At 39.9% G+C, this 60,948-nt stretch overlaps 2 protein-coding genes and 1 long non-coding RNA gene across 4 annotated transcripts; 2 read left to right on the top strand and 1 right to left on the bottom strand.

The window, feature by feature from the left end:
- The first annotated feature begins 3,223 nt into the window (after window positions 1-3,223).
- On the top strand, window positions 3,224-24,449 carry LOC114262738 (protein BONZAI 2). Of its 2 annotated transcripts, none has more exons than XM_028203120.2 (16): window positions 3,224-3,552; window positions 11,986-12,033; window positions 18,529-18,677; window positions 18,769-18,817; window positions 19,890-19,946; window positions 20,769-20,957; window positions 21,066-21,200; window positions 21,588-21,649; window positions 21,738-21,840; window positions 21,928-22,042; window positions 22,775-22,851; window positions 22,943-23,080; window positions 23,200-23,364; window positions 23,593-23,706; window positions 23,799-23,895; window positions 23,971-24,449. In XM_028203120.2, the coding sequence occupies exons 1-16, from the start codon at window positions 3,400-3,402 to the stop codon at window positions 24,063-24,065; spliced, it is 1,746 nt and encodes a 581-aa protein (XP_028058921.1). In that variant the 5' UTR covers window positions 3,224-3,399; the 3' UTR covers window positions 24,066-24,449. The 2 variants fall into 2 exon arrangements, with proteins under 2 accessions (XP_028058921.1, XP_082765964.1); XM_082909838.1 differs by having other exon boundaries at window positions 3,287-3,552; window positions 14,119-18,677.
- A 6,163-nt stretch (window positions 24,450-30,612) lies between these two features.
- LOC145813780 (uncharacterized) lies at window positions 30,613-31,400 on the bottom strand. Its single transcript, XR_014357053.1, has 2 exons — window positions 31,265-31,400; window positions 30,613-30,961 (listed from the first exon to the last, which is right to left on the bottom strand). It is a non-coding gene; the product is annotated as an uncharacterized LOC145813780 (long non-coding RNA).
- Window positions 31,401-36,950: 5,550 nt separating this feature from the next.
- On the top strand, window positions 36,951-37,769 carry LOC114262719 (uncharacterized). The gene has a single exon (XM_028203084.1). The coding sequence runs from the start codon at window positions 36,951-36,953 to the stop codon at window positions 37,767-37,769; it is 819 nt and encodes a 272-aa protein (XP_028058885.1).
- Window positions 37,770-60,948: the final 23,179 nt, after the last annotated feature.

Here is a 60,948-nt window from a genome sequence, read left to right as displayed (position 1 = left end):
CCGACTAAGCGTAGATCAATGAAATTTCTTTGATCACTGACTACAGTAATTTCATGTATTTAATCTAACAACAGCAATAAAAATAGATACTGTAATACATTTTCTCGTTAGAAATCATTTCTAACTCACTGAAGTCACTATTATTCTTGCCAAACACTCATTGTTCTCGGTTGAAGTGTTGGTATCTTCTACCTCATCAATGGTAGTGAATACTCGAAGGACATGGTTAGATCGGATGATAAGATGTCTCGTTGAGTCTCACAAGTAGATTTGATGAAAGTTTTGCAAGAGATATAGAGATATAGAGAGAATATAACTGTGAGAGAAAGGGAGATGTAGAGATTTAAAAATGACATAAAAAATGACGACATATGCGATTGTGGTGATCGTGGTAGTAACGACGAACTCTAGTGGATATGCTAGATAGAGAGAAAGATAGATAGATATAGCACATGGAAACACGATCGAAAGAATTCTAAGATTTTTTTTTAAATTTTTTTTTATATGAATAGTTTAGTCCATTTATATCAAACCTTTTTCTTATTTTTCTACAATTTAAAATTTTAGAAATTTTAACTAGCGAACAAATTATTAGTTTAAACTCTTACACAAATTTGTAGAGGGATATCTCCATAATTTTTTCATAAAAATAAATGTTATAAATATGTTCACTTATTAATTTCTTTTCAACTTATCTAAACCATTAATTTTAAAAAGAATAAGGCACTATTTGACATCCATACAAAAGTGTACTTTTTATCTTTTTTTTTTTTATCATATTACCTTTTATTTTTTTGGATATTTTTATATAAAAATTAAAAAATATATTTATTTAAATCATTTCAAACACCCAATTTATCAATTTTAAAAACAAATGAATTAATAACAAGTTTAAAAAAAATCAATCCATCAAAGGTGATTTTAAGTTGATCGAAATCGACCTGCATATACCTCTGCCCGCTGCCAGTGCTTAATAGTCAATTAGAATTAAACATTTTCCGTTTGAATTTTGAAACCTAATCTTGAAGTATTGCCGAGCGCGTTGAAAAGTCCCCTACAGTGAAGATCACCGTTGCGAACCATTCAGCATGTTTGGTTTGAAAAAATTCATTTTCCAAAAAATTAAAATTTTTTATTTTTTATTTTTTTACTTTTATTGATTTTTTAAATATTTTTAGTAATTTTTTAATTTTTAGATATACTTAACATAAATATACTTAAAAAATATAATATTTATAAAAAAATATTAATTTTTTTTACTAAATACCAAAAATATAAAAAAATACAAAAATTTAATATATTTTTTTATATTCTTATATATATATTGATTTTTTAAAATATTTTTTTTAATAAATATTTTACTTTTTAAATATATCTAAGTGAAGTGCATCTAAAAATATAAAAAACTTATTTAAAAATTTAAAAATATTCACTAAAAATAAAAAAAATAAAAAAATTTCATTTTTAAAAAATTGAATCTAAAAAATTAAAATCATACTTCCTCCAATCACCTCTTCCTAAGAGTGTAAAAATGGCCCGTGGCCCGGGGTGGGCCCGAGCCTAGTCCGAGACCCTAGACCAGGGCCTAGGCTATCATTTTGAAGCCCTGCCTACCTAGCCCGGCTCGTGGCCCGCCCGAGATCTAGTATCTTTTTTTGTGAAAAATAATAAAATTTTGATAGAAAAAATAGAAAAAAAAAATTGTTCAATCCTGTTGAAGCCCGTCCCAAGCCCAAGCCCAAAGCCCAATCCTAAGCCTGTTCTAGCCTGAGACCCGCCCAAGACCCGAATACCTCCTGGGCCTGGGCCTAATTTTCTGGCCCCTGAACCGGCACGAATTTTTGGCATGAGCCCGCGAGGCCAGACATGGGCCGGGCCAGGCCAGGCCAAGCTAAATTTACACCCCTACCTCTTCTCACATCATCATCGTCAAAGTTGCGTCATGAACTCGAGAAGATTTGATATTCCTCGGGTACAACACATGGTGTAGAGAGAGTGAGTTTTATAATTTTGCGTTAAGTAATTATGATAGAGAAGAAGACGTGGTTAATTGTGATTGGTTAGGAGTAAAATCATATGGTGCCCTTGGATCACAATATAATTTTTTTATGATCTATTTTGAGGAGTAAGTTAAAAGTTAATTTTTTTATTTTTTATTTTTTATAACTTTTTTAAAAAAAATGCAAAAACTAAAGAGGTAATGTGATTAAAAAGAAACTAAAAGTTAATAAATTGATTTTTCACCTAGTTGCCAAAGAGTCCTATATTTCCATAAACACCCTTACATCGGCTTATTTTGGTAACTAGAAAAAAAAGAGTTGATTTTTTTTGTTTTTTTAGATTTTTTTTTTGAAAAAATATGCAAAAATAAAAATAAAAATAGAGAGATGATGTGATTAAAATAAGTGAGGATTGTTTAGAAAGTGTTAGATTATTATATTTTTTTGAATTTTTATGAAAAAATATAAAATGTAAGTTAGGTTTGGTTTGGCATAACTTAAAAAAAAGTTAAAAAGTCACTATCTTGTTTAAGTCATATCATCTTATTTAAATCACATCACCTCTCTACCATATCACTTCAAACCTAACCTATACTCAATCTATATTTTATAAAAAGTCAAAAAGTACACTTATTTAGGACATCTCAAACAATCTCTTATGTTGTGTTTGGTTGGGGAATTTGGAGAGGGATTTGGAAAGAAAAATAGAAAAGGTAGGTGAAATGTGAATAAAATATGCCTATATTTCACCTAGTTTCGCACACATTTTCCCTTTCTTTTTTCAAATCCCTTCCAAAATCTCCCAACCAAACACAACATTAGTGTTGAAATGATGTGATAGAGAAGTGATATGACCTAAATAAAAGATGATGTAAAATAAGATGATTGTGACTCAAATAAGATAATAACACGTTTGGTAACTTAAAATTTTAATTATAAGTTATCATATCATTTTTTTTTATTTTGCTGTATATATTTTTATAAAAAGATCAAAAATTACTAAAATGGGTTGTTTTTAAACCAATAAGGCAAGAAGTGGTTTTTTTTTTCAATTGTCATAAGGGCCGTCGTAACGTGTCAAACTGTGATAAGCCAAAAAAATGCAGAGAAATAGACAGCTTTGCAGAGGATTCCGTCACCGTCTTGCACCCTTTTCTCTCCGATGTGAAATCAACGCGCTTAAAACATCTAACGCGGCATTGGGCCAGAGACAGAGACAAGTGGGCCCCAATGTACGCTCGCTGAACTCTCTCTCTTTCTCTCTCATCTCATTAATGTTATTACATATTTACGTTTTTCTTTTCCACATTTTTTCCATACATTTCCTTGTTGTTTCGGTCTGAATCTCTCTCTCTCTCTCTCTCTCTCTCTACGAAGTCCTCGAGCGACGGCGGCGGCGATGGGCAATTGCTGCTCCGACGCCTCCGGAGGACGGGCGGCGGTTGGTGGCGACGCAAATACTCACGGTAATCCAGCTGACGGCGGCCCCAACGACGCCGTGGATCACTACCTCACCTCTCGCGGCTACCGCGGTCTGTTTTCTCAGATCGAGGTTCGTCATTCGATCAATTGTTCTTCATTTTTTTGAATTACTTTTATGTATAAACTTGTAATGGTGTGAGGTTCTTCGATGCTTCTTGTTAGCATTTCAATATGATTCAACTAAACTTTTTGAATTCAAGCTAATAGCTATACCTTGCAAGTACAATGGAAGAACTGTTAGTTGAATTTGAATCAGTGTATTGTCAAAGGATGCTAGTGAGATCTGGAAGGGACGGCCTAGTTATTGCAGCTTCATCTTTTTTTTCTTTTGTTTTTTGTTTTTTTGTTTTTTGTTGATATTGAATGTATAATTAACTTCGATTTTGCATGAAAATGCAATATAATAACTTTCAAAATGCAAAGGGGGGATCTGTTTTATTTGTTGGCTCAATGAACAATTGCGTTTTCTTTTATGAGTAGTTGAGTGTGCTAAGTGGTTGTAATTTGCTCTGCACATGGATATGCTGTGAGTACTAGGGCCTAGAAGATTTAAGGAGTCATTCTCTTATATAAGAAGACAATTTAGATTGATAGCAAGCAATTCTATGCTGTTTAGAAATTGAAGTGGCATCAAATAATAAATTTTGCTTTATTTTCCTTGGTAGCCGAAAATTTTCCGATTCACAGTTTACTATCTTTGACTTCAATACCATGTCTTTCAACTAGACAAAGTTGTTTCATTCAGTTGCTAAGGAAACATGTACCTGCAGTGTGGCTGATCTTGTTTGTAGTTGAAGGGATGTTAGTCAGGGATTAGAGGAAGAAGGCTTACAAGTTCAAAAATTAGATTATTTAGCATTTTCTATTATGTTACGGAGAGTGTTTGTTGTGGGAAGACTTTAAAGAAATTCAAGAGTAGAAAATATAGAAATTGATTTAGGCAAGGCATGTTTAGGACACTTTCTTCAAGATTGTAATTTCCTCACTATGATGCCGATGAGCTCCTGGAAAATCCAAAAATAACAAGAAACTCAGAAGGCATAATGAAAGAAGAAATTGAAGACAAAGAGAAGAGAATTCAGATTTTTATATCTTAGTGACCATTCACCTGAAACCTATTTATAGGTTTCGAATGGTTTACTTTAGCAACTTTTTGGAAAGGTCACACAACCTTCCAGAATATTGGCTGTTACAGCAAGTCCCTAAAAGACATAACCATTGGTTATTAAAAAATATTAGTTATTTTGAATAAATAACCGTTTGGTAGTTATGAAATAACTGCCACTAACTGCTATTGGTAGTTATTCAACCACCTCTTTTGATTCTTCTCCTTTTAGTCCTATCTTATATATTCAATTCTATCTATCCATATTATAAAGAACATTGTATTATTAGTAAATAATATATGATAGTGTTAATCTGTCCCTAGAAATCTTTTGATATGCAAGGGCACTGTATGGGCCAGTTTTGTGGTTGGGTATAGGTTTTTGTTTTGTGTGTGGTATAGGTTATTTGTTTTGTTTTGTGATTGGGTACATCCTCCTTTTATCTTTTGTAGTGGCTCCTCTTTTGGTCCCTTTTCTAATAAAACCTCTTACATATCTGGGGAAAAAAAATTAAAAATAAAATTAAAAAGAAGAAATCCAAGCTGTCATATTTATAACACAACTACTGCCTACAATTAAAAGAAAAGGATAATTGAAAGAATGAAGACTTAAATTACGCAAGGTTTCGCTTGAAAGAAAAAAAGAAGTTTTCTAACTTGTTCATCTCAGCAAGCTCAATTTGCCTGCTCCAATTTTGTCGACTTTGTGCACACATTTCTTGATTCCCCAACAATTTTTATCACGAAAAATGCTCATCCTTATAGCACCATTCAATTCCAGAATTATTTATATGTAGTTTCTAACCACAAAATTCTTCTTAAGCACTCTTGTCTTTTATCAGTCTGAAAACCTCACTCTCCCTTTCTTTAATGACCTCATGATCCTCTCTTTGTTTCTTAGTTGATAGATGTCATATGGAGATGCATTTCCTTTTCAAACCTCCTTTATTTAGTTGCTTAAGCAACAAAATAGCTCCATGGAGGATCTTCTAGGTGTCAACTCTTTTAAAATTATTTATGTTCTTATATAACAACTTGCTTTTTACTTGATCTTCAAAATTTCAAGTATATCACCTTTTTCATCTACATGTTGAAGTGTTCTTCCACCATTCATTTTGTACTTTTGTGTTTACAATTGCATTGGACTCACGCAACAATTTCTTATTCGCTTTCAAGCCTTAAGGGTGCTCCTTTTTAAACTTTTTCACAAACATCTATATTTTCCAATCTCATCTGAGAATAAAAAGGATATCGTAATTTAAAGGTGCCCATATTTAAAATATAAACATCAACGCGCAATTGAAAATTGGATTGTTTTGTTTCTAATGAGTATCAACAAATCAGATTGGGGGCATCATTAACCATATTAAAAATCTGGATTTAGGCGTACAACTCTATTAGAAAATCTAGATGTGTCCTGTGTTAAAGCGACTATCGATTTAGGCAATCCAATAAAAATTAAGCAACCATGATCAATGGAGAGTAGAGACAGTAAACACAAACATCCACGACACAATTGGAATCTACCAATTTGTGATAAAAAACCATAGGCCCTCGGATAGACGAATAATCCACTATACAAAAAAGAGTGTACTAGAGATATCTTACAAAGACCAGCCTAGGGCACATGTGTCCACTCCACAGCACGTGTGTCCACTCCACGACACGCGACTCTGTTCAATCTACAAGCAGCTCTACCTCCTTCTCCATTGGATATCTGTTCCGATATTGAATCCACAATAACAGTTGTTGAATCACACAACGCCAATGACTCTGGAATCCACCGAAGCCTACAATCTTAGAATCCATCAAGAAGGTTCGCTTTTGGAAAGATGTGAAGAACTTACAAAGCTTGATGATGATGAACTTGAAGTTCGTATGGCTAATGTATCATCAAGCAAATGAGAGCATTACAAATAATCTTCACTACAAGTACACTCTCAAAACAAACTCAATAAAATCTCTCTTAAGAAACAACTCTCTCAAAATATATTTCTCTCACAAATAAACTTTCTATAAGTTTGAAAATATTGAGCTCTGGAGAGTTATGGCAGAGATAGAAAATGAGATAAGAGAGTTTTCCAAAAGATGCACCAACAAAACAGCCAAAGGGTCCTTTAAATACACTTGGGACAGGGCATCTTCGTGGGCGCAGATATTTGGATTGCTAGCGCGATATGCCATCACAGGATGCCTCTACCTTTGTCTCTATTGCCTTGTCTTTCTTGCCTCTTTCTAATCAATTTTTGTTGGAGATCTCCATTGATTTCTCCAGGCAATCAAAGCTGGTGCAAGCATGTGAAGAAATAGGCTAAAGATTTGGCTTTATTATTTTAGTCAAATTGTGTAAACTTTTTGATGGATTTTGTTAGGACTCCATTTATTCTAAAGCATGTGCAAAAAGATGAGAGTGGTTGTTAGTCAAAGCATGTGTGGAAAAGTAAGAATATATAGCTCAAAAGAATTGAAAAGAGAGATTTTGGAATGCCTAATGAGGCTACTTGTTTTTGGATTGATTGGCATACTTGTGTGAACATAATAAATGGAATAGCCTTCATGTTAGTCAATTTGTGAAAGAGAAATTGAAGTGGGGCTGATGCTATGAGTTAGAAAATTGAAGTTTTTGTTTGATTTGAATATCAAGCAAAATAAAGGTCAAAAGATTAGATTTTTAAATTACAAAGGGGGCTGAATGTCGAGCCCTTGGTAGACGACGAGGCATGGGCTGAAAATCTCAATAAAAATTATGCAACCATGATCAATGTAGAGTAGAGAGAGTAAAAGCAAACATCCACGACACAAAAAATTTTTACGTGGAAAAATCACAATTGGAATCCACCAACTTGTGATAAAAAAATCATGAGGCTTCGGCCAGAAGAATAATCTACTATGCAAGAAAGAGTAGTATAAGAGATGTCTTACAACTGCTAATCCAGGCTCGCACGATTGTTCAATCTATGAGTAGCTCCACCTCCTCTTCCACTGGTTATCCGCTTTGTTAAATCCATACGACAACAAATGGCTTTGGAATCCACCGCAGTCTACAATCTTGGAATCCACCAAGAATGTTTGTTGAATCACACGGCTCCAATGACTCCGGAATCTACCGAAGTCTACAATCTTGGAATCCACCAAGAAGGTTCACTTTTGGGAAGGTGTGATGAACTTGAAACTCCTATGGCTAATGAATCGTCAAGCAAGTGAGAGCATTACAAATAAATCTTACTACAAATTCACTCTTAAAACAAGCTCTCTCTTACAAAAATTTATTGTCTCAAAATATATTTTACTGAAAAATAAACTTTCTCTAAGTTTGGAAATATTGAGCTTTGGAGAGTTATGGGAGAGATAGAAAATGAGCTAAGAGAGTTCTCCAAAAGATGCATCAACAAATCAACAAAGAGGCCTTTAAATAGACCTGAGGTAGAGCAAGATCGCGGGCGCGGTCAACTGAGGTCACAGGCGCGGACTCTCTTCGCAAGATGCAAAGAAAAATACTGGGAGCTAGACTTTTGCATTTTCCAAATCGTGGGTGCAATGCTTGGGTTCGCGGGCGCGAAAAGCACGCTTGTACAGGTATTTTTGTAGACTTTTGCATAAGCTTTCTTAAGATTTTCAACCCATGCCTTGTCTACCAAGGGCTCGACATTAAACCCCCTTTTTAATTTAAAAATCCAATTTTTTGACCTTCACTTTGCTTGATATTCAAATCAAACGAAACTTCACCTTTCCAACTCATGGCATCAGCCCCATTTCAGTTTGTCTTTTACAAATTGACTAACATAGAGGCCACTCCATTTATTATGTTCACACAAGTATGCCAATCAATCCAAAAACAAGTAGCCTCGTTGTGTATTCCAAAGTCTCTATTTTCAATTCTTTTGAGCTGCATACTCTTACTTTTCCATACATGCTTGGACAAACAACCACCCTCATCTTTTTGCACATGCTTTACAATAAATGGAGTCCCCCAACAAAATCCATCAAAAAGTTTGTACAATTTGACTAAAATAATAAAGCCAATCTTTAGTCTATTTCTTCACATGCTTGCACTAGCTTTGATTGCTTGGAGAAATCAACACCAGCCAAAATAAGTTTTGTCGAGAGAGGTATTGCCAAAACACAAAATCTTTAGGATAACAACCCTAACAATCAAGTGTTAGGATTTTTAATCCTACGTTTGTGCATTTTAATGCGAGTTGGCAATCCGTTTCAAAGACCAAATTGTGATTTTTCAGTCTAATCTCCTTTGTCCCATTTGTTGCTGGAATCAACAGATCTTATGCAGTGATGGTTTATGAATTTTTGTCCTGGCATTGCCTAAGGGGGAGATTGTTAGGATTTTTGTCCTAAGTGTTTTTGTGTTTTGGCAATACCTCTCTTGACAAAATTTAATATCATTTGTATTAATTCAAAGTAAAATGTGAAGAGAAGATTTAGGCTCAAGAATTTCAAAGATTTGGAAATTTTGTTGATGTATTTTCAGCTTTGAAAATGCCAACATTGGGATGCTAAAGATGGCTATTTGTCTCAACCTTTCAGTGGCAAAACATGGCTGAAGACAGAACTTCACATGTGCAAAATGTTTGAAAGATTTTGCTTGATCTTGATTGTCAAAGCATGAGCAAAAAAATAGAGCTTTACATGTGCAATCTTTTTGATTTTGTTGGTTTTCCATCAAGTATCTAACATGTGCAAAAAGATGGACAAAGATGATGGACGTTTGTCTGTAATAAGCTAGGAAAACGTGGCAGAGGATATGGGCCAAAATTGTGGACGGAGAAGTTTGAAAAAGTTGCTGCTCGCATGTTCCTTCGTGCCCGCGACAAAACAATCTTGGAATCCACCGAAGCCTACAATCTTGAAATCCACCAAGAAGGTTCACTTTTGGAAAGTTGTGAATAACTTACAAAGCTTGATGATGAACTTGAAGTTCCTATGGCTAATGTATCATCAAGAAAATGAGAGCATTACAAATAATCCTCATTACAAGTACACTCTTAAAACAAACTCAATAAAATCTCTCTTAAGAAACGACTCTCTCAAAATGTATCTCTCACAAATGAGCTTTCTCTATGTTAGGAAATATTGAGCTCAGGACAGTTATGGGAGAGATAGAAGACAAGTTAAGAGAGTTTTCCAAAAGATGCACCAACAAAACAGCCAAGGGGTCCTTTAAATACACCTGGGACATGGCATCTTTGCGGGCGCAGATCTTTGGATCGTGGGCGTGAGCCTCCAGGTCATGGGCGCGATATGCCATCGCGAGATGCAGACAAAAGTATTGGGAGTGTGTTTTCTATACTATCTAAATCGCAGTCGTGAGGAAACTGGTCGTGAGCGTGATGTCCAAGCATACAAATCACAGGCGCGATGTGTTTGGTCGCGGGCGTGAGGGAGCATGCAAGCAGCATCTTTTTTAGACTTCTTTTTCCACAATTTCGGCCCAAGTCCTCTACCACGTTTTGCCAGAAACGATCATCATCTTTGTCCATCTTTTTGCACATGTTTGGCACTTGATGGAAAACCAACAAAATCAAAAAGATTGTACATGTAACGCTCCGTCTTTTTGCTCATGTTTTGACAATCAAAATCAAGCAAAATCTTTCAAACATTTTGCACATGTGAAGTTCTATCTTCAGCCATGTTTTGCCACCGAAAGGTTGAGACAAACAACCATTTTTAGCATCCCAATGTTGGCATTTTCAAATCTGAAGATGCATCAACAAAATCTTCAAATCTTTGACATTCTTTAGCCCAAATCTTCTCTTCACATTTTACTTTGAATCAATACAAATGATATAAATTTTGTCAAGAGAGGTGTTGCCAAAACACAGAAACACTTAGGATAAAAATCCTAACACATATGAAACAAGATATCAATATACATTAGGATGTATTTTTGGTTGAAGGCATTTCAGGTGGCCAATTGTGCTTAAGCTCTTGAAGAATTTGTGAAATAATGGCAGACAAAGTAATTGTGAACTTCTATATTAAGCAACTCAAGAGAGTTGGCTAAACAATCCATAGATAATGAAAATTTGCTTTTCTTTACAATGTGTTTTGATTTTTCCGTGCATTATATATTAAGTTGCTTTCCACATATAGGTTGCCTTACACAAATCCATGCATTGACACAAAGAAATGGGCTTGCAATTGTTTTCTGTGAGGTGGTTAATACGGAAAAATGCAAGTTTACAACAGTATTAGTAGAATGCCTGCCTATGTTGAGTTGGGCTATTTTGTAGTATAAGGTGTTCAAACTCGGTGCATGCTTGAGTTGAGCCTATAGTTAGCTATTTGAGCTCGGCTTGTCAGATGTTTGGTGAGCTCATGAGCTAGTTCAATTAACATGAATTTGGTTTTAATATACACACATATTTAGGTTTTTTTAGTCCTAGGCAAATTTATTGTAGACTTGTAGTTGGAAACTCGTCAAAATTTTATTGATGAGTTTGAAGAAGCAAATAAAAGTATTGCCGATAGCCTATACTATGACATCACACCACCCAAATTGCACATTCGTAAATGGTAAAATTGTTCACATTTATAGGAATTTAACAAATATTAAATCAGCCATTGAACACTAAAATATTTCATGTGTGCCATTATGACATGTTCACGAACCTAACAAGTCAAGCTGGGCCTTGTTTGGGCTTGGCTCGTTTACTAAACGAGAATATAAACTGAGCTCAAGCTCGGTCCATTAATTGTTGAACAAGCAAATTGTCGACCAAACCTGGGCTGTTCATGAATAGGAAGGGGTGCTTCTAGGTGTGTGTAGGGGTGAATATAGAAGGCTAATAAAGTATTTGACAACCTTTTGACCAGTAGTTGGAACACCTCAAAAAATAGAAAACACGCAATTTAGTCCCTACGACACAAGACAAACTCAATGAAATATGGAGAAACCATTTGCAATAGACTTATGAAACAAATAAGCTATTACTCTTATTGCATACTTTATTGTAGATAATCTATCTACAAAATTGAAACTATTTATATGGAGAAACCGGTACCACCCCCCTTGGTTAGTAATGTAGCTTTATCCTTCTAGTGAACCCCTAATTTTTCTAATTGTCATTTTATATAATAAAATTTTATACTTGCGTGGTTAGACCAATTCAAGCTTGGTCCAAACTTGACTTGGATCATAAATTTAAGCCCGAGATCATCCTGACTTGTACTATACATGTTCATCTTCAAAATATATTTCGGGCTAGATGGGCTGAGTTTTTGCATTTGGCAACAATCTGTGTCTCTATTTTGGAAGTTCTTTATATATATAGAATTTGAGTTCTAATGCAATACAAGATGTATTAAGGTTGTTTAATCAAATTGGTTTGTTTAATATGCCGCATCTATCAAACTGACTTGTTTTCCCCCAAATTTGTGCAGTTATCATTATGTGCTTCAAACTTGCGCGATCGGGATGTGCTTTCCAAGGTTTGTTGTCCAGTTTCTAAGAATAAGGACTTTTCATTGCATTACTGTATTATTATTTGTTATAGTGTTATTGACATTCATATTTAATTCTTTATTCTGGTTCGTCCCTTCCAACTGTGAGAATGTGTTATCCTAGGATTAGGAATAAGTGTCCTATATCTATTAGACTTCTATATATCTCAGTAATGTATTCATGTAGGATTAGGAATTAGTGGTACTCTATATAAATGATGTATGTATTCTTTGTTCAATAGAATTCAAGACTAATATACAGTTTTATTCAGAAAACTTACATGGTATCAGAGCAGGTTGAGAAACCCTAGCACTGTAGGTCTCTCTCCTTCTCTCAAACCTGATTGTTGATCGAAGCCCTTTGCTTCATCAATCGTCAGTCGTGAATCTTCTCCTTGGCACAGTCTGGAGCCCTTTGCTTCATCAATCGTCAGTCGTGACTTTCTCCTTAGCACAGTCTGGTTCGCGATTTCTCTCTCTCTCTCTGCCCTGGTTGTCGGACGAAGCTTTTTACTTCGTCGATCATCTGGTTGGGTTTGATTTATTTGATTCCTTGCAACTGTTCGACTCAACTGGTCGACTCATCTATTCGACTCGCCGTCTTCTCTCTCTCATTCTGGTTCGCGTGTGTCGGCTTCAGGTTCTCACTCCTCTAGTTTGGTTCTCTTGGCTTCGTCTGTTAACTGAGTTAGTGACACATCTCAGTTTGGTTCTTCAGTGTTTCCTTTATTATACTTTGACCTAACTATTCTACAACTTTGCTTTATAATGGACCCTAAAATTCAAGGCATTAAATGTAAACTCACTGGTGGCAATTATGCCTATTGGGCCAGTGTTATGAAGAATTTTCTTCTTGGTCAAAAAAAATGGGGCTATGTTTCTGGTTCTACTCCTCGTCCATCAGACCCGAAGGTAGAAGGGTATGTGTCTTCCTGTGACACTTGGGATTGTGATAATGTCCAAGTTCTTACCTGGTTTCATAACTCTGTGAATGATCGTATTGGAATGATGTTTTCCAAGTACAGTACTGCCAAGGAAGTGTGGGATTATTTACTCGGTGTTTATCAGCAGTCCAACTTTGCCAAGCGGTATGAGTTGGAAACAACTATTCAGAGTGCTCGTCAGCGGGATCAAACTATTTAGGACTTTTATATTGAGATGATAGGTCTCTGGGATCAGTTGGCTCTTATGGAACCACCTAGTCTCAAGATACTAGACGCTTATATTGAGTTTCGGGAACAGGGTCGTTTAGTCCAGTTCTTAACAGCTCTTTCCCCTCAGTATGAGGCTATTCGAGGTGGCATCCTTCACCGATCTCCTCTTCCCTCTGTGGATGCTATTGTTCGTGAACTCCTCTCTGAGGAAACCCGTCTTAAGACGGCCAGTCAGACTTTGCCTCCTTCTGTGTTCTTGGCTCCTGCCAAGCCACCCTTGTTATCGACTCCTCCTTCTCAACTTCAGGCCACTGCGAAACCCAAGAGAGGACCATTAGGGCCAGATGAGTGTGCTTTCTGCCATCAGAGGGGTCATTGGAAGAACAATTGTCCCAAAAAGGGACGTCAGCCTGCTCCGTCTTCTCAGACACAGTTCCGCGGTCCTACTTCGAGTATTTTCCGACCTCCTGCTGCTTACACTGCGTCTACTCCGGCTCCCGATCCTGACTTGGCTTCCCTGAGTGCTCAGGTTGCACAACTTCAGCATATCCTGTCCACCTCTCAGTCATCCCCATCTGCCTCCGCTCTTACCTCTCTTCATTCAGGTTTGCTTGGGTCCTCTTCGGGTATCCCTTCTTCTGTTTGGATTTTTGATTCTGGTGCCTCTCATCATATGACTCCTCACCTTTCCTTACTTCAAAATTGTATTCTCCCACCCGTTCCTATTACTATTAATACTGCTAATGGATCTGGTATGCCTGTTTTATCTGTTGGGTGTGTCTTACCCTCTGCCATGTTTGCTGTTACTATTCCTTCTGTTTTTTATGTTCCTCAGTTATCTCTCAGTTTGTTATCTATCAGTCAGCTTGATGCATCTGGTTTTGATGTTGTCTTTTCCTCTTCTGTCTGTTGTGTGCAGGATCGGGTGTCCAAGAAGCAGATTGGGACCGGCCGTAGAATTGGAGATCTCTATGTGGTTGAAAGCTTGCATCTCCCCTTATCCACCTCTCCAGCTGCACTTTCCTCGTTTCAATTAGATTCTCAGTCGAGTCAGTTTTACTTATGGCATTCTTGTCTCGGTCATTTGTCTGTTGACCGCTTACGGTCTTTAGCTCAGTCAGGATTGTTGGGTAAAGTTTCTCCTAGTCAAATTGATGAATGTCGGGGGTGTAAACTTGCCAAAATGTCAGCTTTACCTTTTAATAAAAGTACATCTATTTCTGTTTCTTCTTTCTCTCTTGTGCATACTGATGTCTGGGGACCCTCTCCTGTTCTTACTAAAGGGGGTTCAGTATACTATGTGTCTTTTGTTGATGATTGCACCCGTTACACGTGGGTTTATCTTATGACTCATAAGTCTGACTTCTACTAGATATATCGTACTTTCTAGTCCATGGTCACTACATAGTTTGGATCTACTATTAAAATGTTGCGGTCTGACTTGGGTGGGGAATACTTTAAAACTGAATTCTGTGAATATTTGGCCAACTTGGGTACCATTCACCAAACTTCTTGTACTGATACACCTGCCCAAAATGGCCGAGCTGAGCGTAAACACCGTCATCTTCTTGAGACAGCTAGGTCTCTTCTTCTTTCTGCCTCCGTTCCAGCTCCGTTTTGGGGTGAGGTAGTTCTTACTACTGCTTTTCTTCTCAACCGTATGCCTACCCCCCTTCTTTTTGGTCGGTCTCCTTATGAGGCTCTTTTTTCTCAACTTCCTAATTACTCCCTCCTTCGTGTGTTTGGGTCTGCGTGTTTTGTCCTTTTACCCCGTAAAGATAGGACTAAACTTAGTGCCCGGTCTGTCCTATGTGTTTTTTTGGGATATAGTCTCACTCAGAAAGGTTATCGCTGTTATGACCCTGTTTCTCGTCGCTTTTATGTCTCCCGCCATGTTGCCTTTCTCGAACGTTTATCTTACTTTCAGCTTCCTCCTCTCACCGCCCTAGTTTCCAAAGAGGATTTAGTTCATATTGATCCATTTCCTTCTGAGGTCCCATCTGATGAGTACATCTCCATAGTTCCTCCTGAGCTTATTCCATCTTCTCCTCCTGCTTCACCTCTGACTACTTCTCCTTCTTCGCTTTTCCTCCTTCTTTTCCTCCGTTGTTAGTTTATTCTCGTCGCAAGGTTCCTCCTCTACCAGTTGTCTCTACCCTTGCTGCTGATCCTCCTGCTTCTGACGACTCTGATCCTGCTGCACACCGATATCCTCCTCGAGCGCGTCATCGTCCAAAAAGGTTGGGTTGGTCTAATACTTGTTTTTTTGCTTCTTATCGTACCTTTTTGTCTGCTATTCACTCTTTTGCAGAACCTCAGTCTTACAAGGAGGCCTGTCAGGATCCTCATTGGGTTCAAGCTGTGGAGGATGAGTTGTTTGCCCTACAGAAAACTAGTACTTGGGAGTTGGTTCCTTTACCTGCTGGTAAGAATCTGGTTGGTTGCAAATGGGTCTACAAAGTTAAGACTCATTCTGATAGTTCTCTTGAGCGCTACAAAGCTCGTCTGGTGGCCAAAGGTTTCTCCCAAGAGTATGATATTGATTATGAGGAGACATTTGCTCCTGTTGCCAAGATGACTACTGTCCGTACTTTGATTTCTGTCGCTACTGTTCGTTCTTGGCCTCTTTATCAGATGGATGTTAAGAATGCTTTTCTTAATGGCCATCTCATTGAGGAGGTTTACATGCGTCCTCCTCCTGGTCCTCACCATTCCTCTGGCCAAGTCTGTCGTCTTCGGCGTGCTCCATATGGTCTGAAGCAATCTCCTCGTGCTTGGTATGATCGCTTTCAGACTGCTGTTACCGAGCTTGGGTTTCATCCTTCTGCTTCCGACTCTGCTTTATTTCTAAGACATATCTCGGCTGGTTTTGTTGCTCTCTTACTATATGTAGATGATATGATCATCACTGGCTCAGACTCTTCTGCTATCTCTGAGGTCAAGCAGCATCTATTCCGCACCTTCGAAATGAAGGATCTGGGACCATTGCGGTATTTTCTTGGCATTGAGCTGGCTTCTTCTCCCAAGGGTTACTTTCTGTCCCAGGCTAAGTATGCTAACGAGGTTATCCATCGTGCTAGACTTACTGACACTAAGCTGTCTGATACCCCCATTGAGCTTAATGTAAAGCTCAACACTACTGATGGGGTTCCTCTAGATGATCCTACATTATATCGCGAGCTTGTGAGTTGTTTAGTCTATCTGACAGTTACTCGCCCTGATCTTGCCTATGCTGTTCATGTGATTAGTCAGTTTGTTTCTGCCCCTCGCTCTACACATTGGGCTGCTTTGCTTCGAATTCTTCGCTATCTTCGCAGTACTATCTTTCTGGGCTTGCTGTTCTCTTCTACTTCTTCCTTAGACTTGGTGGCTTATGCTGACGCTATCTTCGCAGTACTATCTTTCTGGGCTTGCTGTTCTCTTCTACTTCTTCCTTAGACTTGGTGGCTTATGCTGATGCTGATTGGGCTGGTGATGTTAATGATCGTAAATCTACTTCTGGTTTCTGTATGTTTCTTGGTGATTCCCTTATTTCTTGGAAAAGCAAGAAACAGACTGTTGTTGCCCGTTCTACTGCCGAAGCTGAGTATCTGCTATGGCTCATGCTACTGCTGAAATTGTCTGGCTTCGTAATCTCTTATCTGAGTTGGGCGTCCCTCAATCTTCCCCGACCTCTCTTTATTGTGACAACCGAAGTGCTATTCAAATTGCTCATAACACTGTCTTCCATGAACGGACAAAGCATATTGAGATTGATTGTCACTTCGTCCGTCAGCATCTGCAGTCTGGCTTTATCTCGCTTCCTTTTGTCTCTTCGGCTCTGCAACTTGCTGACTTCTTCACTAAGACTCACACCACTGCTCGGTTTCGGTTCTTTCTTGACAAACTCTCAATGTTTTCTGCTAAAACACCTTGAGTTTGAGCGGAGGTGTGAGAATATGTGTTCTCCTAGGATTAGGAATAAGTGTCCTATATCTATTAGACTTCTATATATCTCCGTAATGTATTCATGTAGGATTAGGAATTAGTGGTACTCTATATAAATGATGTATGTATTCTTTGTTCAATAGAATTCAAGACTAATATACAGTTTTATTCAGAAAACTTACACCAACTTCATTGCATGATGATGTTACCTGCATTCTTTTGTTGATATCTTTTATTCGGTCATGAAAAATTATGCTCTTTTGCTTTATGCTTTACTATGTAATCCTTGATTTAAACATGATATTGAATCTTTGACTCTCCATTTAGCCATTTAAAGTATGTAACATTTTACCAGTGTTCTAGCTTTACATTGATACAAGGTTTCAAAATTTTTCTTTGGGTTGCAAAACATGAGAATGCAACTACATGAGCTACTTCTAGCAAATATAAATTAATGTATTCTAAAAATGTTAAAAAAATGCCCTAGGAGAATGATTTGAGAAATTTAAATAAGGTATAAATGATATATTCCCAGAAGGGTTTCCAGAGTTTGTCAAATAGTTTCCAGAGTCTGCCTGTATGCAATAGTAATACCTTTTGTAAAGCTTAATTTAACTTATCGATCATCATTTATCATATTAGAATTCAGAAATGACTTGTTATTGACTTAATTTGTTAGTTCTTGTTAATTACTAGTTGTGTATAAATTTAGAGCATTTAATGAAAATATATTATTTTTAGATTGGCAGCTAAGAAGCATGGTCATAGGCACATGAAATGACACAAACACGTGGATACATAAATTTTCAAAAAATGTGGGACATGACACATGGGGGACAAGTGCACAATATATATTTCTATGTATTAAATATGTCTTATATAAAGATAAATAATTATTATATGTCATGTATATGAATTTTTAAGTCAAATTTTCGATGTCTAAATGGGGAGAATAATAGGTATAACTTACATTGCTTTTGTTTTATTGTTGGATTCTAAGTTATTTTATTCAAACTTGTAATTTGTTTCATGTGTGTGTGTCTAAGTGTTGGGAAGTGTCCAATGAGTGTCGCGTTGTGTTGGTGTTGGGCATGACACGTTTCCTTGTTAGAAATGTCTGTGTTTCTTAGATTGGCAGACTAAGTATACCCTTTTGCTTGGTTTAAATATTGTCATTGAATTTGTTCTATTTTTTTTAAACAATTTCTTAAAAATGAATCTTCTTTTTTTTTTTTTTTTTGTTATCATTCATCATCTCTGGCAAATACAAGAAAAGATAATGAAAGGTATTCAAAGTATATATTTATGGAACTTAAGATTTGTACCTTTATTGTTTGAATTTTAAATCTTGAGTGTTCTTTTTGTTTTTGTTTTTGTTCTTGTTTTTTTGTTTTTCTTTCAGAGTGATCCTATGGCAGTTGTTTACACAAAAGGAAGAGATGGTGCGCTTCAAGAGCTTGGCCGAACTGAAGTAGTATTAAATTCATTGAATCCCAAGTGGATCAGAAAGCATACTGTGACCTATCATTTTGAGGTGGTGCAGACTTTGGTGTAAGTTTCAGTGCTTACATCTCTGCTTTTTACCATGTGAATACTTATGGTTTGAGTTTCATGTACCTTGAGAAATTATCTTCTATCACAGGTTTCGTGTGTATGATGTTGACACTCAGTTTCACAATCTAGATGTAAAGGTATAATTATATGATGCTGTCTTCTCAAACTTTTGATCATGGAAACTGAATTTATATCTTGAATATATAATTCTATTAACAGTTGTTGAATTTGTCAAACAAGCAGTTGTTGTTTCACTTGAAGGTAAAATAAATTTTGATGCATACGTGTCTGAAGTAGACTGCTTGATTTAGTCGAGGTGAGAGGGCTAGAAGTTGGTGGAGAGAGAAAACACTCAGTCAAACCATTCCAAAATTTACATGACCTTGAGCTTATAAGAGAGATTTTCTTAAATTATCAGTCACTAAATTTTTTTTTTATCACTGGAGTAGTTGAAGAATGTATGAAATGAATGAACAAGGAATTTTCAATTGATCCCTACAATATAAGAAGACAACAAACTAATTTGATTCGAAAGACATTTCATCTTGTGAAATAAGAATCTTTTTGAATTGGTTTTTGGATGACTAGTAATTTTAGTTCTACTTAGTAGAGATGTTTGTGGTGGTGGCCTGATTAGTTTTCACTGTAGCCTTTATCCTGTTTAGGGTGTTGCATGTGATATGCAGACTGATCAGTTGTTAGTTCTAAAAATATTAATGATTTACTGATTACATTTGGGGTTGGTTAGATGAATCCTGTTTTGTCATGCCTAGATATTTTGTTTCCCTCCTCTACTTTTACGTCTTTCCTCATAAGCTCAGCCCATGTGCTTTATGGCCTACACCTTTGTCTTGTAGCTCCTTCAACTGGTATCATGTACCTCGTATTTTTCTTGGTTTTGTTTATGGGGAGGATGCATATTTGAAGTATAAATGTCCCCATTTATAAGCACATTTGGAGATTTGATTGAGAGCATTTCATGTCTCTTACATTTTGCTTACAACCCCCTGTTTAAATTGAAAACTGGCTGCGTTGACAAGACTCTACTTTAAACTTCTGTGTTGTGTTTATAAAGGATGCACTTTGGTATCTCACTTATGTGATGCTCCTTGTGTGCATTTGTTCTGGATATACTATGAATTATAATCAAGTATTTGCAAGCTATAATATTCGAATGATTCAATTCATTTATGACTTTCACTCATGCAGATGCTTAAGCTGGATGAGCAGCAATTTCTTGGTGAGGCTACTTGTACATTGTCTCAGGTATTGAATACCTGCCTTTCACTTATACCCTTCATACTATTCTAGTTCCAACCCACATACACCTACGTGGCATATTAATTTGTGTAATATTCATGTGATAGACACGTTTCTATTGATATTTCTGATCTTAGATTGCATCATATGCAGAATTAGTGTGTTAAGATTGTCGCATGGTGTTACGTATATAATCTATAGATTTCTAGATTTAATTTGATCTAAAATTATTTACCAGCTAGGATATTAGATCTTATGGTTGTAATCTCTTTCCTATATGGTAGATCTCATGGCTGTAATCTTTGTCCTTTTGTGGTGGTGGTGGGAGAGGGTTTTGTTAGCCTATCTGGCAGAATAGTTCAGCGTATACAATAGTGATCATCAGTCTTTCACTATTGTGGTTGTCATTTTCCATTTCTTTACCCGCCACCGGTTTGATCCTTTTTATATCTATCCACACGTATAGGTCTTGAATTGAATTGTCCATCTTTCATAGTACTCAGAAACAATAGTCTATATAACGTAAAAGGCTTTCATCCTTTGAATAAAATCTGCAATTCTGGTGATATATCTATCGGTATATCCATATTTTCAGGACCTCGATACATCAATGTTACCCACAATGCTTTACTGATTTTCTTTATCTGAATCAACATTGAGATCTTGCAATATGCAAGCCTATATATCCCCTCATTTTCAATGTTGTGTTATATTCTTTTTATTGATGTTTCCTTGTTTACTTTCGCCTCAACTGTATATCCAACATATTCTACTGGAAGTTGGAGCTTTAACTTTTTTCTCATAAAATCTGCCCTTCTTTCTGTGTAGATTGTCACCAAATCAAATGGGTCATTGACCTTAGATCTTGTACGTAAAGATGAATCACTCGGATCAAAACATCCCAGAAATTTTGGTGCACTCCTTATTCATGCTGAAGAATCTGTTAGCTCAAAGACTACAACAGAATTGATATTGAGATGCTCAGATTTGGAATCTAGGGATCTGTTCTCAAAAAGTGTATGGTCCTACTGATTTCTCTCTCTTTTTCTTTTCCTTCCCCCCCCCCCCCCCCCGCGGGGTTTCTGGATAATATTAAGAATCTTGGTATATTGTTGCTTCTTGCAGGACCCTTTCCTGGTAATATCAAAAATTGTGGAAAGTGGGATACCTATTCCAATTTGTAAAACTGAGGTTTTGAAAAATGATCTCAATCCGACATGGAAACCAGTATTTTTGAATGTCCAACAGGTTGGAGGAAAGGTAAGACAGTTTCCTTTGGGGTCAAGACACTGCAATTTTTATTAATTATTATCTTGATTCTTGATAAGTAGGCTTGCAATTTACTAGAGGAATTTTACTGTTCTCCACTGTAGGCATACCTCACACAAATATTACTTGTCTATTATGTGTAACTTAATGTTATCTGTTAAGTTTGCACTCACTAGTGGAAAAGGGCAAGTTATTTTCCACACATCTTGGTCATTCATGAAGCTTTGCTAGGCATTTGATTCTCCAGAATGATCATAATCTGCTTTAAATAGGGGAGATTACGTATTTGAATTGGGATGTCAGATATGAATTCACTGCTTTTCATCAGTTCTCTAATGCTCCGTATTGCACCAATGTTCTCTTGCTTAATTTGTGCAGGACAGTCCGGTAATTATAGAGTGTTTTAATTTCAACAGCAATGGCAAACACGATTTAATTGGGTTAGTGGAGACTTTCCTGTTTCTTCCTCTTTTCCTGACCCTCATACACTGGTGTACTGATTTTGCTTTTATGTTCTGGATTATTCAGAAAAGTTCAGAAATCACTAGCAGAATTAGAAAAGCTTCATTCTGTTGGACAGGGGGAATGTTTATTCTTACCAACTTCTGTTGGACATAATCATGATGACAAGGTACTTACAATTTGAGCTTGGTGAATTTTCACAGTAAGTCCTTTATGCCTTTGCCTTTAATTAACTGGTTCTATGACTTCGATATAGGTCTTAAAGAGTCATCTATATGTAGACAAATTTCATGAGAGTGTCAAACATACATTCCTGGATTACTTGTCTGGTGGATGCCAACTGAATTTCATGGTCGCCATTGATTTCACAGGTATTCATGTATGCAATTTCTACCCCCTTGAATGTAATTGATTTCTGTTGCCATACTAGAATAATTTCCCCATGGGTCAAATTTTGGTGTCTATAATCATTACATAATATTATTACTTGTCTAGATTGGACTAAGGCTATGGTATGGATGGGTAGATCCCTAGCATTGACTAGAGTTCATGCCGAACATTTTACTTCTCCTGGCTTGATAGGTTCCTTCAAAATTCTCCCTTGACCTAACGAAACCTCTTCCAACTATTTCAGTTGGATCTGGATATGTGAATTTTTATTGCGACTCTGTTCTTTCTAGGACCTTGTTTGTGTTGTTATGAGCTATAATCTTTTTTCTTGTGATTGTTGGATTCCATTGCATGTAGTCAAGATCTCAACAGACTTCAACCCCTCGTCTTTACTTTAGTCTGCCAATTGCATTTGTTCTTATGTTAATTATCTTAACATTTGTAGTTATACTCATCTTATCAGTTTTTCACTACTTTGAGACATGACTATCCTTCTTTTAAAAAGTTTTGTTTTATTTTTTTTGTGGGCATGTGAGCATTCTAGAGGCACTTAACCACTCTGTACGTGACCTTACCGATTATATTGGGATACCTTTTAATGTCATAAACATTGATTTATACTATTTTTTCACCTCAATTCTCTCTATCTTTTTATGTGCTTTTCATCAAACGACACTCCCTATATATACTTACTACCATTCTTTCTTTATCAGCTTCAAACGGGAATCCCCGCCTGCCTGATTCCTTGCATTATATTGACCCTTCTGGACGGCCAAATGCATATCAGAGAGTAGGAACCCGGCATCCTCTATGAATCATTTCTTACAACTCTTTCTTATCTGTTAAAAGGACATACATAATTGTGAATCCATTAATTTCAGGCAATCTTAGAGGTTGGAGAGGTATTGCAGTTTTATGATTCAGATAAGCGCTTTCCTGCATGGGGTTTTGGGGCCCGGCCAATTGATGGCCCAGTTTCTCATTGTTTTAACTTAAATGGAAGCAGCAGTTACTGTGAGGTGAAATTTCCACATAATATTTCATTTTCAACTTGCCATCATTAGTGTATGTTAAGTATTCCTATTTTTGTTTGCAACAATCTATTTCATTATTGGACTTTTGTTTATTTTTCTCCCAGGTTGAAGGAATCCAAGGAATTATGATAGCATATAATTCTGCCCTCTTTAATGTTTCGCTTGCCGGTCCAACCCTTTTTGGACCTGTGATTAGCACAGCTGCACAGATAGCCGGCGAGTCTCTTGCAAATAATGAACACAAGTACTTCGTTTTGTTAATAATCACGGTAAGAAAGCAGATTTCAAATGCTTTTAAGGAAAAACAGAAAAGAAAATTAAAAAATGGTGTGAGAAGATATGAGATTCAAATTGCAGTAGAACCCTTTCAGTGATCTGTACTCCCAAAGAAAATCACATGTACTACCAATTTTTTACTATTTTGCCGGGCAAATGAATCTGTCCTTGGTCTGATTTCCTTATTTTTATCAAATCCTATTCTGTATAAACTGTCTCAGGACGGAGTTATAACAGATCTCCAAGAAACAAAAGATGCCCTTGTGAAGGCATCGGACTTACCGCTGTCAATCCTTATTGTTGGAGTTGGAGGAGCAGACTTTAAAGAGATGGAGGTATCATCTGCCTTTCTTACCGTGCTGCACCGTTTAGTCTACTGTCTATCCGAAGATTTTGATTTCGCTGCAATTTGACCATTTTTGTGCAGATTTTAGATGCAGATAAAGGTGACAAACTTGAAAGTACAACTGGACGTGTTACATCACGTGATATAGTCCAGTTTGTCCCATTGCGCGATGCACAGAGTAAGCCAACTTTATTAATCTGCAAATATTCAAATTGATTTTGACTGGCAAGTGAAATTTTCTTATGATTTGCAGGTGGAGAGATCTCTGTTGTTCAATCACTTCTAGCAGAACTACCTTCCCAATTTCTAACCTACATGCGATCCAGAGATATTCTCCCGAAAACCTGATTATACAAACATCTGTATATATGACAATTTGTTTTTCCATTATTGATTCTCATGCCAGATGATGAGTTCATCGTTGTTGAGTCTCTGGTGAAATGCAAACCATCAAAGGTTTAAAAGGGTAGTTTCTTGTATCGGCTATATCATTTTCGAGAGCAGAAGTTCATTTTGTGTATAGGGGGCTACACAGATCTTTCTTGTTCATAATGGATAAATGGAGGTCAAATCCAGTCCAAACTTGAGTTCATTTTTTGAGAGTAAGTTGAGTCCATGTAGTAGGCCAAAATGTTACTTACATGACAACTTTCTCATGAAAAAATTAAGTTGAAACTGTGCAGTTTGTATTCCGGATCCATGAGCCAATGAAGAAGTGATTAGAAACTCAAATTTTAGTTGAATTGCAGAAAAATTATATGATAGCAAACTTGATGAGCCCAAGGTTTTAGGGTTGGCTGCTAAATGTGTTAAATACTTGTTTGGGTAGTTTGTGGATCTTGATGAGTACTCAATTTTTGTTTGATATGTGTTTAATACATGTTGGATTAAGGGTATTTTTGATATTTTACAATTTTACTATGTTGTTTGGGTACTCAATTTTACTGTGTTGTCTTATTACATGTTGCATATTATTACTGTGTTGTATTTGTAACTCTGTTAAAATCATGGTGAAATCACAGCGTGAGAGTGTCCTATTATAGGATGAATCGTGTAAACATGTATTCTTATGTGCTTCATTTCAAAGCTTGTTCAGTAACTGTTGATGTTTCGTATCGTACTGATCCTAATTAAGTAAATCAATTATTAAATGCAAAGGTTATGACTTGTTTGGCTTTAAGTCTTATTTTGTTCATAGCTGTTTTAACCAATCCGAGGAGAGTATTTGTTTACTAGTTAGTGTCCAACACTACCAACATTCGTTTCACCTATTTTTGGCTTCCAATGAGGGTGTCAAATTAGCACCAAACATTGCCAATAATTAACTTTACAACTAAGTGGGCACAATGGGGTCTCATTGCTATATTTTAATCACTTTATTATTCTTTATATATAATACACATGAGCCCCACTCTTGCACTTGTACGAAGGAGGAGACTTGATTCTTAGATTTGTGACCACCAAGAACAGACTTTAGGCTGCTACATATTTTCTTTGTACACCACCTACCTCAATTCCTGCCTAACTTTGTCCTTTCAACATTCACCTTAATTTCAATTACATCTTCCTTCTTGCTAGTTTGAAATGTTAACCTTTGCTACCTTCATATTATCTTTGTACACCACCTACCTCAATTCCTGCCTAACTTTGTCCTTTCAACATCCACCTTAATTTCATTTACACTCTTCGTTTTTGCTAGTTTGAAATGTTAACCTTTGCTATCTTTGGTTGCTGCCACACCACCCTCTCCTGCCACCCTAAACCATAGTTCTAAATATTGGCCTATGTTACGTATCAGCTGTTGCATATCGGAATTTGGGACCTCCAATGTCTAGTATTTGTTGGTATATAGGCTGATATTGTCTAGTATGGACTTATATTTGGCTGTATCATTGATACTGATACGTTAACTAATACTGTTTGTTATTTAAAACCATGTACCTAGCCCCTCCCTCCTCCCTAGCGCCCTTCCGCCCCTCTCTAATGTACCACTACCCAATCCCTCTTAGTCATCTCTAGTCACTCCCAACCCCTACACTCCTTCCCACCCCTGCCAATCCCCTCTAGTAATTCTCTCCACGACTGTAAACCCTCACTCTTACTCTTTCTTTCCCTTCCTCAATGGAAGCCGATAATAAGGTGGGAAAGTGTTGGGTGGTGACAAAGAGGTATAGGATGGGTTGCGAAGGAGGGGAAGTCGATGTGGGGTAGTAAGAGAGGGTGGAAAGAGGTTGGGGATGGCAAACAAAGGTGGGGAGGGTGGCAGTCGAAGATGGTGGTGGCTGGGGTGGGTAGAAATTAAGGTTAGGATTTGAATGGTGGTAAAATAAATTTTTTGATAAGACAAATTATTATAAAAAATAGAAATGATACATCCTTTTAATTCGGGAGCTCTAAAAGAGCACTAATGATGTGAAAAGTACAAATAAAAAGAATCAAGACCAAAATATCATATCACTTGAAACCACACACCAATTAGAGTTATTAGAGCTTTTAATTCAGAGCTCCCAAACTTTTTTCAATAAAAAAAATATGGGTCTATTAGCAGCCTACCAAGACTTTAACTACAAAAACTACTTCCGCTAATGTGCTCCATGCAAGAGGAGAATTCCGTTCTCTTCCCAAATGCAATGAAAGTCAATCCATTTTGGCCCAGCTTAACCCAAGTATCAGTCCAATATCAACTCAAATCCTTTTAATTTTGCACCACAGGCCTCATATCTATTGTGAGAGTGCAGTATAAAGAATAAGTACTGTCTTCTGCTTCTTCTTCATTCACTACAAAGTTAAAAGATTTCTTACCATTTACACTACTTTTTGCATATTTTTTCATAAAAAAATCAAAAATATTTCCAAACATATTGATTTTTGCCACCTCAAAAATTTTGTCAAAAAAAATTAAAAAATTACTAAAAAAGTCAATTCTGAAATGGATTCTAAATCACACTACCTTTTCTTTAGATTTGAAGAACATACAGTAAGTCCTATAGTCTTGGTAAGGCTAAAACGACCGATATTAATGTAGATGATATATATATATATAGATAAATAAGATAAAATATATATTTCAGTGTAAAATAAATGATAACATCATTTTTTTTTTTTTCGTTCATATGACTACCAAATTACTAATGAAAAAATGATTAAATTTTATATGAATTAAAACCTTGAGGGAACCAACATAATTATGCCAATCTTATACATCTTATTATATTTTTTTCAAACTTTAACAACATCAATGTTATTTATTTATTTATTTTTCTGTTTTTGCATTAGGCAAGATAATCAATTATCTTAGGCTCCAAAATTGAGAAGGTCACCCTCCAAATTATTAGAATTTTACTGATATGTCCTCTTTTATTTGATAAGATCCCGGAATTGGCAAAGCACCCAAGTGTTGTTTACCTAGGCCGAAAATAAAAGGAGAAATTATTATTCAGAAGATATTTTGTAAAATTATTAGGGGAAATTGTATTTTAGTGGAGCAATGAAAAAAAAAATTACATTTTTAAGATGGTACAATTCTTCACGTGTGTCAGAGTTGCACAAAAAAAAAAAATCATTTGTCGTGAAATTTTTTTCACATCGCTCCATATATTTGCAATTTTCCCAAATTATTATATAACATTAAAAAAATTATAATTATAATTATTAATATTTATAAAATTTATAACTTTTTTGTAATATTTTTTTCAACACACCACTAGTGTGTAATTCTCCCAAAATAAAAAAAGTCACGCAGGCCTCAAATAAAAAAAACAATAAAGCACCTATGAATGTATTTTTTTTTTTAAAAGGGATTGGTTTTTTTCAAGTTAGTCATCTCAATTTAGGAGAATATTTGGGCTTGGTAGACCTATTTTTAGATTGATTTCGGTGATTCAAACAGTTAATTTTTTAGGACCCGTTGAGTAGAATATTCATGTAAAATATCAAGATGATCGGACACAAGTAATTATATATTTGAATCAAATTTTTATTACAAAAAATGAATGGCTATTCTTGAAATTATATTTGCCGTCTATTTTTTAAAAAACAAATATGATTCACACATATAGCTACTGATGTCCAATCATTTTATTTTTTTTGCATGAATATTTTACTCAACGAGTCCTAAAAATGGTTCAGATCATTGAAATTGGTTATAAAATAGACTTACCAAGCCTAAATACTCTCTCAAATTGAGATAACAACGTATAAGAAGAAATTTTTTTTTAGCATCACATTGAGAGTAGATTTGACAATTTTCAATTGTTTGAAGATATTTTTTGTTTTCTATTTAATTTCACAAATTTGATTATTGGATGATATATATATATATATATATATTTAAAAAAATTGTATTAAACTTACAAAAAAAATTAAAACATGAAATTTTAATGATATTGATTATTAAAATTTAATTCCAAATAAAGAATTTTAGAAATAATTATACAAACATAACAAGAAAAGAAAGCTCTATCGATAAAATAAATTATATTAAAATATTAGATTCTTTTTTTCCAAATGCATGTGCTGCTTATAAAATGCTAGTGATAATTCTTGTCACTATAGCTTTTGTTGAATGAAGTTTTTCAAAATTAAAATAGATAAAAATCCTATCTAAAAATTATATATATATATATATATATATGAAATTTATCGAGTTGTATTCATCAATCAAATTAATATTTAAATATAAAAGATCATAGTTTTAGATTTTTTGGTGGTGTTTGACAAGTGATTTTGGAGCTAAAATAGTCACAAAAGATAAAATAAGCTATTTTAGTCACAACTAACAAAACATCACATCCAACACATAATCATTACATTCTTCTCTCACAAAAAAAGTCAAAAAAACCAAAAAATCCTTCCCAAACCAAGCTTTTTAGACTAGACTAAAATAGCCAAAAAAGCTAAAAAGTCAAAAAGTCAACTCACTTCCCAAACGAAGGCTTAGAATTCTAATTCTTGACCTCTAACGCCAACTCTAATGAGTTGGCAGTGAGTCCTACCCATTGTAATGTGATATTTTGATCTTAATTAATTTATTTATTTATTATTTTTTTTCTTCTTGCCATGTCATTAGTACTCTATTAAAATACTAAAATTAATGCTCTGAATCATTACTGTTCTCCTAAACCCCCATTATGATTGGATAGCCCCTATTTTTGTTCTTTAAAAATAATATACAAACAAAATTTTTATACAAATATCTTGCTTAAAAATGATGTAACAATCATATTTGAAATTATGAGCCAAGTGACGTGTCTTTTGTTTGGAAATGAGGAGACTAAAATGACGCACGCCAATATATATTTTTTGTAAAATTTTTATTATTATTTGTTTGTTTGCCTTTAAATCTATTTTGATATTATCTTCTAATCAAATATCATCCTTATGCAGCCACCGGTTCTAGGTCATGTTGAAGATGATTGGTGAAAATGGTAAGACTTATAAATTTCTGTTATCGATAGAGAAACAACAAAATCACATGACAATTGGCGATTTGTTAGAAATAAAAACATGTAATAACTTGAAGCACCTAATAATTTTTTCAAGTTTAATAGAGTGAAAAAAAATCTGTGGCTTCAAATAGTGACAGGCCTATGTCCCTTGATTTGTTATTGTAATTGTGGATTGTGATACATAGTGCAATTTTGCATGGGGAAAATTGCAGTCACAAAAATAATTTTAGATTAATGGTAAATTTTCTACACATAAATTAATAATCAAAATTTTAAACTTTTTTTATGAATCTATAATTATTTTGTGAAGATTTCACGAAATTGTAATTTCTCTTTTTACATACACAAAATTCATTCACAGAATAATTCACAGATAAGTTATTATAGGGTGGAGAACATAAGTTCCACATGTGGAACTAATCCTCTTGTGTTTTGTTTGTTACCTATTTTGTAAATGACTTGCGTAGAAATAATTTTATTTTGTGTGAATGTGTGGAATCATCTCGTGTGACTCTTGGAATTAACTTGATATTTTTAGGATTTGAAAAAATATTTAGCCCATAGGTTCGAGTTGGGATGAGATTTAGAGCCCATTTAATCTTAGAATTAAGTTTCAGAAAAAGAATTTTATCTTAGTCCGACCAAGCTTGCTCATTTATAAAATATTAATTTTAGTTATATATTTTTTAGTTACAAAATAAACTAAAAAATAGTAAGAGCTAAGAAAAGTATATACACATACTTATTTTGTTAAAAATTCATATTTATTTTACAATTGAATTTTGTTAATGTTTTAAATTCAAATAATATTAAAAGAGTCTAAATAATTTAATAGCCTTCCAGACCCAATAAATAAATAAATAAATAATCCAAATCTGTTGGGTTAAATGGACTGATTTGAAATTTAGAAATTCTTTTATGCTGTGTTTGGTTGGGGGATTTGGAGAGGGATTTGGAAAGGGAAAGAGAAGAGGAAAAGGTGTGTGAAACTAGGTGAAATGTAGGTATATTTTATTCACATTTTACCTACTTTTTTCATTTCCTTTTCCAAATCCCTCCTCAAATCTCTCAACCAAACACAACATTAGGGTTGGGTCAAGTTTAGAATAACTATATTAGGCCCAATGTCCGACTAACCTAAATTTAGAACGACAAATATGCTTTTATCCAACTAATCCGATATTTATCTACCATACTTTTCAAGGCCAATATAAGAAAAAATTATTACCACAACATGTTAAGACAACATAAGACAACATGTTACAACTTGAAGGTAATTTGACTCGAGCAATGCAAGTTGCACACCACGTATATAATTTGATATAGGGGTTTTTGTGAATGATATGAATTGTGTTCTATTTTTATTACACACATGAGATTCAAATATATATCTTGCTCCATCTCAAATGTCATATTTAAACATATAAATGTGAATATTTGGAATTTATTTATTTATTTATTTATTTATTTATTTATTTTTTTTTTTTTTGTGAGGGATCAGCAAAAGAACCTTTTATTAATGAAAGAAAAATCAAATACATCAATAAAGAAAAATATTGGAAAGAATAGCATCATAACAAAACAAATCAATCCCAATTAGGTTAGCATCAGAATGAATGCCATCACCCCATTAGAGTTGGTGAGTGACCAACCAGCACAAGCAGCAAAACGCACAAAAGAAAATTACAAAACCATCAGCCAAACTGCTATGTAGAAACACCAAACAACAAACCATAATGCCAACCCCAGCAAGGCATCAGATTCAGCCAATCTGGAAGCTCCCCTCCACAGCAACCTCTGCAAATATAAATTCAGCAACACTTTATCACCAGTTGGATGGGCTGTACAATATCATTAATAGAGTAATCACACCCAATATCATGGTGCTAATCCCCCTCATAATGCTAGGATATTCAAAAGGGTCATTCTTATATTCTCTAAACGTGTCCCTAATGATGCGGCTCAATGATATGGCGATGATGTGGAATAAAATAATATTTTTTTTATATATGACATGGATTTTTTTTTTTTTTTTTATCACAATCACAAAGATAATATTTGTAACTGAAGAAATTAAATATTGATTATTTATAACATTACCTTAAAATTTTGCTTTTCAATACCCACCTTGCTTTGTCTGTTGTGTGAATACTTTTCAAGCATTTCAATAAGTAGAAAGCATAATTTCTCACTCTCGGTGAATAGTATTTCTGCTTGTATCACTACTCTCAGACTTCCAAAAAATTAAAAGACAATAGTCAAATTGTATATAGAAACGGAAAACTTTTATTGAATACTTGAAAAATTATAGAAATTACAAGAAAGATAAAGAGAACACTCTTGCTCACATATAAGATTCTACTTCTTGACTCTACTTTTACAAAACGCAACCACACCCTTTTATAGGCAAAGAGTGGATTTCAACTTCGGAATTGAAATGCATAAAATTAAAAGATACGGTTCTTGTAATAAGATAAGAAAAACTTTTTACATTCTGATTTATTAAAACTAAGAACTTAGCAGTGGTATCTCGACCACTTTGATTTTATTCAGCATCTGACTCTATTGTCTTCATTCACCATGTGATCTACTTTGTTATGTCTCCTTAGATGTATCTGTCATGTGAGCTTTCTTTTTTGTTTCTTCTATATGTAAGCCTTGCTTCGCTTTGTCTTCCACGTGACTTATCTGAAGGATTCCTGCCTTTTTTAGCTTGATTTATCCTGTGAACTTCTGCCTATTTTTCAAAAATGCAAAGGTCCACGCCTTACATTAATTCGTAGTGAATTTGAACTGTCCTCTTGATTTTGTAGAGTTCCCAAACAAGGATAAAGTTATATTTTATATGAGTTTTTAATGGTCCTCTTTTTCCTAATTTTATTTCTTTCTTAGAAGATTTTTCTATATTATCACCAAAAATATTCACAAAATCGGAATTTTCCCAAAAAATTGAAATTTTCAAATGCTTTGTTTATTTCAGAAATTTCAGCTTTTCTTTTTGATTGATATCATTATTCTTTTAACTCTGCTGGATCAATAGAATCTTTTATTGGTTTTTTTAAGTATTTTTTCCCTTTCATAATTATCTGTCTATATATATATATATTCAAATATTTTTGAAGATCTTCAAAGGATATTCCTTCTATAGGATTTTTTTTGGTGAAAATGTACCACTACCATCCTGATTTTTTTCATTTTTTTTTACAGTTTTTATAGTTTGTTCAATAACCATAAAAGAAGTTTCAAATCTTTTAATAAAACTTTCTTTTTGATTTTTAAGGGAAATTTCTTTTATTTCTTTTAACTCTTTAGATATTTCAGTGATTATGATATTTTGATTTCTATAAATATTTAAAGTTTCTTTACTCACATTCATTAGACTATTTAATAATCCCGTGATTTCAGTTTTACTATTTCTGTGATTAAGATGTATAAAGTTTTTTACATCTATTATATTTTGCATTAAACATTGAATTTTCATGTTTAAAACTATTCCTAGCTTCGATTTGTGGGCTCTAATACCAAGTTTGAGAGTCTCACAATCTCTTACGAGTGAAAATTAATTTTTTTTTAAAAATTATACCAATGTTAAAAGTTTAACTAATAATACTAAAGTTTTAATGTTATTTTGTAATTTAAAAAAATTGAGATTAATGGGTGAAAAATGAGGTGGATAAGCAAGTGGAGTACCGCCTAATTAATTAGGAGTATCTTTAAAACTTCAAAATTAAAGCTCCTAATTTCTATTCTATTCAAAATGTGAGGTTGGATGCATAACAGTCTCGTCATGTAATCTTAGTCTTAACATGATAAACACATTATCATAAAGGTCTTTTTGCGTAGGTGAAGGGTTGATGTCAAATCTAGGTGCAGCGCCCCTCTGATGTGATTTTCTCAAAGGTTTAGCTTGTCACCACTTCACATTGTGAATTAGATTGCACTGGTTGAATCTGTGAGGTTGATTTTCTCAAAGGTTTAGCTTGTCTCCACTTCACATTGTGAATTAGATTGTGCTGAATGAGTTGTGAGGTTTATTATAAGTATCATTTCAATAATTTCAATTATTTATTTTTTAAATTATAATATTTAAATTATTCATTAAAAAAATTAAGTAAATTCGATAAGGGTAGCCGCATTAGTTCATTATATTTATTTACAAAAAAAATAAAATAAATAACAAATATTATTTAAAAATTAGACTATTCATTTTTTGAAAAACAAATATAATAAACTAATGTGGCTATGAGTATCGAATCGACTTGCTTTTTCCATAGATGACCTACCATTATGATCTAAAAAATGAACGGTTTACATTATTAAGATGCTCCATAGACCCAAAGAGTACGGTCCAATTTACAAAGTAAACTGAAAACAAACTATGCTCTTTCTAAATTTTTATTTTTGAATTTGTAACATTATTGTATTACCCACGTTGGATTTAAGCTCATTGTGAAACCACATATATCTTGTTATGTGTGTTTACCATTGTTTCTTGTGAATAGAACCAATTTATTTGTACTTAAGTAAACTTGATTAAAATAGTTGTACTACTTACTAAAATAATTATTCAAAAAGACAAATTAATGGTCTATATCCACTTAAGTTGCAGAAGTCATTAAAGGGGATCATCCAAAAGCTCCATCTGCTATGAAGACAACAATCAGAGTAGAGGAGATACGCAACGGTTGGCTTTATGAGAGTTTGATCATGAAAATCAAACCAGAGCACACCTCTGTACAGGTGAAAAATGAACTAATCAAAAGAGGAGCACAATGTGTTGGTAAGAGAGGGAGGTGGGCGAGATGTTTTTCTGTCATTCCTCTCCAAAGAAGACCTGTTAGGCAAAAAGTCCATGGTTGTGGAATGGTTCCATCACTGGTGCGAGTACATCACAGTTTGGAGTCCTGATCTGTACCTGCAGCTAGGGGTGGGCGCGGGTCGGTTGCGGCCACGGAACTTCCAATCTACCATCTGTCCGCCAGATTGGCGGATTGGAGAAAATCAATCTGCATCCGTCCGCCAATCCGGCGGATGTGGATTGAGCGAATTAGCGGTTTGACGGATGGATGCGAATCGGTTTGGCGGTTTAAAATTTTATAAATTTTCAACATAATTCAACTTGTGCACTACCTAAAAAAAAAAAAAAGAAGAAAGTATTACAGTCAATGACTTAAAAAAATATTACAATCATTGTATGCCTCATCCGAAACAAGAAAGTTTGAAACTTTAGAATATCACAATCACTGCATGCTTCATCCACCTACTACAATCACAGAATGTCTCATCCACATAAAGTATTACAATTTGTGGTTTTTAAAATATAAAAACAATTGAAACCACCAAAACCATGAACATAGTAATAGTAAAGATTGTATGTCTCTATATTGTTACATCTATATCTATTTTTGAAAACAAAAATCAACCAACATATATCATATTTTCTATTTATTATTTTAGAGATAGATTTAAAAATAAAAAAATATAGATAAATAATACGTTTATTTTTTTTTAATTCAAAAAAGATATTCAAGTTAAAAACTTTTTTTCAACAGAATATTTAAATTATTTTTTAATTGAAAACACAAACAGAATATTTGAACAAACTGAAAACACAAAATCTTATAAATTACTAGGGGTGCTCGCGGTTTGGCGGTTCGGTTGCGGCCAAAGGAATCTCAAATTCGCTATCCGTCTGCTATATTGGTGGATTAGAGAAAATCAATCTGCAACCGTCCGCTCGTCATCACGCATCCATCCAAAATGCGGCGGATCGATTCAGTTCGGTCAGTTTTAGCGGATCGGTATATCCGCTGCTCACCCCTACCTGCAGCAACAGAGACAAGCTTGGATCAGCTGTCTTGGGGCACCCCCAAACCTCTGAAGTTCAACTTGAGTGGATATAGACCAATTTATTTGTACTTAAGTAAACTTGATTAAAATAGTTGTACTACTTACTAAAATAATTATTCAAAAAGACAAATTAATGGTCTATATCCACTCAAGTTGCAGAAGTCATTAAAGGGGATCATCCAAAAGCTCCATTTGTTGTGAAGACAACAATCAGAGGAGAGGAGATAGGCAACGGTTGGCTTTATGAGAGTTTGATCATGAGACTCAAACCAGAGCACACCTCTGTACAGGTGAAAAATGAACTAATCAGAAGAGAAGAGCACAATGTGTTGGTAAGAGAGGGAGGTGGGCGAGATGTTTTTCTTTCATTCCTCCCTAAAGAAGACCTGCTAGGCAAAAAGTCCATGGTTGTGGAATGGTTCCATCACTAGTGCGAGTACATCACAGTTTAGAGTCCTGGTCTGTACCTGCAGGCTGGAGCAACAGAGACAAGTTTGGATCAGCTGTCTTGGGGTACCCCCAAACCTCTGGAGTTCAAATACATTCAGAAGGATTGGAAGCCTATGGGGAGAGGTGGTTCTCTTGGATGGTAGTATTGGTGCACCAAAATCATTTACAAAAGGCAAATTCAAATTAGTTACTGATGTAATGGATCCGATTAATACAAGTATTAATATGGAGTGTAAAGGACGAGTATATCCTAGTCGAGTATTTGAAGAGCACTATGCTATGGATGATAGCCTCAGTTGTAAAACCACACTCTCTAAGGTCCCAGTTGAAGTTGTCTGCTCCAAAATCCATGGTGTAGTCCAACTCAGTCAAGAACACAGACCAGAGGAGGAAGATGGTGACATAGCAGATGACATGGCAGGAGCGTCTTTTAGAACCAATAAGGGTACAACAGCTGGGATGAAGGCTATGGATGAGCTGGTTGTAGGAGGCAGCTGGAGTAACACATCAGTTGTAGCAGAGACTATAGCTTGTGTTGGGAATTCAAACGAAGAAGGCACATGTGTGGCTGAATCATTACTGTCAGTGAAAAGCCTACATCAGAGGTATAATCATTTTGCCCAAAAAGGTGTAAAAGAGCAGCTAGTTACAGAAACTACGCAGAAGAGGGTTGAGTGCAATCAAGATCCTCAGTTTAGTCCCATTGTAGGCCCCGCAGTAGAGGGTCATATACTCACCTTAGGCTTTATTAAAAGCCTTAGTGAGACTTCAAAAGAAAGACCTGGCATTTGTATAGAGTTAGCTTTGGGCCAAGTTCAAAATGGGCTGCAGCCCAATGAGTCAAGCCATCTGAGTTTGCTGCCTTCTAGGCCCTTTAATAATGGATCAAATAAATTAGGTATGAAACAGTTGTGTGAAGCATCTGGAGTGAGTCCACAATCTAAGGCCAACGTCACTTTCAAGCCATCCACTTCAGGATCCACCAACAACCGTTTAAAGAAAGGCAAAAAGGAAAGGTGCTGGAAGAGAAGGATTCAAGCAATCTTTTTTAGCAGGTAGGTTTTCTGGATTTGCAAGAAGGGTAGGGAACAAAGGGGCAGGTTCAAGCAATGGGTTCAAAAGAGGAATTAGAGCCAGATCTCAAACTGTTCACTCCTCACCCAGTCACACCTCAGAATCAATTCACACCTCCTCTTCAAAGGAAATTCTTCAAGAGGCTCTTAAAACACTCCACCTAGGGAAAACTCTGGGGATTGACTATAAGGGCCAGGAATCTGAGGTTGTCAAGAAATTCATATGCATGGAGGAGCAAGATAAAGTGAGAATGGCTGGAGGTACTGGTGGTGTGGAATAACCAGTTTCCTTATGGGTGCAATCTGGAGTATAACTGTTATACATGAAGATTCTAAGCTGAAATGTCAGAGGTTTAGGAAGGCCTGAAAAGAGAAGGAAAATCAGGAAGATTTTGCATGAGCGGGCAGTAGATATGGCTTTGCTTCAGGAGACAAAGCAATCAAGTGTTGCAAACTTGCGGATTAAAAGTTTTTGGCCTAGAGACAAGATGGAATTCATGTCCGCAGATGCTGCAGGTTTGTCTGGTGGATTAATCTGCATCTCGGATCCTGATGTCTTTCATCTCTCAGATTGTTGTAGCAGCAGGAACTTTATTCTCTTATCAGGTAAGGCTCACAATTCTTTTGACTGTGTTCTGGTCAACATCTATGCCCCAAATGATGTAATAAGGAGGAAGGCTTTATGGGTGACCCTATTAAATTTGAAAACAATTTTTGTAAACCCATGGTGCCTTGGTGGAGACTTCAATGAAATTAGGAATGCGGGGGAAAGAATAGGAGTTTCTTGCAGGAATAGAGGCATGCAGGAGTTTAATGACTTCATTGATAATTGTGAGGTGGTAGATATCCAAATGCTAGGCAGAAAATACACTTGGTGTAATACTCTTGAAGGGAAAAAGTGGAGTAGAATAAATAGATTTCTTCTTAGTCCTGAATGGTTAGTGAGATATAAACTCAAACTATGGGGTCTTCCAAAAACTATCTCTAACCACCGCCCACTTCTTCTCATGGAGAATGGTAGGGACTGGGGGCCCAAACCTTTCAAGTTTCTGAATGCATGGACCTTACATCCATCACTGGCTTCCTTGGTAGAGAGTAATTGGGGTGAACTTCAACTGTATGGATCTGCAGGATCCATCTTGAAGAGGAAATTGCAGTCCCTGAAGTTGGTCTTAAAGAAATGGAATCAAGAGTCTTATGGTAATGTTGCAAAAAAAATTAGAAGCTTCTGAATTTGCTCTGCATGATCTTGATCTAAAAGCTGACACTAGACCTCTGGATGAAGGTGAATTGATGCAGCAAAGAGAGAAAAGGACTGAAATGTGGTCACTGAGCAAGAAGATGAAATGAGAGTGGCTCCAAAAATCTAGGATGTACTGGAATCTGAAAGGGGATAGGAACACCAGGTTTTTCCATGTCATGGCCAGTAGTAGGCAAACCAAAAACACTATCAACTCCATCATAGTTGGGGGTGTGAATCTTGAGGACCCATATTCAGTAAAGAATGAGGTTTGGCTTCACTTTTCAAACCTGTTCAAAGATGATTGGAAAATAAGGCCAACTTTGAAAGGTGAATTCAAAAGTATTAGACTCAGTACCGACTTTCATGTTCTTGAAGCAGATTTTTCTGAAGAAGAAATTTGGGCTGTAGTAAACGATTGTAATAGGAACAAAGCCCCAGGACCAAACGACTTTAACCTGATGTTTTTTCAGAAATTTTGGAAGGTGCTTAAAGGTGAAGTCCTCAAATTTATGCAAGAGTTTCATGCTAGTGGCAGTTTAATCCTAGGTTTGAATAGCTCATTCATTACTCTTGTCCCTAAGAAGGAGAAAGCTTTATCACTAAATGAATTCAGATCTATTAGTCTGATTGGTTTCGCCTACAAAATTCTTTCCAAAGTCCTAACAAATAGATTGAAGTTAGTTATGCCTTCGATAATTGGTGATTCAGAATCTGCTTTTCTGGAAGGTAGAAACATGTTGGATGGTGTTTTGATTGCAAATGAAGTTGTGGACAGCTGGGTCAAATCTAAGAAAGCTGGGCTGATCTTTAAAATAGATTTTGAGAAGGCTTTTGACTTCATCAACTGGAATTTTCTCTTTTCAATGTTAGCAAACTTTGGTTTTGGCGAAAAATGGATCTCTTGGATACAGAAGTGTGTCTCTACTGCTAGAATTTCAATCTTTGTCAATGGATCTCCAACAAAAGAGTTTAATCCCCAAAAAGGGCTCAGGCAAGGTGACCCCTTATCACCATTCTTATTCAATTTGGATGTTGAGGCATTAAATATTCTCCTTCAGAAAGCTATGGACCTGAGATTGCTTAAAGGTGTATCTGTTGGGGTCAATGATGAGGTGCAATTGTCCCACCTTCAATTTGCAGACGATTCCCTTTTATTCTGTGAAGCTGAGATATCAGAAGTGCTAAATCTGAAAAAGAATCCTTAGATGCTTTGAAGTGGCTTCAGGGTTTAAAATCAACTTCCACAAAACTGTGATTTGTAGGATTGTCATCTCCGGATCTGTCCTTGCGGAGTTTGCTTGCCTCTTGAACCGCAAGTCTCAAAATCTACCAATCAAGTATCTAGGACTACCCTTGGGTGCAAACCCAAAGAGAAAGAAAACTTGGAAACCAGTAGTTGATAAGGTAAAACTAAGGCTAGCCGGGTGGAAAAAGAAGCTACTATCTTTTGCAGGTAGATTAACCTTGGTGAAAGCAGTGTTATCAAGTATAACTATATACTACTTATCATTATTTAAGCTACCTGAGGGAATTGCCAAGGAGTTAGACAAAATTCAAGCCTCTTTCTTATGGGGTGGGCCAGATCTGAAGCGCAAAATTCATTTAGTGAAATGGTCAGAGGTTACTAAGAGCATAAAGCAAGGTGGTTTGGGTGTTTGAAGAATTAGAGATGTGAATGTGTGTCTACTCCTAAAATGGTGGTGGAGATTTGCTTCTGAACCTGTGTCACTTTGGTATAGGGTGTTGGGAAATGGATTCCAAACCCAAGTTTAAACACCTCATCCTCTTATATCTGGAATAGAATAGTGGCAGTAGGTGATCAAAATCAGTCCTTTTCCCTTTACTATGCTAGCAACCTCCAGTTAAAAGTGGGCAATGGCTGTCGTATTAGGTTCTGGTCTGACTCTTGGTGTGGAAATGTTTGCCTGAAAGAGGAGTTCCCTAGGCTCTTCAGTTTATCTTCACAAAAGGAAGGCCTGCTTAAGGATTTTGTAGAAGTCTCTGGCACTACTAAGAACTGGTTGTTCACATTTAGGAGGTCTCTTTTTGTTTGGGAAAAGAATGAACTGCTCAGGCTATATGGCTTAGTAGGTCTAGCTCCTTCCATTCAGCTGGAGTCCCAGGACAGTGCAATTTGGAGAACAGCCAAGCCCGGGCAATCTTTTGTGTCCAATCTTTACAACCAAACTAGCAGGGACTCTGGAGGCACTGAAAGTTTCAGTCATCTGGTTGTAGACACCCCATTTTTGACCGACCTTAAGACTCAGACGTCACCAATTGAGCGCTTGGTGATGTTGCATATCGTGCTCGTTCAGAAGTCTCAGAGTCGCGGCCGTGAGCCCTGCCTCCGGATTTCCGAACCCTCTTCTGTGCCTTGCCTCGGTTTGCGAACCAGACTCAGTTTTCTCTGTTTCTTTTTATGAGGGGAAGGAGAGGTCCCGTAGACCATCTCTCAGTGGCCGTGGGCTACATTTTGTGGCTGTAGGCCATTTTGCCCATTTCGGAGCCCGGTTTCCGGTTTTTCGAGACCGTTGGCCGTGTGCCTCGGTTCGGGACCGCTTAACCATCTCCGTTTGTTCTGGTTTTTGGCATACTTCTTATTTACTCCCTTTTGAGGGACACTGAGGTCTGAGAGATCCACTTCGTGGTCGAATGCCACTTTCGGTGCTTAACAGGCAGTTTTCGGGGCCCCGAACTGCGCGTTCTGGCCCCCGAACATTCGTTTTGCATCGATTTTCGTTCATTTTTGGCAGGTACCTCTGTTTCATCACCAGGAAGGCCGTAGAAGGGTGGGAGGCCAGCAATTGTTTCAGCAACCTTTTTTATTCCTCCGGTGCCCTCCGACGCCCGTTTTTCTCACTTCCAAGCTAATGTTGAACAACCTTGGGCCATTTTCTTGAACTTGTAACCACATATTTGTGTTGTACACACATAGGAGGACACCAAAAGTTGGTGGCCGGCCAGTAATTCTACCTGACCCTTTTGAACCCTTCCTAAAAATGGCTTGTTTTCTCTCCTGTTTCACTGTTGCCAATTTTGAACCACAAGGTTGTGTTGAGGGCACCTAGGAGGACACCTATCTGTGGTGGCCCGCCATTAAATCACCTTGACCCTTTTGACCCCTGGCCGGCCGGCCATGGGGAGTGGCCGGCCGGTCACCTGCAGCTCCAAAAACTAGCCGGCCTCTCTCCTCAGGGTGAGTACTTTACAGCTGTATAGCTGTTTTCCCCCAAAAAAGCCTGTATCCGGGGGTCAGCTTTTGGGGAAAAACTTGGTCCTTTTTCCCCCACTCTTTCCCTCCATTCTCTCCCTCTCCTTGGTCCATATAACTGGCCTCCAGCTTTGGTCCAAGGGTTGGGAAATTTTTGGCTTCAAGACTTGTTTCCATATCTCCCTCCATCTCTCTCTTTCAAGCAAGAACAACCAAGTTCTACCACCTTTTCTTCATCACCACCTAGCATCACCACCACTACTCCATTTCCAGTAGCTTGGGGAGCTTTCCAGCAGCTAGGAGGCATCACTTCTCAAGCCAAGAAGCAACCAAAGACTTGTCTTCAAGGGTAAGTACCATTTCCCCTTTTTTTGGCTCATTCTTGTATCATTTCTTAGCCATACATGCTTGCTATTTTGAGCTCCGGCCCTAACTGAAAGTGGAATTTTTTTGAGTTCCTTTTCACTTTTGTTTAAGGGTCTCTCACTGTTTGAGGCCCCCATCTTGCACTTTCTTCATTATCCCTCTTGTATCCCATAATCTTGCATAGTATTTTTGGCCTATATGTGATATGTTTTGGAGCATGATGTAAACTGTAGATAGGCTTATTTTGAGCCCTTCTTCAACATTGAAGAAGGGCTCATCACTGTTTGGGACCTCCATGTGCCACTTGTCATTATACCCCTCTTTGGTCCCCATTTTTGCATGATTTATTAGCCTATTGTGCTTCTATTTTTGGGCGATTTTCAGAACTGAAAAAGTCTTATTTTGGCCTCCTCTTCATGTTTCATTGAGGGTATTTCACTGTTTAAGGCATCCTTTATATACTTTGTGTTATATCTCTCTTTTTTGGCCATATTTTGCATGAAATTTTTGGCATGTATGCATACTGTTTTGGGTCCGGCCATCAACTGTAAAGTGTATTATTTTTGGCCCCTCTTCAATGTTGTTGAAGGGCCCCTTTATGTTTAAGGCCAGCAACCACCACTTGCTTCTTTGGCCATCTTTTGGCCCATTTCTTGCATGAGAGTTTAGCCATACCTGTGCTGGTTTTTGTGGTTTTCCATAAACTGTAAAAGATCACGTTTTGGGCCCCTCTTCAACTTTGTTGAAGGACCCTAATCTGTTTGGGGACAGAAGCTGTGAGTTGCTTCTTTATCTCGCATTTAGGGCCATTTTTGCATGCTAGTTTTGCCCTATTTTTGTTTGCTGTTTGGCCATGCTTTGAAATGTAAAAATGCTTATTTTTGGGCTGCCTTTCTTCTGTCTTTTCATTCCATGTACCAATTATGCATGCTTTGTATAGCTGTAAGCCATTTCATGTACCTAGTTTTGCATTTCGGGAGAAATTCCATGCATCGGGTGTTATTTCGCCTTGTTTCGGGGCTGTTTTGTCCCTCATTTTGCTACTGATTTTTGCATGTTTGCATATCATATTCTATGTCTTTGCCATATCTCATTAGAGTGGCATTTCGGTGCCCGAGGGTCGGTCCTCGGTTTGCGTGCACGCGTGCACGCATTTCGAGTTGTCTTGTTTTCATCTGATGTCCTCCTATGTGAGTGTGGTTGAGGCTCTCTCATGTTGGTGTAAGCCCATTATTGCATTGCGTATGCTATTTCATCCATAGCATTGTGTATGCTCGGTTGTATATTACCTCGTGCAGCGTGTATGCCATTCCATAGCATTGTGTATGTTAGGATTGTATCTTAGTTGCATTTCATGCATGTCATGCATATTGCATCATGTTCGGGATAGGAGTTAGCCCGGGCACGAGAAACGAGGTGCATTTCGTACTCCGAGTGACGGAACGTGTCTCAAATCCCTAGACTCCGACACTCCGGATCATCCATGATGGAGTTAGGTCTTGTTGTGTTTTCATGTGCATTCATTTCATATTAAATTGTGCAATTCGACTCCTCGGCCATCATGCCTCGATATGCGTGATTGGTGGCACGAGGATCAAGACATGCATACATTTGTGAAAATACATTACTATGCCCCTTTTCCGCTCTCTGTTGTAGCAAATCAAGAATCAGCGGTCATCCGAGGCTTGGCACGCATTTCAAAAACAGGTGCAAACAGAGGCTAATTGGGGCATCCCAGTGGATTTTCGCACAAAGCAGCCTAAACATACATCATCCATCAGAATCAAGGCAGTCCTTGGCTTGCACGCCAGTTTTACAGCTTTCTTAGTTAATTTGTCAATTAATTAGGAATTTGTATATTATTTGGGACTGTATTATTTGGACTGTAATATTCTTTTATTCGGGACTGTATATTTATTCGGACCCTCTGCGCGAGGGCACAACTGTAATAAGTGTGCGTGTGTGTGTTGTATGTCTTCCAACCCCACGTCTTTCTCTTTTTTATTTATCCGCTTATGATGGTTAGATTAGGGCATATTTCAATTAACATACAGTATGATAGCATGTTTGCATTCATTCATCTGTTTTGCATGCACCGGGCTCGGCGCATCATACTAACTGCATTTGTATTTCAATTCCAAATTGAATACATGTTAGTTGTCGCATTTCATATGCCATGTTTAGAATAGCCGAGCCTGCTATAGTTTGCATCTTTGCATGTGTTGCATTAGGCATTTCTGTATACTTAGGATCATGCATGATTTCTAATGAAGTCTCTGTTTTAGCTTGGAGTACTCGGTAAGTTTTATGCTTTAGCATCCTTGCATGCGTGTGAGTGAATGCCATGATAGCATGCTTACCATGAGGCTATGTGCTTATGTGATATAACTGCCTGAATACCTGTGGGTGAAGGTTGGGTTAGTTGGATTGGGACAAATCATCAAATGTTTGTTTTAAGCCCACTAGATAGTGGCAAAACCATCTTTTCTAAGCCCACCCGAGGGTGGCAAAATTTGCATTTTAAGCCTACTTGCGAGTAGCAAACCATCTTTCAAAAGCAAACATGAAATATTTTGTTTCAATTCAGGCGACCCAGTCTATACTTGTATGCTGTGCGCATCACATAGTAACCTAGGCTAATAACCGGAATAAGAACATACAATGTTTTCAAAAATAGATATCATGGTTAGTAGAGGCGGTCTCTGACCGGGCGAGCGGGGGTGCTCACGAAGTGACCTTCCCCAATCGTACCCAAGTTCCCGAGCCAAGGCAACTTTGGTGATGACGGACACGTGGCCTTTGGCACCGAGTTAGGGTTTCCTAAATTTCCCAAAACAAAATATTTAGGTGGCGACTCTGTATCTGGCAAAGCAGTCCATGTTTGGTACTTCTTTCAAAAATCTGTTTTCTCAAAACGATTTGCCGGATTTGGACTCTTTGGTTCAGATTTAGAACCGTGACAAATTTGAGAGTCCTGAGCTGTAGTGACCCCAAATGAATAGAACGGGAGCTCACCCTCCCGGGAGCGTTTGGGGACGTCTACAGTTTTTGGCGACTCTGCTGGGGATTTAGAGAACTTGACTCGAACTCATGATATCTGGTTTTGACTACACTTGTGTGTTTCTTTGCATTGCATTTGCATTGGTGCGCCTAGGACACCGTGTTTGCCATCTGCTATTCCTGAACGGTTTGCCGGAGGCTTGTCTTGTCAAGGCATGACCATAAGGCTGACCGGTTGTGGGCTCTGTCAGTATGGGAACACAAACCCCGATTTTACCGGGGCACCTTCTTTGACCATTCAACCTAGTGCATATTCGGATCCATAGTGACCATTCCAAACTAGGACAGGTTGCTTACCCGTTTATAGGTTGTTTGAAACCGTTGCGTGCATAGTGAAACCCTAGCTCCTGACAAAATAGGACAGGGAAACCCTACCCCAACATAGGGGTGTTTTGGCTCTCACTTATCTGTTATGTGCTTTAGAGTGCGTCTCTACAGGAATGCATGTATCAGTGTATGAGTTTGGGCATCAGGCCTGCGGTCGTCAGTTCAGTATTGTGGGTATCAAACCTGCGGGCATCAGTCAATATTTGAGAATCAGTTATCTGCGGGTATCAGAGACTCAGTTTAGGGACAGTGGTTCAGGGATAATAATCAGTGTTTGAGGACAGTGTGTATTCAGCTTATCGACTGTGTGTTGTTATGCCCGGCTGTGTGTCATGCATTTATTTTAAGCTGTTATGCTGTCCGTTTATCTGTTTATTCATTTCCTTATTTGCTTTATTTATCTTTTACTAGGGGGCAGTTTTAGCACAATTGCTTCAAACCCAGCAGATACCCCCCAAGCACTTTGGACAAGAGGTCGTCGGCTCAATCGATTTGAGGATCTGGTTGACGGACAGCCAGTGTTCCATTCTCTACCACCAGTCGTCAGAAGGAAGCCGAGAAAGCGCAGTGTATCTGGACAGAGATCACCAGAACAGTGGTTTCCCCCATCAGTGGACAGTCGGATTGAGATCCCCATTGTTGCTATAGAGATAGATCTGCCAGTAGTTCAGATAGATCAAAACAGTATGGCGGCACCAACAGGAGTTGAGGAGATGGTGCGCCAAATGCAAGAGACCATGCGGGCCATGCAGCAGGATGCTATTCGCCGAGATGAGTTCGCCAAGCAATAGGCCGAGATCATGTCCCAGCAGGCCGAGCTAATTACCAGACTGCAACAGCAGAATGCGGCGTCTGCTTCACATCAAGTCCCTCCTCCGCCAGGGGCTCCATTGCCCGAGAAGACACCTACTGTTCAGAACGCTCCACCAAACACCCAGAATACCGTGCCGAATATCCAGAACCTGCAAGAGGACACGAACCTCCCAACGGGGCCAGCTCCGCCCCCGCTTCCGCCACAACTTTCCAAGACCCATACACCCAATCACCTGGACTCTCCCTTTGAGTTTGAGATTGACCATACAGCTCTGAAATTGAGCAAGCTTGAGAAGCTCTTCAAAAAATCGCAAGGGGTAAAGGCTATTCCGGATATCGAGGATGGATATACCGACGTGGCCGTGACATTGCCCGATAGGTTCAAAATGCCGCAAATTGACCGCTTTGACGGGTCCGGGGACCCCATGGTCCATCTTCGGCTATTCTCAGACATCCTGCGGCCAATGGGCCTAACTAGACCCCAGAAGCTTTCACTATTTGGTCGGACCCTGTCGGGTGTAGCCGCCATCTGGTACGCAAAGTTAGAAGATGAAGTAAAGAGGAGCTGGGATGAAATGGCTGAGGCCTTTGTCGCACAGTATTCGTACAATACTCAGATTGAGATTACAACTCGTGATCTCGAGACGACAAGGCAGGAGCCCAAGGAAACCTTTTTTGATTTTGTAACCCAGTGGAGGGCAAAGGCGTCGATGATGACTCTGAAGCCCACTGATAAAGATCAAATCCGGATGATTGTGCGCAATCTCCAACCAAAGTTGATGCAGAGAATGATTGTACTCCTCTTTCCCACCTTCTCAGATTTACACAAGATGGGGGTGCAAATTGAGGATGCGATGAAACAAGGTCTGATCGACCAAGATAGGGAGCAACCGAGGAGGACATTCAACCGAAACAACAATGCGGGCCCGAGTGGCGCTGCGACTGCAAGAGCTTCAGAGGTGACCATGGTCACCACCATTCCCCCTCCCCTTCCAAGGCCCATGGCGGCCACACCCGTCTCCGGTGCATCCGGAAGTAATAACCAAGCCTCTAAATATCCACCCAGAGGCCAAAAAACCTTCACACCCTTATACATGCCCCTGTCCAAAGCTCTGGGGGTATTAATCAGAAAGAAGCATTTGAAACCCCTGGAGCCGAAGCCACTACCGAATCCACCCCCTCCCTCTCATGACCCAGCAAAATACTGCGCGTATCACCAACAACACGGTCACGACACCGACCGTTGTTATAGATTGCGTCACGAGATCCAGGATCTTATTGACAAGCAGGTGATCATGCCTCCCGACAAACCCAATGTCACAACCAATCCTCTCCCACCGCATAACCAAGCTCCCCCTCCCAATAGAATCAACTTTATCCAAACTGGGGTCGCATCTTATGATCCTAGTATCTATATCACCCCATCCCACCTACCCAAGCCGGAGGTGTTCCTCCCCGACTGCACTGACTTCTTGTGCATGTTGGACATCTCCACAACCCAACCAGAGCCAACGGTGGTGACCATCAAAGATGGGGCAGGGCAGACTTCAGGAAAGGATGGGATTGTTGAGGCCAAGATTGAACAGAGTTTCGCTGGGGGAGCCTACAATCCGAGCAAGTACATCTTATCAACAAGCCAGATTGGGCTGGGTATAGAATTGCCAGAAACGGGAGAGCTGTGTGTAATCCAGGGAGATGGATTTGAGCAAGGGGCAAATGATCTGACAGCTATAGAGGAGGACTTTGGCAACCTGTAATTTTTCGATGACCAGGAACCGGGGGATGCGGCAATCAACTGGTTTGACTATGAGGAATCGGCGGAGGCCACTGGATGGCTCGAGGATCAACCAGATGTAGTGGGGGAATCCCAACCAGAACAGGGCCCGGCAGGGGCAAGAGTATCAGCTGTGGCCGGAAGGGCCGGAAGTCAAGTTATATCGCCGGAGAGCGCCGGTGCTAAGAATTCCGCTCAAGACTTGGACATTATGGATACGGGAATTGTTGAACAACCAGCTGTACTGATGCAGCTAGAACGAGAAAGGTTTGAGGATGCCGAGAGGATTAGGAAAGCTAAGGGCCCTGAGGGGATTGAGAGTGCCGTGTGCACGAAGATAGAGAATGCTGCGAGCATGTGGACGGAGAGTACTGCGAGTGCAACTGAACCGGAGCCAGACAGGTGTCTGTTGGCTGCCGACGGAATGTGGTGGGAAGACGATGACTTATGTCTTGCCCACACAGACGAAGACTGGGGAAGTAATCAATCGGATTACACTTGGTACCTCGATGAGGTGGATCACATGACGAGAAGCGGGCGATACTTCAAGCCCCCGCACCTAGACCAACCCGAGGCATCCGGGAAGGATAGAGAAGCGGAGAAACAGAAAGAGAAGCAGATTGAAGAGGAAGCTGTGCTGAGACAGTTAAAGAAGATACAAGCAGACATCTCCATCTGGGGACTGCTTATGGCATCGCGAGTACATAGGCAAGCTGTCCTATCTGCTATGGACAAGTCCAAACTCTCCATCGATACTACACCAGAGCAGCTGGTTGGGCTGGTTTTCCCGGGAGAAGGTTCCCCGGCATTGACCTTTTCAGACAAGGAACTACCGCCTGAGGGCATAAATCACAACAAACCCCTCTACATTTCCGTGGAATGTAGAGACAAGTGGATACTGGTGGTACTTGTTGATACTGGGTCCGCTATTAATGTCTGCCTGACCAGAACAGCGTATGCAATCGGGTTGAAACCCGCGGACTTTGTGCCAACTACGCAGGTAATCAGAGCCTACAACAACACTAGCAGGGAAGTGATGGGGACTGTCAAGATCCAGACCCAGGTTGGTCCAGGACAACACAACATTGAATTCCATGTCTTGGACGTTCCCGCAACCTTTAACCTACTCTTGGGGCGACCGTGGTTGCACCAGGTCAAGGCAGTCTCTTCCACTTTGCATCAGATGCTGAAGTACCCTCACGGGAAGGGGGTAGCAATTATTTTTGGGAATTCATCAATCCATCCACCACCGGAAGTGTCCACACCAGTATTAGAAATCGAGCACGGCACTGATGATGTGTTCTTATCCGGGTTCACTTTGGCTGAGGCTCGAGTGGTACAGAATATTATGGCTGTGAATGAGGGGATGTACGTCAGTGCTCAATCCGTCTACTTCATGAACAAGCTACAATACATCCCCGGAATGGGATTGGGAAGGAGCGGCCGGAAGGGCGTCTCAGCGTTGGCTGAAGTGCCACACAACCCTCACACCTTTGGACTGGGTTATCTGCCCACCAAAGAGGACTGGGTGAGGAAGGGAAAGGAAATGGCTGCAAGAGCCAGAGCTAAGCAGGCTGGGAAGCCTTTCGAACTGATGCATAGGCCCATCTGGGGTACCCTGAACGGACGCTTCGTCCGGGAGGGGGAAGACTTTCCATTTTGCGGCTTCCCAGAACCATGGCTGAACGCGGAGAGGAAGCGCGTGCCTGGTTTCGAGATTTTCTTCGATCTGCAACTACCCGGGGATGACGTTGCCGAAGAGCAGACGGACCCATCAGCTGAGGTTGAACAGAGCAAGGCAGTGGATCCTGAGGGCACCGAACATGAGATGGGGGTAGCGCTGGCGAGTCTACTCTCAGATCCTTCGATCGACCAAATGTGCTTGGGGGATAACTCCTCGGTTTCCATGATTGGGGACGAAACGGCTACGGGCCTTCCAGCGACTATTTTGGATGCATCTATCGCACCCTCTCTCACTTGGCAATACGAAGAGGGATTCTTGTCCAGCAGCACCGGGTCAGGTAGTGAGCCGGAATCTGATTCCACCGAGTCCTGTGAGTCGGAATCAGGTTCCAGCTCGACTGAGTCTGAGTCTGGTAATCCTGGGGATGATAACCCGGATGCCACAGTTACGTCCAGGTCGTCTTTCTCTTTTTCATTTGAGTCTGATGTAATCGAAATTTCGGACGATTTGGATGAGCTTAATGAGAATCAAGTGACTGTGGTTTCTGAGTACTTCTCTGTGCCCTTAATTTATTGCATAAACTCAGACTTTCAAAACTTTGATAAAAACGACGAGGAAGAAATTCCTCCGGTTTTACAATGCTTAATTGAGCAGGAGCAGGAGAGGTTTGTCAAACCCTTAACTGATGAAATCATTACCGTGAACATTGGTACTGAGGAGGACCCGCGGTTGGTCAAGATCGGGTCCACGCTGTCTTCGGAGGAACGCGAGCGCTTAGTCGCTTTACTAAAAGATTTCAAAGATGTTTTCGCGTGGTCCTACGAAGACATGACTGGGATTGATCCTGAGATTGTACAGCACCGGATCCCCCTTGACCCCGAAGCCCGACCTGTTAAGCAAAAACTCAGAAGGATCCGCCCTGATTGGGCTCTCAAGATTAAGGAAGAGGTCACCAAGCAGATCGACGCAGGCTTCCTGCAGGTATCCGAATACCTAACTTGGTTAGCCAACATCGTTCTAGTGCCGAAGAAGGATGGCAGGATCCGGGTATGCGTGGATTTCAGGGATTTGAACAGAGCAAGTCCGAAGGACGACTTTCCCTTACCGCATATTGATGAGTTAATGGATTTTACGACAGGGCATGCTTTACTTTCATTCATGGATGGCTTCTCAGGGTACAATCAGATAGTGATGGCACCAGAAGACAGAGAAAAGACTGCATTCACCACCCCGTGGGGGACATACTGCTACAGAGTAATGCCGTTTGGGTTGAAGAATGCCGGAGCTACTTATCAACGGGCCGCGACCACAATATTGCACGACATGATCCACCAAGAGGTTGAGGTGTACGTGGACGACATGATTGTCAAGTCCAAGGAAAGAGAGGGCCACTACATCGCCTTGCAAAAGTTTTTTCAAAGGATCAGAGAATTTCGGTTGCGGCTAAATCCTCATAAATGTACTTTCGGTGTCACAGCGGGGAAAATGCTGGGGTTTCTGATTACACAAAGGGGCATCGAGGTCGACCCTTCAAAGATTAAGGCCATCTTAGAAATGCCACCACCAAGGACTGAAAAGGAGGTGCGAGGCTTTCTGGGTAAAGTGCAATTCATAAGACGGTTTATCTCAAAATTAGCCTTGACTTGTGAACCACTTTTTGGTCTCCTGAAGAAAGGCAAGAAATTCCAATGGGACGACCGATGTCAAGCAGCTTTTGAACAGATCAAAGAATACTTGCAGAATCCGCCCGTGTTGTCACCGCCAGAGCCGGGGAAGCCGTTGATATTGCACCTCTCAGTGACTGAGACCACAATGGGCTGCATGCTCGCACAAGAATCGGAGGATAAGGTAGAAAGGGCCATCTACTATCTGAGTAAGAAGATGTTGGATTATGAGACCCGCTACACTCCACTTGAGAAGGCTTGCTTAGCTCTGGTATGGGCTACCAGGAAGCTGCGGCACTACCTGTTAGCTCACTCCGTAATGTTGGTTTCGTGACTAGATCCCATCAAATACCTTTTCGAGAAACCAGCACTTACGGGTAGGCTAGCTCGTTGGCTGCTGTTGCTCTCCGAATTCGATCTAAAATATGTGACACGCAAGTCGGTTAAAGGAAGAGCAGTGGCAGAGTTCTTGGCCGACCATCCAGTGGAAGGAGGTGAAGCAGTCGAGTACTCATTCCCAGATGAAGCCATTTTGCATATCGATGACGAGTATTGGACGATGTACTTTGACGGAGCATCAAATCAATACGGGTATAGGATAGGGGTGTTGCTGATAGCACCCGACAATTCCCGTATCCCTCTAGCCTTCAAACTCCGGTTCAAAGTCTCGAACAACGAAGCAGAGTATGAGGCGTGCATTGCCGGCCTAGAAGCGGCCCTGGAACTAGGGGCAAGACGTTTGGACGTCATCGGGGATTCGAACCTTGTTGTATCTCAAGCAAACGGAGACTGGAAAGTCAAAGAAGAAAAGATGATGATGTACCACCAGACCTTGGATTTGCTAATCCCTCGGTTTGAGAAGCTAAACTTCGCTCATCTTCCAAGAGAGAACAACAGGTTCGCAGATTCTTTAGCAACTCTATCTTCCATGATAGACATCCCGTTTGGAATCCGGATGTGTCCAGTCGTCATTGACCAGAAATTTGCGCCAGCCTATGGGTCGATCGCCGCTATAGATGAGGTTCAGGACGAAAACCCCTGGTATTATGACATTTGGAATTTCTTGGAAAAGGAAGTATACCCACCAGGGGTAAATGCCAAGGATAAAAGGGCAATCAGAAGAATGGCCATTCAGTTCATCATCTGTGAGGGTAAGCTGTATAAGAGAGGCCATCTGGGAATGCACAAGCTGTGTGTAGAAGCTGAAGAATCGAAGCGCCTAATGGAGGCCATCCATGGAGGAGAATGCGGTGCACACATGAACGGAGTAATGCTGGTACGGAAGGTCCTCAGACAGGGTTACTACTGGTCCACCATGGAGGAGGATTGTATTAGTTTTGTTCGGCGATGCCACAAGTGTCAGATTCATGCAAACCGCATGAACATCCCGCCGTCGAAGCTGTACAACATGACTTCGCCATGGCCATTTTCAGTTTGGGGAATCGATGTGATCGGGGCTGTCACCCCGAAGGGGTCAAATGGGCATGAGTTCATCCTGGTTGCGATAGATTATTTCACGAAGTGGGTCGAGGCCCAATCATATGCGGTGTTGAAGGCGTCACACGTCGCAAAGTTTATCAGAAACAACATCATTTGTCGCTATGGGGTCCCAAACGAGATAATTTCAGATAATGGTTCCCACTTCAAGAAGGAAGTGATAGACTTGTTGGAGAAATACAACGTGGCTTTTCATAAGTCATCTACATACCGGCCGCAAACCAACGGAGCGGTCGAGGCCGCCAACAAGAATATCAAACATATACTGCAGAAGATGGTGGAAACCTACCGGGATTGGCCAGATAAGCTGCCATTTGCTCTGTGGGGCTACAGGACTTCAATCAGAACTTCTACCGGAGCGACTCCGTATTCATTGGTTTATGGGATGGAGGCCGTTCTACCTATCGAGATTGAGGTTCCGTCGTTACGAGTATTGGCTGAGTGTCAAATAGCCGAAGCAGATTGGCAGCAGAGTAGATTTGAGGAACTCATGCTTTTTGATGAAAGAAGACTGAAAGCACTGTACCATGTTCAGGGTTATCAGCGCAGAATTGCCCGGGCTTTCAACAAGAAAGTTAAGTCCAGGAACCTAAAGGAAGGAGATTTGGTACTCAAGGACAACCGAGCTCCCATCCACGACCCAAGGGGCAAGTTCAAACCCAATTGGACTGGTCCCTACATCATCAAAGCTATCTGGTCAGGTGGAGCTGTGGTTCTGATGGATCTAGATGGCTTGGAGTTCTCACAACCGATCAATATGGACAAGTTGAAGAAATATTACCCCTGAGAGGCTCGCTAGGCCGAAAACCCGAAAGGGCGACCTAGGCAAAAGTTAGAGCACAAAAAAATTGAAAATATAAAAACTGAGCTCGCAAGGTTGAAAACCCGCAAAGGGCGGCCTTGGCAAAAGTTAGAGCGTAAAAGGAGAGTGAAAATACCCGAGTGAACCTAAGCCTGAACTACGTAAGGCTTGATTCCCATCTTTGGGATACGTAGGCAGCTTCACCTTGAAGTTCAGCCATAAACTTTTCCCCGATCAACTTTGTCCATTTTGACCATCTCGGTCATCTTTATCCATCAACATTTATCGCGATCTCCGGTACAGTGCTATTCAGACTAGGGGCAACTTTCCGTTGCCACGACGGTGCAGCGTCATTCAGACTAGGGGCAACTTTCCGTTGCCATGCAGTGCCGCGGTGCTCTTCAAACTAGGGGCAACTTTCCAGTTGCAAGGATCTGAGGTGGTGCATCTCAGTAACAGATCTTAGGCGTGTCCGGTTCTGATCCATATCGAAAATGGTTTTGAAAAGTTTTTAGTAAAAGTTGACTTTGTTCAAATTAATCTCTTTAAAACAAAGACCATTTTTGGACCAAAGCGGAAAATTTTCAGTACCACAACTTTCAATTTCATTGATTTCAAAATAGAGTTCTCCTGCTCTTGCATACAATCGAAGTTGCTTTTTATTACATTCATAAAGAAAACTTGAAAGTACTAATAAAGCAATAAATCTGGGGCATAGTCGAGTCAAGCATCCCTGCGCCCCCTCCCAGAGCTGGTCGAAGCCTCTGACGCCAAGCTAGGCCCAACCTGTGCCTCCTCGTTGAGCTAATCCAAGCACTCGTCAAACAAAGCGCAATTGAAAGTGGGAGCAGGAGCCAAGAGTTCTCTAGTCCTCCATGCTGTGGCATATCGGGCAAGTTGTGCACCTCGAATCGGGAAAGCAGCCGGGTACTCAATCCCCTCTGGAGGGCAAATCTGATCATGACCGAACTAGCGCAGGAACCGGAACGGAAAGTAAAATGCACAATGGGTGAGACCAATCAACTGGATCCCGATCAGCCGGGACATGCTATAGATCATTGCCGGGAGATTGAGCCAAGGACAACGCCAAGCAATGCGATCTGCAGACAAATTGCACATCCAGTCAAACCACCACCTTTCATCAAGGGCATTGACTAGGTGCTGTCGAAAGAAATAGCCTCTAGCTGAGTAGGCCGGGCAAGAGTCCACGACCTGTAATTTGTCCATTAACCATACCTGGAGAGGGATGAAAAATGAGAGAATAAAGAATAGAGAGGTGTACGATGAGAGAAAAGTAAGACAAGGGTTTTGTGAGAAAAACCGAGCCTGAGGGCCGAGCGATGTGAGCAAATACATATGTAAGATGGGGTGGGGAACATTACCTGCAGCAGTAGTGGACTCCCGGCAAATCTAGTCGTCTCCCGGCGATGAAAAGCATCCAAGCCCATCAGTGTCTCGGCCAGGGTCATGGCGATACAACTCTTCCCTTCTCTCAAACCTTGAGCAACTTCAATCAGACGGATGCTAGATCCGCCAAAGCCCGAGGAAAGCAGAAAGTGAGACAACAAGCACAAGCAAAGGGCGTGTTGCCGGAAACCTTGCCAATAATGGTTGCTGCGGTCACCGGCGTTAGAAAAGCGATGGAGTAGACCGAGGATATCCAGTTCCCCATTACAGATCAGAGATCGAGCATCATGAGCAGTGAGTCCGCATATCCACCCCAAGACCTGGGAGTGACCGAAGCGAAACTGGGGCAAGATCTCTTCTTGGCTTTCAGATTCCATCAAAACTTGAAAATCTTCAAAAGTCGGACATACCTCTTGCCCGCCAAAGCTGAAGACATGCATCACCGGGTTCCAAAACCTCGCCGCGGCATGGAGGAAAGGAAGGTGCAACGGAGTGCGACTCAGTGTGAACAGTGCATTCAAGCCGAAACCCCGGAAGTTCAGCTTTTCGGAGCCATCTAGAGAAGCGATCCAAACTGTGAGGTTTTTAACAAGAAACACCTCCATTTCTGGTACAAAATTGAGGTGAATTGAATGAACCATGGAGCTAGGACTTTTAAAGAGGGAAAAACACTATTCAGGAGGACACGTGTCAAAAATTGGGCTGCTGCAGGGATAAGTGGCCGGCCGGCCACCTTTTCTGGCAGGCCGGCCATTTTCTTTCTCAAAACTGGCCGGTGGCCCCCCCTCTCCAATAAAACTAGCCGGCCGGCTCCCAAAGGTGGCCGGCCATGCTCCAATGTCTGTCCTTGGCCCTGTTTTACCCTCCGAGGGAAAGTTTCAAGCATTTCCATGCAACGGATATGTCAAAGGCCTTCATTTCCCTTCGCTTTGGATGCATTCCGTCGCCCAGATCGTCTGGAGTACGCTTTGTGTTGTTGAGTTTTGTTTATCGAGTTGTTGTTTTGATTATCGAGTTGTCGTTTTGCTTATCGAGTTGTTTGTCGAGCGGTCGTGTTTCGTGTTTTTTTGAGTCATTGCTCTCTGTTTAAGCAATCTTTATTTAAGTCTTGTTTATTTGCATTGTCAACGCTATTGTATTTTGCTTATTGAGTTGTAAACTTGCTGAGGTTCTGTTATACCTTAGAAAGTTAAGTTGTTGCGTCGGTTCACTACCTGACTGGGCAAAATGCACAATACATGCTTCCATTCAATCTAATTTTGGTGCAAAATGATGCGATATGATGCTAAGTGTTTAAAATACAATACTTTTTTTTCAAAAGTTGTTTCATCCCATCATGCCTCACTGGTTACAACATTTTACAGACTAAGGCGCAAGTTTTACAGAAAATAAACTGCCTGATAATGTACAAATGTGCTATAACTACTAGCAAAAAGATAAATAAAACAGGAAACAGCCACATCTGTGCTCTCAAGAGCAGTAATAAGAGGCCCTCTTCATCCTCTTCTGCGGAATAGACTCTCCGCCACCATCGCCATCGCCATCGTCATCCGGGTCGGAGCTGTCGTCCTTAGGATCCCCCTCAGCCTCGTCTCCACTCCCGGAACCAAGACCAGAGTCCCCCTCCTTAGTAGATGTCTCTGACTGACGGTCTGTGACCTCCTCCTCCTCCTCCTCATCAGGCTCCACCTCTATAACATGTGCCCTGCGTCTGTGGGAGTACCCTCCTCGAGCTCCTCGGAAAGGCCTGGATGGCCCAGCTCCCTGAAAAGGCCTGGATGGCCCAGCTCCCTGGAAAGGCCTGGATGGCCCAGCTCCGTGAAAGGGCCCAGATGGCCCAGCTCCTCAAGAAGGCCCAGGTGGCCTGGCCGGCGGCTGAGCGTATACCGGGGGCATCTGAAAATAAAGAGTTCAATTCAAATACATCAATCCAAATATGTACATCAGATGCAGATACAAGCAAAAACTACATGAAATGAGTGCATGTAAACACAGTGTACAAGTGGGCTGTGTGTCAGATGTGCTCTACACAAGTAGCCTATCAATGCAGTAGAAATCAGCATGTCATCAGAAGTATGATAAATGCCAGAAAACTACAGGGTACCTGGATGCCCATGATAGACAACTGTGCCTCCCTCCGCAGGACCATCCCCTCAAGTGAGGCCACCAATCCGACCACCTCCTCCATGTACTCTCGGGGTGGCTGCAAATATGAGCTCATAATCATCAGTGAATAAAGAAATGTCTAAATGTTTGAATGATAGACGAAAAACAACGGGGCATACCAGTGGTGAGTCGGGATCAATGACGTATCTATCACCGGGCATCGGAGGCTCTATCGGGATCGGAGTCGGAGAGGTAGTCCTATACTGCCACCCCATCAGCTCAGTCGGCATATCCGGCCACCCAGGATGAGGAAGGGTCGGAGGAATCGGAGGAACCGATATACCCCCACCTCCGGATGTACCAGCCCTGCTAGTGGAAGGGGCGTCTGCAGCCCGAGCCCGGGCCTGGCTCGAGGATGGCGTACCAGCAGACCTCGTCATCGGGGTGCGAACTCCCGTCAATGGAGGCATCAGGTATGTATGACGGTAAGTGGCGTAATCCCCCTCATCGAGATGTAGCAAAGCATCACTGCCCAGCATAGCACCGACTACATCCTGGGAAGAGAGCCTATCAGCAGTCCGCATACTGACTGGGGGTGCTGCGGGAGGGTCCTGAGAAGTGTACCCCCATACCTGACGCAGAAAACGTTCCCCCAGAAACCATGCTCTACCAACCGGTCCTTCGAGCAGGACCCTATACTGGGAGGTGCCCGATCCTCCGGCATACTGAAATCGGAGACCATCACCTAAGGGTGCCCAAGGCTGCCATGTAATCTGCGGATAACAAATGCATAAACCAATCAGAAATCAGGAATATGGGGGGCAAATCAAAGATGAAAATGGAAGGGACCGAGAGTTTTGAAATACCTCCGACGGTCGCACGGTGTCAAAATACTGCCGTAGATAAAAGAGAGTCTCTCGGGGTCTCGACCGGTGCTGGCCCTCGAACACCAGTGAATACGGAGTCATGAGGGGCCCTGCCACCTCCAACTCTGGGGCTAACGTCGGGAAATATACGTAGACCCATAACTGAGAAAAGCAGTGCAGAATGTAAGTACAAAGTGCTGAGGGCAAAATCCAGACTGTAAAGTGCGCTGTGTGTGCAATGTACAAGTAATGAGGAGCAGAAATGTAAATCAAGAGGACAGAAAGTACCTCCCAGGCTCTCCAATAACCGCCAAGTAAATCTCCCTACCCGCGGGAGGTCGCGCTCATTTAGCAGTAAAGGGTAGCCAGGCCGGCACTACCCCAGTCGTACTGACTGACCTGTGATAGGTCAACCAGAGCGCTCAACAGATACAGCCCAACCGTGTTCCCCCTATCGACGAACAAAGTAGTCCCGAAGAGGAATATAAGAAAACCACGGGCATACTGCTCTGTCTCCTCAGGAGTCCCGGGCTCCATCTCCGCCCGCCGGAAGTGAGAAGAGAACCAAGTGTATCGAACTCTCCCGGAAACTTTGTCAACGGGCGGGCGGGCCCCCAGTAAATGTATCCAAGCGGCCTCCCATTCGCCCATGTCCTTATCGTAAGGAATGGGCCAACCTCCTATGTCCAGGCCGGTCAATACAGCAAAATCCAGCGGGGTCATAGTCAAATCTCCAGTGGCGGAAAAATGAAAGGAGTCGGTGGTGTCCCACCATCTCTCCACCAAAGCTGCCATCAGTGTCCTCCTGGCAGGACAACGTGATAACCCAACGCAGAAGGCCCCGAACCCCGCCAGATCTACTAAATCCCGGACAGCCTCCGGGAGCTCAACATACCAATCCCTCGTAGCGGTGGAGCCATATCCCCGCACAGTGCGAGAACCAACCTGCATTCAGAATGAATATATGTGTCAGTATAAAAATGAATGAGCTGTGTGCCAATGAAATGAATGAGCTGTATGCCAATAAAAATGAATGAGCTATGTGCCAATAAAATGAATAAGCTGTGTGCAAGTAAATAGGCTGCGTGCAAGTGAAATTAATGAGCTGCGTGTTCAGAAGAGAAATATGTGGGCTGCGTGTTCACAAGTGAAATGTGTGAGCTGTGTGTTCAAAGTGTGATGTATAAGCTGCGTGCAAATGAAATGAATGAGCTGCGTGTTCGACTTCTAAAAACTGTGGGCTGTGTGTTCACCATCAAGAGTTTGGACTGCGGGTTCAACTTTCAAAAATGGGCTGCGTGTTCAGAAATTCAACAGTGTGGGCTGTGTGTTCACCTTCAACTTGGACTGCGTGTTCAGAAAATCAGAGTTTGGGCTGCGTGTTCTACTCTCAATTAGTGTGGGCTGCGTGTTCACCTTCAATTTGGGCTGTGTGCTCAGAAAATCAGTGTTTGGACTGCGTGTTCAACTCTCAATCAGTGTGGGCTGCGTGTTCACCTTCAATTTGGACTGTGTGTTTAGAAAATCAGAGTTTGGGCTGCGTGTTCTACTCTCAATCAGTGTGGGCTGTGTGTTCACCTTCAATTTGGACTGCGTGTTCAACTTTCAATGTGTGGGCTGCGTGTTCACCTTCAATTTGGGCTGTGTGCTCTGAAAATCAGTGTATGGACTGCGTGTTCTACTCTCAATCATTGTGGGCTGTGTGTTCACCTTCAACTTGGGCTGCGTGTTCAGAAAATCAGAGTTTGGGCTGTGTGTTCTACTCTCAATCAGTGTGGGCTATGTGTTCACCATCAATTCGAACTGCGTGTTCAGAAAATCGGAGTTTGGGCTGCGTGTTCTACTCCTAGTCAGTGTGTGCTGTGTGTTCACCTTCAAATTCGGGCTATGTGTTCGACAAATCAGTGTTTGGACTGCGTGTTCAACTCTCAATCAGTGTGGGCTGTGTGTTCACCTTCAACTTGGACTGCGTGTTCAGAAAATCAGAGTTTGGGCTGCGTGTTCTACTCTCAATCAGTGTGGGCTGCGTGTTCACCTTCAATTTAGGCTGTGTGCTCAGAAAATCAGTGTTTGGACTGCGTGTTCAACTCTCAATCAGTGTGGGCTGCGTGTTCACCTTCAATTTGGACTGTGTGTTCAGAAAATCAGAGTTTGGGCTGCGTGTTCTACTCTCAATCAGTGTGGGCTGTGTGTTCACCTTCAATTTGGACTGCGTGTTCAACTTTCAATGTGTGGGCTGCGTGTTCACCTTCAATTTGGGCTGTGTGCTCTGAAAATCAGTGTATGGACTGTGTGTTCTACTCTCAATCATTGTGGGTTGTGTGTTCACCTTCAACTTGGGTTACGTGTTTAGAAAATCAGAGTTTGGGCTGTGTGTTCTACTCTCAATCAGTGTGGGCTGTGTGTTCACCATCAATTCGAACTGCGTGTTCAGAAAATCAGAGTTTGGGCTGCGTGTTCTACTCCTAGTCAGTGTGTGCTGTGTGTTCACCTTCAAATTCGGGCTGTGTGTTCGACAAATCAGTGTTTGGACTGCGTGTTCAGAAAATCAGAGTTTGGGCTGCGTGTTCACCTTCAATTTGGACTGTGTGTTCAGAAAATCAGAGTTTGGGCTGCGTGTTCTACTCTCAATCAGTGTGGGCTGTGTGTTCACCTTCAATTTGGACTGCGTGTTCAACTTTCAATGTGTGGGCTGCGTGTTCACCTTCAATTTGGGCTGTGTGCTCTGAAAATCAGTGTATGGACTGCGTGTTCAACTCTCAATCACTGTGGGTTGTGTGTTCACCTTCAACTTGGACTGCGTGTTCAGAAAATCAGAGTTTGGGCTGCGTGTTCTACTCTCAATCATTGTGGGCTGTGTGTTCACCTTCAACTTGGTCTGCGTGTTCAGAAAATCAGAGTTTGGGCTGTGTGTTCTAGTCTCAATCAGTGTGGGCTGTGTGTTCACCATCAATTCGAACTGCGTGTTCAGAAAATCGGAGTTTGGGCTGCGTGTTCTACTCCTAGTCAGTGTGTGCTGTGTGTTCACCTTCAAATTCGGGCTGTGTGTTCGACAAATCAGTGTTTGAGCTGTGTGTTCACTTCTTAACTAATGTGTGACGTGCGTTCACAATCAATTAATGAGCCGAGTGTTCAAAAATTCAAGTGTTTAAGCTACATGTTCAGGATGCAAACAAAGTACTATGTCATGGGCTAAACTATGTGTTCAAGCATGGCAAAGGCACGAAAGGCACGAAAAATGCAGAAAATGAAGTAAAATCCTCTCGTGCCTCATAGGAGAGGTGATGCTCTGGCTCTTGCAGAAGTAGATCCCCAGGTGCTCGATCATCAAAATCAGTAAAGTGACGAAAAATGGCCCGGGGAAGAACATGTGCTGGCGGAGCATACCTCCCGGTAATAAAGGGTCGGACCCTCGGAGGCAAAGTCATGACATCAAAATCATCCCCGGCACCCGGAGAACCTCCACCATGGGGAAATTGACCCGCCATTTCCAAAAAATCTGCAAAAGGAGCAAAAATGAGCCAAAATTGAAAAAAGTCAACAAAAGTCAACTCTCGGGAAATGAGAAAGTCAACAAAAGTCAACTCCCGA

The sequence above is a fragment of the Camellia sinensis genome, chromosome 15, assembly GCF_055761805.1.
Source record: "Camellia sinensis isolate YWXY chromosome 15, ASM5576180v1, whole genome shotgun sequence".
Lineage (NCBI taxonomy): Eukaryota > Viridiplantae > Streptophyta > Magnoliopsida > Ericales > Theaceae > Camellia > Camellia sinensis.
This window is presented reverse-complemented; position numbering and strand designations above follow the sequence as displayed.

Bases quoted from the DNA above. Each gene is read 5' to 3' on its own strand.
- LOC114262738 (XM_028203120.2), top strand. From the start codon at position 3,400: ATGGGCAATTGCTGCTCCGACGCCTCCGGAGGACGGGCGGCGGTTGGT. The intron at 20,958-21,065 runs GTATGGTCCTAC...TGCTTCTTGCAG, and splicing joins GGGATCTGTTCTCAAAAAGT to GACCCTTTCCTGGTAATATC. The intron at 22,852-22,942 runs GTAGGAACCCGG...CATTAATTTCAG, and splicing joins GGCCAAATGCATATCAGAGA to GCAATCTTAGAGGTTGGAGA.
- LOC114262719 (XM_028203084.1), top strand. From the start codon at position 36,951: ATGGCTTTGCTTCAGGAGACAAAGCAATCAAGTGTTGCAAACTTGCGG.